The sequence below is a fragment of the Castor canadensis genome, chromosome 14 (genome assembly GCF_047511655.1).
Source record: "Castor canadensis chromosome 14, mCasCan1.hap1v2, whole genome shotgun sequence".
NCBI classification, from domain to species: domain Eukaryota; kingdom Metazoa; phylum Chordata; class Mammalia; order Rodentia; family Castoridae; genus Castor; species Castor canadensis.
Window position 1 is genome coordinate 27,311,133 of NC_133399.1, and position 72,089 is coordinate 27,383,221.

At 37.2% G+C, this 72,089-nt stretch overlaps 3 protein-coding genes and 1 pseudogene across 3 annotated transcripts in view; 2 read left to right on the forward strand and 2 right to left on the reverse strand.

Moving 5' to 3' along the window:
- The window catches only part of LOC109675564 (olfactory receptor 7D4-like), a 1,948-nt gene extending 1,757 nt beyond the window's left edge, over positions 1-191 (forward strand). Inside the window, exon 2 of the mRNA XM_074053282.1 lies at positions 131-191. Within this exon, the coding sequence (XP_073909383.1) occupies positions 131-191 (61 nt within the window). The remainder of the gene's footprint in view (positions 1-130) is intronic.
- Positions 192-35,873: 35,682 nt separating this feature from the next.
- LOC141416196 (olfactory receptor 7E178-like) lies at positions 35,874-36,854 on the reverse strand. Its single transcript, XM_074053283.1, has one exon. It carries the CDS (start codon positions 36,852-36,854, stop codon positions 35,874-35,876), a length of 981 nt encoding a protein of 326 aa, XP_073909384.1.
- Positions 36,855-43,780: 6,926 nt separating this feature from the next.
- Positions 43,781-49,231, reverse strand: LOC141416197 (olfactory receptor 7E178-like; annotated as a pseudogene).
- A 7,248-nt stretch (positions 49,232-56,479) lies between these two features.
- On the forward strand, positions 56,480-65,641 carry LOC109675682 (putative gustatory receptor clone PTE01). The gene is given in 2 exon segments (XM_020152338.2): positions 56,480-56,522; positions 64,695-65,641. Coding segments are annotated over 2 exon segments (990 nt in total).
- The last annotated feature ends 6,448 nt before the right edge of the window (positions 65,642-72,089 follow it).

Below are 72,089 nucleotides of genomic sequence, written 5' to 3' on the forward strand. Positions count from 1 at the left end.
CTGGTCATCCTGATATAGGAATAGTCTTCAAGAATACTCCTGTAGATATTACTCAGCCATAAAGAAAAATGAAATTTGTTGTTTGCAGGTAAATGCATGGGACTGGAAATCTTGTTAAGTGAGGGGTTAGACTGATAAACTACAAAATATTTACAGGTAGAATACTAAAGCAGAACCCCATTGAACAATGAACAGACACTTAAACAATGAACAACAGGAATGTAACACAGGTCATGTTAAGGGGAGGGCAGTAGGAAGGGGAGGGTAAGTGAAGAGAGTAAAGGAGGGTGATTATGGTTGATGTATTTTCTATCCATGTATAAATATGGAACATTGAAACCTGTTAAAACTATTTTAAGAAGGGGGAGGGAAAAGAGGGAGAATAATGGAGGGGATGAACCAAACTGGGCTACATTGTATGCACACATGAGGATGTCCCAATGAAACCCCCTGTACAAATGCTATATACCAATAGAAGTGTTAAAAAATAAAACAAATACAAAACACTCTACTGCCCACTGTACTGCCTCAGCTGGTGTCATGAAACAAAAATTGAGGACAAGAATTTGTCTGGGATAAGAGCATACCCTATAACACAGGTGGTGGAAAAGAGAGAGAGAGTTTGACATGTGTGGAGCTAGAGACTGGCTTATGGAAAATTCTTCTGAACGTGAAACATATAAAACTGTAAGCAGATGATTCAACTCTTTCTAATACCTAATGAAAAGAGAATGTACCAAAAGTGGAAAACTATATGCAGCAACATGGATGGAGCTGGAGAACATCATGTTGAGTGAAATAAATTAGACATCCAAAGACAAATACCACATGTGTGGAAACCAATAAATAAATCTTATAGATGTAGTGAATGGAACAGTGCACAATAGAGAGAAGCAAGGGTGAAGTGGACTGGGGAGAGATAGAAATTCAGAGGGACTCTTAGGGACAAGAGAGGGTGCTGGGGAGAGATGGCTTTGTGGGTGGGTCCCTTCTTAAAGGAAGGGAGGATGGACATGATCAATGTGTGATGTATGTATGCACAAAAATATTACAGTCAATCCTATTATTTGACAAATTAACATGCCAAATAAAAACTGATTGCCTCAAAGTATTCTTTTAAAAACTAGGACTCTCACTTATTTTTTGTGTCTGATGTCACCATTACAAACTTGAAATTTTGCCCGAACTTTCAAGCAATTTTCTCTAAAATAGTGGAGTTCTTTATTACCAGGAAACAATTAAGTTCTCAAAAATAAAATAAAATAAAATAAAAAAAAAATCTAACAGTATTAAGAAGTAAAAAAATGTGGTGTCTGGAAGAGTCTTAGTAATTCAGTGTACAGTTTTAAATATGAATAATTAAAAGCTGACAGCACAATCATCAGAAACTCCCCCAAATTAATATGACATCTTTATTATATAAGAAATTAAAAACAGTTGGTATAAAATAAGCATTTATACAATTAGAAAGTATTTTTTAATTGAGCTTACTTATGCTCTGATTCAACACAGAAGTTTTATTTTTTGAGATTTAAAAATAAAACCTTTTTATTAGCATATGTTAATTCTAAAAAGTAGGGACTTTTTTTTTGAGGGAACATTTATTTATTTATTTATTTATTTTTTTATTATTCATATGTGCATACAAGGCTTGGTTCATTTCTCCCCCCTGCCCCCACCCCCTCCCTTACCACCCACTCCACCCCTTCCCTCTCTCCCCCACCCCCTCAATACCCAGCAGAAACTATTTTGCCCTTATTTCTAATTTTGTTGTAGAGAGAGTATAAGCAATAATAGGAAGGAACAAGGGTTTTTGCTGGTTGAGATAAGGACATTTTAAACATGCAGACAACGTACACTGATTAAACTCATGCCTCCATTACTCTTTCTTAGTCCCATCCCCTCTTTTATTAAAACAAATTTAACAGGTTTCATCATTCTATTTTCATGCATGCATATAGTGTACTTCAATCACATTTTTCCTCTTATCACATCTACTACACTCTCCTACCTCTTTTTGCTGGTTCTGCCCTACAAAAAGTCTACCTTTTACATTCCTGCTGTTTTTTAGGTGTAGATTTCACATATCAGAGAAAACATGAAATATTTATTGTTCTGAATCTTCTTATTTTGCTTAACATCATGATATGCAGGTCCATTCATTTCCTTAAATAAAATATTCTTTTTTCTTTTTTCTTGGTGGTATTAGGATTTGAACTCAGGGCCTCATGCTTGCTATGCAAGCATTTTAGTTACCTCTTGAGCCATGCCCCCAGCCCTTTTTGCTTTAGTTATTTTTCAGATAGGGTGTTTCACTTTTTGCCAGGACTGATCTTCACGTCCAAGGGGCTGTGTTTACAGGCATGAGTCAACATGCCTGGCCAATTTTGTTCTTCTGGTTTTTTGTGTATATTGGTAAATTTGAAGCTTTAACATTTAAAATTTATTTTAAACCTTTTTTGTCAGTGTATATTAATTTTACAAAGGGTTTCATCATGGTATTTCCACACTTACATGTGCTTGATCAAATTAATCCCCTCTTTTGCTGTTTATTTTCCCTCTTTCCCATTATTTGAAAGGTTTTTACTGGTTTTTGTTATGCAATCTTCATAAATAGACATAAATAGACATAATACTTCAATATTATTCACCTCCATCATTATTTGTCCCTCTCCCCTCCTACTCATCCCCCAAACAGTCCCACATTTACATTAATGTGATACATAATATTTAAAAGTGTGTATGTTTATTTATTCTAGATTTTGCACATGAGAGAAAAAATGTGATATGTGTCTTCCTGAACCTGGCTTATTTTTCTAAACGTGATAATCTCCAGTTCCATCCATTTACCTGTGAATGACATAATTTCACTTTTCTTTATGGCTGAACAATACTCCATTGTGTATAAATACCACAGTTTTTCTATCCATTCATCTATTGGTGGACACCTAGGTTGATTTGATAGCTTGGCTATTATGAATAGTGCTACCATAAATGTGTATGTGTAGGTGTCTCTGTTGTATCCTGACTTAGATTCCATCAGGTATACCCCTAGGAGTAATATTGCTGGATCATATGGCAGTTCTATTTTTAGTTTTTTGAGGAATCTCTGTACAGTTTACCACAGTGGTTGTACTAATTTACATTCCCACCAGTATTTAGAATGGAATGATGAGAGAAGAGGGAAAGCAAAGAAGGTAAAGAAAAAGGGAAAAACAAACAGACTCATAAAACAAAACAAACAAACAAACAATAAGTTTCAAAGATATAAATAGGGAGAGATAGTGTACTTATCAACAGTAAGCTAAACAGTCATTAGAGAGACAGTAAGAGGATTTAAAAAGAAATAAAATAAAATAAATAAAATAAAAAAAATCTCCAAGTTCAAATGCAATAAAGTTTCAGTCTTAATAATTTTGGTGTTAGTCCCTCAGCCTCCAATCCTGGAATGGTGTCTCAGAAGTAGTTCTGTTGTTATCTCATCAAAGGGGAACCCCCCCTCCAAAAAACACCAAAAAACGAAAAAAGCAAAACACCACAAAGTGTCCCAAGTTCAAATGCAATACAGTTTCTGTAAGTTTTTCAGCATGCAGGTGTAGTTCAATTGTCTCATCAAAGGAAGAGAGAAAAAAAAGTGTCTGCCCACTGCTGTCTGCCTGCTGTTGCTGGAGGATTTATTTATATAGACCTCAGGGATGAGCTTAACACTCACATAGCCCTGCAGGCTTTGTTTACTTAGAGTTCTCTTGGGCACAACCACCACTGTTACCTGCTTTCCCCTTTCAAAGCACACTGGGGGAGGTGACGCTACACCTGCTTTCTTAGGGTGGCATGTTTATTTACAGTTCACATGGGAAGTGGGCCTTTCCTCCTCTCCTGTGGAGTTTTACTCCCACTGCCACTTTTAGAAGCCTTCCCGCTCCTGGTTTTAGGGCGGATGCTGCTGCCACTCCTGCCTTCTCTGGCCAGCTTGTTTATTTACAGTTCCGTGGGGGTTTTCCCCTTCCCCCTTGACCATCAGGCCACCCGCCCTCTTTGCTATGTGTCTTTTTTGTTGTTGCTGCTTATTATTCAGTTTCTTTTTCTTTTTTCCCTGGGTGGGGGTTGGTCTCTCCAGGGGTCTATGCTGATGTGGCCCAGGGTTGTCTGTGGGAGTACCACATGGCACTTAGCTCACCTTGTGGTCTGCGTCTTCCCCAGTGGTCTGAGCACTGGCATCTGGCTGCACAGGAGCCCTCCTTGTTTCTCCATTTAACATGGAGTGGGAATGCTATGTGCGGGGTGGGGGTGTGGAGGAGTCAAAGTTTTGACTCTTCTCAGTGGTTTTTCCTTTAAGGTGTATCTCCAGCGTCTCTCTAAGATTTTACTTTAGGAGACACACTTTCTGCTTCCTCCCTCTAGTCGCCATCTTGGAATCTCCATCTCTAATCTTATTAACTTATATCTTTTCCCTCTTCCTTCTAGTCAAATTAACTAAGGGTTTATCAATCTTATTTATCTTTTCAAAGAACCAACTTTTTGTTTCACCAGTTCTTTGTAGCTTTAGAATCTCTATTTAACTGGTTTTTGCTCTAATTTTTATTTACTTCCTTCTGCTAATTTATTTTAGCTTGTTCTTGTTTTTCTGTGAGCTTGAGGTTCAGCATTAGGACATTTATTAGAGACCTATCTTTGTTTTTAATGTAGGTACTCATAGCTATAAACTTTCTCCTTAGCACTACTTTTGCTGTGTCCCATAGGTTTTGACAGGCTGTGTTTTTAGTTTCATTAGATTCTGGAGTTTTTGATTTCTCCTCTTCTTTAATGACCCACTAGTCACTCAACAAAGTGCTGTGCAGTCTCCATGTGTTTGAATATGGAGTTCTGTAGTTTCTTTTGTTGTTGAATTCTAGTTTTATTCCATTGGGTTTGATAGGATACAGAAAGTTATTTCAAATTTCTTATATTTGCTAATACTTGTTTTTTGTCCTAAAATATGACCTATTTTTGGGAAAGTTTCATTGGCTACTGAGAAAAATGAGTTGCTGCTGCTGGATGAAATACACTGTAAATGTTTGTTGAGTCTATTCAGTCTATAGTATCATTTAATTCTGAAATTTATTTTTTCATTATCATATACATTGTGATATTTACATATGTGCTCACAATGTATCTTAGTTAGATTTATCACTTCCATCATTCTCCCTCTTGTCCTCCCCTTCTTAGAACAATTTCAACAGGTTTCATTTTTCTAGAATCAAATATGAATATGAAATACATCCACCAAATTCACACTCATTCATCCTTTCCTTATGCCCACCCCCTCCCACTGATACCCAGTCCCAGAAAAGATCTGCTTTACCTCTCTATCCTTCATTAAAAAAAGTGTATATTGATAGTTCAAGGGGGTTTCACCTTGGTACTTCAGGCCTGTATATTGTGCTTTAATTAAATCAGTGCCCTCATTACTTACTTTTTCTCTATCACCATGCTCCTCTAATATACAACAGCTATGGTGCATTACATTATATTATATTCATTTATAAATGGATTGTTTCCATATTTTGTATTCTCTACTATTTTTTTGCCCTCTGCTGCCTCCTGTTGTCTCCTCAGACAGACCCACTAATACAATCTTGTTCTATGTATCACTACATATTTGCACATATATGCATGTATATGTGCTTATATATGCATTTAACTTACAGGTCTATCTTCCACATGTGGGTGAAAACATGCCATCTTTGACTTCTTGAGCCTGACTCACTTTGTTTAATACGATGTTCTCCAGTGCTGTCCATTTAACTGTAAACAAGGTAATTCCATTCTTTATGGCTGTAATTCTGAGATTTCTTTGTCTGGATGACCTATCTATTTTTTTCTTTATTCATTTATTCATATGAGCATACATTGTTTTGGCCATTTCTCTGACCACCACCTGCCCCCTCCATCTCCCCCCACCTTGCTTCCAGGCAGAATCTGTTCTGCCCTTTTCTCCAATATTGTTGAAGAGAAGACATAAGCAATAATAAGAGACAAAGCATTTTTTGCTAGTTTGAGATAAGGATAGCTATACAGAGAGATTCCTAGCATTGCTTCCATGCACAAGTGTATTACAACCCGAATTGATTCATCTCTACCTGACCTCTTCATACTTCCTGGTCACCTTCTCATATTGACCTCTGTCATTTTAAAGTTACTGTATTAATTCCTCTGCAGTGGGGACATCAAACACTTTCAAATTTGGGTTTTCTACTTATCCCCATTCATTTCGTATGTGCTGTCCCCTTAGCATGCGACCCAAATCCAACAATATACTGCATTTGACCTAGATCTAAAGTCCACATATGAGGGAGAACATATGATTTTTGGTTTTCTAAGGCTGGCTAAACTCGCTCAAGGTGATGTTTTCCAGTTCCATCTATTTACTTGTGAATGACAAAATTTCATTCTTCTGTGTGGCTGAGTAAAATTCCATTGTGTATAAATACCACATTTTGCTGATCCATTCTTCTGAGTGGGGCATCTTGGCTGTTTCCATAACTTGGCTATTGTGTATAGTGATGCAATAAACATGGGTGTGCAGGTGCCTCTGGAGTAATCTGAGTCGCATTCCTTTGTGAATTACCCTATGAGTTGATTGCCGGATCATATGGCATCTATGTTTAGTTTTAAAGAAGCCTCCATATTGTTTTCCAGAGTGGTTGGACTAGCTTGCATTCCCACCAGCAGTGAACGAGGGCTCCTTTTTCCCCACATCCTTGCCAACACCTATTGTTGGTGGTGTTTTTGATGGTAGCTATCTTAACAGGGGTGAGGTGGAATCTTAGTGTGGTTTTGATTTGCATTTCCTTTATGGCCAGAGATGGTGAGCATTTTTTATTGTGTTTTTTGGCCATTTGAATTTCTTCTTTTGAGAAAGTTCTGTTTAGTTCAGTTGCCCATTTCTTTATTGGTGCATTGATTTTGGGGGAGTTTAGTTTTTTGAGCTCCCTGTATATTATGATTATTAGTCCTTTGATGTATAGCTGGCAAATATTTTCTCCCACTCTGTGGGTGTCTCTTCAGTTTAGAGATCATTTTTTTTGTTGTGCAGAAGTTTTTAATTTTATGTAGTCCCATTTGTCCATTCTTTCTCTTAGTTGCTGAGCTGCTGGAATTCTATTGAGGAAGTCCTTGCCTAAACCTATTGCTTCCAGAGCATTTCCTGCTCTTTCCTCTACTAAGTTCAGAGTTTTGGTTCTGATATTAAGGTCCCTGATTCATTTTTAGTTGATACTGGTACAAGGTGATAAACATGGATCTAGTTCAGTTTTTTTTGCTGGCAGAAAACTTTTCCAAGCAACATTTGTTGAAGACACTGTTTTTTCTCCATCATATGTCTTTGGCTCCTTTGTCAAGAATAGGGTGGGAGAGCTGTGTGGATTCATATCCAGGCCCTCTATTCTGTTCCACTGGTCTTCATATCTGTTTTTGTGCCAGTACCATGTTGTTTTTATTGCTATGGATTTGAAATATATTTTGAAGTTGGGTATTGTGACACCTCCAGCATCACACTTTTTACTTGGCTATTCACATTCTCTTTTGTTTCCAAATGAACTTTCAGGTAGATTTTTCAATTTCTGTGATAAATGTCATTGGGATTTTGATGGGAATAGCATTAAACATGTAGATTATTTTTGGTAGTCTAGCCATTTTTGATTATGTTGATTCTATCAACCCATGAGCATGGGAGATCTCTCCACCTTCTGTACTCTTCCTTGATCTCTTTCTTCAGGGGTTTGTAGTTCTCTGTATAGAGGTCATTTACATCCTTTGTTAAGTTTACTCCAAGGTATTTGATTTTTTTTGAGGCTATTGTGAGTGGAATTGTTTCCATATATTCTTTCTCAATTTGTTTGTTGTTGGTGTATAGAAAAACTAATGATTTTTGTAAGTTGATTTTGTATCCTGCCACCTTGCTGTAGCTGTTTATGGTGTCTAGGAGCTTTTGGGTAGAGTTTTTTGGGTCTTTATGATATAAAATGACATCATCTGCCAATACTTTTTGACAGTTTATTTCCTATTTGTATTCCTTTTATTTCTTCTTCTTGGCTAATTGCTCTGGCTAGGAATTCCAGGACTGTGTTGAATAGGAGTGGGGATAGTGGGCACCCTTGTTTTGTTCCTGATTTTAGGGGAAATGTTTTCAGTTTTTCTCCACTAAGTATGATGTTGGCTAAATGTTTGTCATATATAGCCTTTACAATGTTGAGGTACAGTCCTTCTATTCCTAGATTTCTTAGAGTTTTTATCATGAATTCGTGTTGGATCTTACTGAAGGCTTTTTCTGCATCTATTGAGATGATCAAGTGGTTTTTGTCTTTGCTCCTATTGATGTGCTGTATTACATTTATAGATTTATGTATGTTGAACCACCCCTACATCCCTGGGATGAAGCCAACTTGGTCATGGTGAATGATCTTTATGATATGTTGGACTCAGTTTGCCATTATTTTATTGAAGATTTTTGCATTGATATTCATTAAGGAGATTGGCCTATAGTTCTCCTTTTTGGATAGTTGGTACGGAGATTACCTCCTTGCCCCTCCCTCCTTTTCTGGTGTGCTTTCAGTGTTTCCACTCCCACTGGTGTGTGCTAGTTTTCAGTTCGTTGTTTATTGTTCAGTTTTTTTGTGTGGGGGCATCAGTATGCCCAAGGGGCTATGCTGGTTTATCCCAGGGGTGGCTGGGGGAATATTGTGTGATTCTTGGCACTTACCTCTTTGTTCTACCAAATTTCACCCAAGCACCCAGGCACGAGCCGGTGGCTGGTGGTGGTGGCAACCCACCTGTTTTCTCAGTGTAACATGGTGTGGAGAAGCTTTTTACAGGCTAGGGGTTCAGGGTGTCGAAGGTTTGATTCTCCTTTGTGCATTATTTCTGCCAATTGTGGCTCCAGCGTCTCAGCAAGGTGTTTGATTCACGGAGCTCATGCTGTCTGCTTCTGCACCCTACTCACCATCTTGGATCCTTGACCTATCTATTTTTAATAGTGGAGTATTGAAGTGTCCCACTATCATTGTGTTAGGGTCTCTGTGTGTTTTTAAGTTCAGTAGTGTTTGTTTAATAAAGTTGAGTGCACTGACATAAAGTGCATTTAGGTAATAATTGTTATTTCCTCTTCATGAATTGTTCCTTTTATTAGAATGAAATAAGCTTCTTTGTCTCTCCTAATTTAAGTTTGAAGTCTATTTATCTAATATAATTGTAGCTCCTCCAGTCTGTTTTCTTGATCCACTTGCTTGGGAGTTCTTTTTTCACTCTTTTACCCTAAGTCAATGCTTCTTTTTGTCAGAGAGATGCATATCTTATAAACAACAAATTGTCAGGTCTTGCTTTTAAATCCATCTCACCAATCTGTCTTTTGACTCAATAATTGAGATCATTAGCATTCATTATTATTCTTGAAAGGTATGTGGTAATTCCTGCCATTTTTTTTCTTTTTGAAATTTTTAGTTTTTTTTAGTGTTTGGTTCTTTCATAGTTTTCATTTGCTTATCTACTTATCTGGTGAGATTTATTTATTCCCATACATCCATGGCTGTATTTATCTTCATCTTCTGTGTGTAGGATTCCTTTGAGTATCTTCTGGCATGATGGTTTATTGGTCATAAATTGCTTTAGTTTCTGTTTATAATGGAAGATTTTTATTTCTCCTCTAGTTATAAATGATAGCTTTGCAGGGTAGAGTAATCTAGGCTTGAAATTATTTTCATTCAAAGCTTAAAATATCTCATTTCATGCCCTTCTCTATTGGTAATCTGCTGTTATTCTGATGCATTTGCCTTTATAGGTGACTTGAAATTTCTCACTTGCAGATTTCAACATTCTTTCCTTTTATCTGTCCTTAATGTTTATAATATGCTGTGGGGAGGTCCTATTTTGGCCATATCTGTTTGGAGTTTTAGAGGTTTCCTGTACCTGAATGTGCATCTCTTCTTGAAAAATTGGAAAGTTTTATGCTACTATTCTATTGAATTTGTTGTCTATGCCTTTATCTTGCATCTACCCCCCACTTTTGGGCAGTATGGAGTTTGAACTTAGGGTGTTGTGACTGCTAAGCAAATGTTCTACCACTCAACCCATACCTACAGCCACTCTTCTCCCTTTTTAATGCCCATGATTCATAGGTGTGGTCTTTTAGTGGAGTTTCAGATTCTTGCATATTCCATTCATACTTCTTAATTCTTTTTTCTATGTATTCATCTGTCCTCTCTATTATTTCTAATTTATATTCAAGGCTCTAAACTACATTCCTCTTGATTCAATCTGCTGGAGAAGCTTTCAATGGGTTTTTTTTTAATCCCAAGGATCTTATTTCCAGAGCTTCAATTTGTTTTTTAGGTTTTCTATTTCTTTATTGAGTTCCCCTTTTATGTCTTCTATTTTCTTCCTTATATCTGTCTGTTTACTTGTATCCTCCTTGAATTTATTCAGCAATTTGTTTGTATCTTTTTGAGATCATTTAATTGTTTCTATGCATTTTCATTGAATTCGTTTATCCATTTTTTTGTATTCTCTTTGGTGTAATTGACTTGTTTTGCATGTCTTCTTTCATTTCATTCTTTTGAGCTCAGAAATTGAGATTTCATCCCCTTCACTATTCATCAGATTCTTTGTTTTGTGATTGTTGACCTTATGAGGAGTCATATACTGGGTTTCAAGCTTATAGGAGTTGTGGGCTTATCTTGCAGTTAAAATAATTGCAAGATAATAATTGTGTGTCACTAGAGTCATTTGGCTTATCTTGTGAATGAGTCTTCAGCATCTTCTTCCCCTTATAGGGAACTGTAGGTGGTCTTGGAACTGTTTGCTGCTTTTCTCTTTTGCCTTGGTTTCTCTGTGATTTTCTACTGTCCTGCCACCTATTTCATGATTGCTGGTACTCTTTCTCACTTTTTATCTTCAGAGTATAGTCTGCTGTGTTACCTGAATTCTTCTCATTCACAGAGTCAAATTGTGGATACTTCTTCTTGTTATTCATGTATTCATATTGCATACATTTTTTTGGGACATCTCTACTCCAGCCCCTGCCCTTACTTTCCCCCCCCCCACTTCCAATTTTGTTGAAGAGAAGACATAGCAATAATAAGAAAGACATAGCGTTTTTGCTAGTTTGAGATAAGGAGAGATATACAGAGAGATTCCTAGCATTGCTTCCATTCATATGTGTATTACATCCTGAATTGGTTAATCTCTACCAACCTCTTCAGTACTTCTGGTCACCTTCCCATAGTGGCCTCTGTCAGTTTAAGATTACTATATTAGCTCCTCTACGGTGGGCACATCAAAAACTTTCAAGTTTTGGGTTTTCTACCTTCCCTGATTCTTCTTGTATGTGTTCTCATCTTAGCATATGATGGAGAACATATGATTTTTTAGCTTTCAATCCTAGCTACTTTAAGATGATGTTCTCTAGTTCCATCCTTTTACTTGCAAATGACAAGATTTCATTCTTCCTCATGGCTGAGTAAAATTCCAGTGTGTAAAAAAATCACATTTTCTTAATCCATTCATCAGTAATGGGGCATCTTGGCTGTTTCCATAACTTGGCTACTGTGAATAGTGCTGCAATAAACATGGGTGTGCAGGTGCCTCTGCAATAACCTGAGTCACATTCCATTGGTTATATCCCTAGGAGTGGGATTGCTGGATCATATGGCAGATTTATGTTTAGTTTTTAAAGAAGTCTCCACATTGTTTTCCAAAGTGGTGTACTAGCTTACATTCTCACCAGCAGTGTATGAGCATTCCTTTTTCACTGTATCATTGCCAACATTTGCTGTTGGTGATGTTTTTGATGATAGCTTTTCTAAGAGGAGTGAGGTGGAATCTTAGTGTGGCTTTGATTTGCATTTCCTTTATGTTAAGGGATGGTGAGCATTTTTTCATGTGTGTTTTGGCCATTTGGATTTCTTCCTTTGAGAAAGTTATGTTAGTTCAGTTGCCCATTTCTTTATTGGTGCATAGATTTTGGGGGAGCTTAATTTTTTGAGCTCTCTGTATATTCTGGTTATCAGTCCTTTGTCTGATGCATAGCTAGCAAATATTTTCTCCCTGTGGGTGGTCTCTTCAGTTTAGAGACAATTTCTTTTCCTGTGCAGAAGCTTTTAAATTTCATGTAGTCCCATTTGTCCATCCTTTCTCTGTTTTTGGGTCTGGAATTCTGTTGTGGAAGTCTTTGCCTATACCTATTGCTTCTAAAGCATTCCCTTCTCTTTCCTGTACTAACTTCAGAGTTTTGGGTCTGATATTAAGGTCCTTGATCCATGTTGAGTTGATACTAGAACTGGGTGATAAACATGGATCTAGTTTCAGTTTTTTGCAGGCAGATGACCACTTTTCCCAGCAACATTTGTTGAAGAGGCTGTCTATTCTCCATTGCATTTTTTTGGTGCCTTTATCAAAATCAAGGTGGGCATAGCTGTGTGGATTCATATCTGGGTCTTCTATTCTATTCCACTGGTCTTCATATCTGTTTTTGTGCCAGTACCATGCTGTTTTTATTCCTATGGCTTTGAAATATAATTTGAAGTCAGGTATTGTGATACCTCCAGCATTGCTCTTTTTACTGAGTATTACCTTGGCTATTTGTGGTCTCTTGTGCTTCCAAATGAACTTTAGGGTATATTTGTCAATCTCTGTGATGGATTTCATTGGGATTTTGGTGGGAATTGCGTTGAACATGTAGATTGCTTTTGGTAGTATAGCCATTTTTACTATGCTGATTCTACCAATCCATGAGCATGGGAGATCTTTCCACCTTCTGTAGTCTTCCCCAATCTCTTTCTTCAGAGGTTTGTCATTCTCCTTGTAGAGGTCATTCTCATCCTTTTTAGTTTACTCCTTGATATTAACTTTTTTTGAGGCTATTGTATATGGAATTGTTTTCATATATTTTTCCTTAATTTGTTCATTGTTGGCATATAGAAGGCTAATGGTTTTTGTATGTTGATTTTGTATCCTGACACATTGCTGAAGTTGTTAGGGTGTTAGGAGTTTATGGGGAGCGTTGTTTTGGGTCTTTGAAGCATAAGATCATGTCGTCTTCAAATAAGGATATTTTGGCAGTTTCTTTACCTATCTGTATACTTTTTATTTCTTCTACTTGCCTTATTACTCTGGCTAAGAATTCCAGGACTATGTTGAATAGGTGTGGGGAAAGTGGGCACCCTTGTCTCATTCCTGATTTTAGGGGAAACAGTTTTAATTTTTCTCCATTATGTATGATATTGGCTATAGGTTTGTCATAGATAGCCTTTATAATGTTGAGGCACATTCCTTCTATTTCTAGTTTTCTCAGAACTTTTATCATGAAGTGGTGTTGAATCTTATCACAGGCTTTTTCTATTTCTATTGAGATGATCAAGTGCTTTTCATTTTTGGTTCCGTTAGTGTGTTATATTACTTTTATAGATTTGCATATGTTGAACCACCCCTGCATCTCTGGGATGAAGCCAACTTGGTCATGGTGAGTGATCATTATGATATGTTGTTGGGTTCGGTTTGCCATTATTTTATTGAAGATTTTTGCATTGATGTTCATTAAAGACATTGGCCTATAGTTCTCCTTCTTGGATGTATCTTTGTCTGGTTTTGGGATGAGTGTAATACTGGCTTCATACAATGAGTTATGTAGTATTCCTTCCCTTTCTATTTCGTGGAAAGTTAAGGAGTTTGGTATTAGTTCTTTTTTAAAGCTCTGATAGAATTCAGCAGAGAATCCATCATGTCCTGGACTTTTCTTTTTGGGGAGAGTCTATTGCTTCTTCAATTTCATTTCATGTTATAGATCTGTTTAAGTGGTTAATATCCTCTTGGTTCAGTTTTGAATGGTCATAAGTATCTAGAAATTTATTCATTTCTTCAAGATTTTCAAATTTATTGGAATATGGGTTCTCAAAGTAGTCTGTGATGATTTCCTGGATTTCGTTGATGTTTGTTGTTATCTCCTCTTTTGCCACTCTGATTTTATTGATTTGGGCTTTTTCCTTCCTCCTTTTAGTCAGATTTGCCAGGGGTCTGTCAATCTTGTTTATTTTCTCAAAGAACCAGCTTTTTATTTCATTGATTATTTGTAATTTTTTGTGTGATTTTTTCATTAATTTTGGTTCTTATTTTATTATTTCTCTCCTTCTGCTTGTTTGGGTTTTTCTTGTTCTTGTTTTTCTAGGAGTTGGAGATATAGCATTAGGTGGTTTATTTGAGATCATTCTGTACTTTCAAAATATGCACTGATGGCTAGAAACTTTCCTTGTAAGACTGTGTTTGCTGTATTCCATAGGTTTTGATAGGTTGCGTTTTCATTTTCATTAATTTCTGGGAATCTTTTAATTTCCTCTTTTATTTCATCAAGCAATGATCATTGAGCAATGTATTGTTCAGCTTCTCATTGTTTGCATATCTTCTGATGTTTTTGTTGTTGAGTTCTAGTTTTAATGCATTGTGATCAAATAGATTGCAGGGTATTATTTCTATTTTCTTATATTTGCTGATGCATGCTTTGTGTCCTAAGATATGATCAATTTTGATAGAAGTTCCATGGGCTGCTGAGAAGAATGTATATTGTGTGGATGTTGGATGAAATATTCTGTAGACATCAGTTAGTTCCATTTGATCTATGGTATGATTTAGTTCTAGAATTTCTTTATTGATTATTTGTTTGGATGACCTATCTATTGGTGCTGGGGGGTATTAAAATTTCCCACTACCAGTGTGTTGGAGTCTATTTCTGCTTTTAATTACTTTAGAGTATGTCTGATGAAATTGGGTGCAGTGCCATTGGGTGCATATAGGTTGATAATTGTTATTGTCTTTTGGTTTATTTCCTCTTCTATTAGTATGAAGTGTCCTTCTTTATCTCGTTTGATCAATGTAAGTTTGAAGTCTACTTTATCTGAGATAAGCACTGCTACTCTTGCCTGTTTTGGGTGCCATTGGGTTGGTAAATCTTCTTCCAGCCTTTCACCCTAATCCAGTGTTGTTTCTGTCAATGAGATGAATCTTCTGTAAACAACAGATTGTTGGATCTTCCTTTTCAATCCAGCTTGCCAAACAGTGTCTTTTGATGGGGGAGTTGAGTCCATTGACACTCCGTGTTGATATTGATAAGTATGTGGTGTTTCCTGCCATTTAGTCATTTTTGTTGTTTACCAGTTTGATTGGGTACAGTTGAATCAGTGCTACCCTCCAATTCCTTGTCTTTTCTTCTCCTGTGGTTTGATACTGCCTATCCTCTTGTGGTTTTGTTTGCTTTCATTTTCTGTGTGCAGAATTCCTTGGAGAATCTTTTATAGTGATGGCTTGGTGGTCATATATTGTTTTAGTTTTGCTTATCATGGAAGATTTTTTTGCTCCCTCTATTTTGAACGATGGTTTTACTGGGTAGAGTATCCTATGGTTGAAGTTGTTTTCTTTCAGTGCCCAGAATACCTAACTCCATGCCCTTCTTGCTTTTAGGGTTTCTGTTGAGAAATCTGCTGTGATTTTGATGGGCTTATCTTTATGTATTATTTGTTTTTCTCTCTTACAGCCTTAAATATTCTTTCTCTATTCTCTGTGCTTGTTGTTTTAATGATAATATGTTGTGGGGAAGTTCTATTTTGGTCAAGTCCATTTGGTATCCTGGAGCCTTCTGTACCTGAGTGGGCATAACTTTTTCCAGACATGAGAAAATTTCTGTTATTATTTTATTGAATATTTTATGAATTCCTTTTGCTTGAACCTCTTCTCCTTCTTCAATGCCCATGATTCTCAGGTTTGGTCTTTTGTTGGAGTGATGAGTTTGTACACTCCTTTTGCAGGTGTTGAGTTGTTTGAAACAGTTGTTCAGTTTCCTTTAAATTCTATTTCACCTTCAAGTTTTGAGATTCTGTCTTCTGCTTGTTTTAATCTGCTGGAGTGACCTTCCACTGTGTTTGTGTTTCTGTTTGATTTTTTTTCTGAGGTTTTCCCTATCATGGGTCACTTCCTCTTTAATATTTTCTATTTTCATCTTTAATTCATTGATCTTTCTACTTATTGTGTTCTTTGTTTCACTTTGGTGTTTATTTATGGCTCCTATGAGTTCATTTATTTGTTTCTGTGTCTTCTCACATTCCTTATTTTTGGTGTCCTGAAATTTCTTTTCTTTTCTTTTCTTTTATTATTCATATGTGCATACAAGGCTTGGGTCATTTCTCCCCCCTGCACCCACCCCCTCCCTTACCACCCACTCTGCCCCCTCACTCTCCACCTCACCCCCTCAATGCCCAGGAGAAACTATTTTGCCCTTATTTCTAATTTTGTTGTAGAGAGAGTATAAGCAATAATAGGAAGTAACAAGGGTTTTTGCTGGTTGAGATAAGGATAGCTATACAGGGAGTTGACTCACATTGATTTCCTGTGCATGTGTGTTAACTTCTAGGTTAATTCTTTTTGATCTAACCTTTTTTCTAGTTCCTGGTCCCCTTTTCCTATTGGCCTCAGTTGCTTTTAAGGTATCTGCTTTAGTTTCTCTGCGTTAAGGGCAACAAATGCTAGCTAATTTTTTAGGTGTCTTACCTATCCTCATCCCTCCCTTGTGTGCTAAAGCTTTTATCATGTGCTCAAAGTCCAATCCCATTGTTGTGTTTGCCCTTGATCTAATGTCCACATATGAGGGAGAACATACGATTTTTGGTCTTTTGGGCCAGGCTAACCTCACTCAGAATGATGTTCTCCAATTCCATCCATTTACCAACGAATGATAACATTTCATTCTTCTTCATGGCTGCATAAAATTCCATTGTGTATAGATACCACATTTTCTTAATCCATTCGTCAGTGCTGGGGCATCTTGGCTGTTTCCATAACTTGGCTATTGTGAATAGTGCCGCAATAAACATGGGTGTGCAGGTGCCTCTGGAGTAACCTGTGTTACAGTCTTTTGGGTATATCCCCAAGAGTGGTATTGCTGGATCAAATGGTAGATCAATGTCTAGCTTTTTAAGTAGCCTCCAAATATTTTCCAGAGTGGTTGTACTAGTTTACATTCCCACCAGCAGTGTAAAAGGGTTCCTTTTTCCCTGCATCCTCACCAACACCTGTTGTTGGTGGTGTTGCTGATGATGGCTATTCTAACAGGGGTGAAGTGGAATCTTAGCGTGGTTTTAATTTGCATTTCCTTTATTGCTAGAGATGGTGAGCATTTTTTCATGTGTTTTCTGGCCATTTGAATTTCTTCTTTTGAGAAAGTTCTGTTTAGTTCATTTCTTTATTGGTTCATTAGTTTTGGGAGAATTTAGTTTTTTAAGTTCCCTATATATTCTGGTTATCAGTACTTTGTCTGATGTATAGCTGGCAAATATTTTCTCCCACTCTGTGGATGTTCTCTTCAGTTTAGAGACCATTTCTTTTGACGAACAGAAGCTTTTTAGTTTTATGAGGTCCCATTTATCTATGCTATCTCTTAGTTGCTGTGCTGCTGGGTTTCATTGAGAAAGTTCTTACCTATACCTACTAACTCCAGAGTATTTCCTACTCTTTCCTGTATCAACTTTAGAATTTGTGGTCTGATATTAAGATCCTTGATCCATTTTGAGATAATATTGGTATAGGGTGATATACATAGATCTAGTTTCAGTTTTTTGCAGACTGCTAACCAGTTTTCCCAGCAGTTTTTGTTGAAGAGGTTGCTATTTCTCCATCGTATATTTTTAGCTCCTTTGTCAAAGACAAGTTGGTTATAGTTGTGTGGCTTCGTATCTGGGTCCTCTATTCTGTTCCACTGGTCTTCATGTCTGTTTTTGTGCCAGTACCATGCTGTTTTTATTGTTATTGCTTTGTAATATAGTTTGAAGTCAGGTATTGTGATACCTCCAGCATTGTTCTTTTGACTGAGTATTGCCTTGGCTATTCGTGGCCTCTTGTGTTTCCATATAAATTTCACGGTAGATTTTTCAATCTCTTTAATGAATGTCATTGGAATTTTGATGGGAATTGCATTAAACATGTAGATTACTTTTGGGAGTATCGACATTTTTACTATGTTGATTCTACCAATCCATGAGCATGGGAGATCTCTCCACTTTCTATAGTCTTCCTTGATCTCTTTCTTCAGAAGTGTATAGTTTTCCTTGTAGAGGTCTTTCACATCTTTTGTTAGGTTTACACCTAGGTATTTGATTTTTTTGAGGCTATTGTAAATGGAATTATTTTCACGTATTCTTTTTCAGTTTGCTCATTATTAGTGTATAGAAATGCTAATGATTTTTCTATGTTGATTTTATATCCTGCTACCTTGCTATAGCTATTGATGATGTCTAGAAGCTTCTGAGTAGAGTTTTTTGGGTCTTTAAGGTATAGGATCATGTCGTCTGCAAATAGGGCTATTTTGACAGTTTCTTTACCTATTTGTATTCCTTTTATTCCTTCTTTTTGCCTGATTGCTCTGGCTAGGAATTCCAGTACTATGTTGAATAGGAGTGGAGATAGTGGGCATCCTTGTCTGGTTCCTGATTTTAGAGGGAATGGTTTCAGTTTTTCTCCATTAAGTATAATGTTGGCTGTAGGTTTGTCATATAAAGCTTTTATAATGTTGAGGTACTTTCCTTCTATTCCTAGTTTTCTTAGAGCTTTTATCATGAAATGATGTTGGATCTTATCAAAGACTTTTTCTGCATCTATTGAGATGATCAAGTGGTTTTTGTCTTTGCTTCTGTTAATGTGGTTTATTACATTTATTGATTTTCGTATGTTGAATTACCCCTGTCATCCCTGGGATGAAGCCTTCTTGCTCGTGGTGAATCATCTTTTTGATGTGTTGTTGAATTCGATTTGCCATTATTTTGTTGAGGATTTTTGCATCAATGTTCCTTAAAGAGATTGGCCTATAGTTCTCCTTTTTGGAGGTGTCTTTGCCTGGTTTTGGGATAAGTGTAACACTGGCTTCATAAAATATGTTAGGCAGTTTTCCTTCCCTTTCTATTTCGCGGAACATTTTAAGGAGGGTTGATATCAGTTCTTCTTTAAAGGTCTGATAGGATTCAGCAGAGAATCCATCAGGTCCTGGACTTTTCTTTTTGGGGAGACTCTTGATTGCTGCTTCAATTTCATTTTGTGTTATAGATCTATTCAGGTGATTAATTTCCTCTTGGTTCAGTTTTGGATGGTCATATGTATCTAGAAATCTGTCCATTTCTTTAAGATTTTCAAATTTATTTGAATATAGGTTCTCAAAGTAGTCTCTGATGATTTCCTGGACTTCCATGGTGTTTGTTGTTATCTCCCTTTTTGCATTCCTGATTCAACTAATTTGGGTTTTTTCTCTCATTTTAGTCAGGTTTGCCAGTGGTCTATTGATCTTGTTTATTTTTTCAAAGAACCAACTTTTTGTTTCATTAATTCTTTGTATGTTTTTTTTGGTTTCTATTTCGTTGATTTCAGCTCTTATTTTTATTATTTCTCTCCTTCTATTTGTTTTGGGATTTGCTTGTTCTTGTTTTTCTAGGAGTTTGAGATGTATCATTAGGTCATTGATTTGGGATCTTTCAGTCTTTTTAATATATGCACTCCTGGCTATAAACTTTCCTCTCAGGACTGCCTTAGCTGTGTCCCATACATTCTGGTAGGTTGTGTTTCCATTTTCATTGACTTCCAGGAACTTTTTAAGTTCCTCTTTTATTGCATCGATGATCCATTCTTCATTAAGTAATGAGGTATTTAGTTTCCAGCTGTTTGCATGTTTTTTGTCTTTACTTTTGTTGTTGAGTTCTACTTTTACTGCATTGTGATCAGATAGTATGCACGGTATAATTTCTATTTTCTTATATTTGCTGAGACTTGCTTTGTTCCCTAGGATATGATCTATTTTGGAGAAGGTTCCATGGGCTGCTAAGAAGAATGTATATTGTGTAGAGGTTGGATGAAATGTTCTGTAGACATCAACTAGGTCCATTTGATCTATTGTATATTTTAGATCTTGGATTTCTTTATTGATTTTTTGTTTGGATGACCTATCTATTGATGATAATGGGGTGTTGAAGTCTCCCTCAACCACTGTGTTGGCGTTCATACATGCTTTTAGATCTTTCAGGGTATGTTTGATGAAATTGGGTGCATTGACATTGGGTGTATACAGGTTGATAATTATTATTTCCTTTTGGTCTATTTCCCATTTTATTATTATGGAATGTCCTTCTTTATCTCATTTGATCAATGTAGGTTTGAAATCTACTTTGTCAGAGATAAGTATTGCTACTCCTGCCTGTTTTTGGGTGCCATTGGCTTGGTAAATCTTCTTCCAGCCTTTCATCCTTAGTCTATGCTTATTTCCGTTAGTGAGATGGGTCTCCTGTAAGCAACAAATTGTTGGATCTTCCTTTTTTAATCCATTTCATCAAACAGGCCTTTTGATGGGTGAACTAAGTCCATTAACATTAAGCGTTAGTACTGATGGGTATGTGGTGATTCCTGTCATTTAATTGTCTTAGTTGTTTGAAGGTTTGATTGTGTGTACCTAAGTTGATGTTACTCTCTACTGTCTTGCTTTTTCTTTTCCTGTGGTTTGATGCTGCCTGTGTGTTCATGGTTAAGTTGGGTTTCACTTTCTGTGTGCAGAATCCCTTGCAAAATCTTTTTTAGTGGTGGATTTGTGGTTACATATTGTTTTAGTTTCTGCTTATCATGGAAGACTTTTATTGCTCCATGTATTTTGAATGATAGTTTTGCTGGGTAGAGTATCCTGGGGTTGAAGTTATTTTCATTCAGTGCCCGGAAGATATCACCCCATGCTCTTCTTGCTTTTAATGTTTCTGTTGAGAAGTCTGCTTAGATTTTGATGGGTTTACCTTTGTATGTTACTTGTTTTTTCTCTCTTATAGCCTTCAATATTCTTTCCTTAGTTTCTGAACTTGCTGTTTTAATGATGATATGTCGTGGAGTAGTTCTGTTTTGATCTGGTCTGTTTGGTGTCCTGGAGGCCTCTTGCATCTTTATGGGTGTATCTTTCTCTAGATTTGGGAAATTTTCTGTTATTATTTTGTTAAATATATTATGCATTCCCTTCACTTGCACCTCTTCTCCTTCGATGCCCATGATTCTCAAGTTTGGTCTTTTGATGGAGTCAGTGAGTTCTTGCATTTTCTTTCACAGGTCTTGAGTTGTTTAATTAATAGTTTCAGTTTTTCCCTTAGTTACCATTTTGTCTTCAAGTTCTGAGATTCTGTCTTCTGTTTGTTCTATTCTGCTGGATTGGCCTTCCGTTTTGTTTTGAAGTTCTGTTTCACTCTTTTTTCTGAGATTTTCCATATCCTGGCTGTTTTCCTCTTTAATGTTCTCTATTTTTGTCCTGAGTTCATTTATCTGTTTATTCATCATGTTCTCTCTTTCACTTTGGTGTTTATACAGTGCTTCTATAGTTTCCTTTATTTCTTCTTTTTTTTTTCAAATTCTCTATTTTTGTTGTCTTGGAATTTCTTGAGTGTCTCCTGTACATTTTGGTTGACCCTATCCAGTATCATCTCTATAAAATTCTCATTGAGTACCTGTAGTATGTCTTTTAAATTATTCTTGTGGGCTTCATTGGGTCCTTTGGCATAGTTTATCTTCATTTTGTCGGAGTCTGTATCTGAGTACCTGTTTTCTTCATTCCCCTCTGGTTCCTGTACTAATTTTTTGCTGTGGGGAAACTGGTTTCCCTTTTTTTTCTGTCCTCCTGTCATTGACTTTGGTGTTGTTACTGTCCCTGTACTGTGTGCAATTAAGTATTTTCTAGCTTGTAATAATAACAATGGTAATATTTAGAATGGAAGGATGAGCTGAGATGGAAAGGAAGAATTTAAAGAAATGGGACAAATAAATAAACAGACTGGAGGGAGAAAACAGAACAAGGTGCCAGACAAGAAGATTTCAAAGGTATAAACAGGGAGCTTTAGTGTACTAATCGACAGTAAGCTGAACAGACATAAGAGAGACAGAGAGAGGATTGAAAATCAAAAATAAAAAAAAGGTAGGAATAAAAATAAAAAATAAGTAAATGAAAGAAAAATCTATTTATAAAAATGTATTAAAATATAATGAAAAAATAGAAAATTAAGAAAAACCAAAAAACCAAAAAACCTCCAAGTTCAAATGCAGTGAAGTCTCAATCTCCAATCCTGGAGATGGTGCCTCAGATGTTGTTCTGTAGTTGTCTCATCAAAGGGGACGCATAAAGAGGAACAAAACTACACACACACGCACAAAAAAAACCCCCACCAAGTGTCCCAAGTTCAAATGCAATACAGTTTCAGTAAGTTTTTAAGCTTGCAGGTGTAATTCGGTTGTTCTCTCATCAAAGGTAGTGAGGCTAGCTGTAGAAATTTGGAGAGTTGGATAGGTTGGCATTAAAAGGGGAGGTGAGAAGTGGGGTGGTTGAGTGGGGACACAGTGTGGGGGCTGCTGGGTTTTGTGGCCCTTATGTGTGTTTGGGTGTATTTCTGTTGTTGTGGTGGAGGGTGCTTTTGTCAGGGTTTGCAGGGGTTTGGTGTTGTGTAAAGTTGGTATAGTAGGTTGGTCAGCAGGTGATGAGTATGTAGGAGTGAGGGTTAGTGGGTTAGTCTGGTGACAGATTGGGGGATAATGGGAGGGGTAGGTGAGGGCAGGGGGAGAGAGTGGATGATGAGGGGGCAGAATGAGTTGTTGGGAAGCACGGCAATGGATTTTAGCACAGGGGAAGTAGGGAGAGTGAAGGGGTGAGAGTAGGGATGAGAAGGTGATGGTAAATTTGATAGTATAGAAAGGAAAAAAAATAGGAATAGAAAAAAAACAGTAGCCAAAGGTACAAAACTAACAATCAAAAAAGCAAAAAAAAAAAAAAAATCAAATGGAAAAAATGAACAAACAAACAAACAAAATAACAAGATCAACAACATGAAAACAACAATAATGAGAAAACCCCACAAGTTTCAGGAACCATGGAATTTCAGTCTTGGTTTAAGTTTTGGAGTTACTCCTCCGGCATCCAGTCCTGGTATTGGTGTATATGCAGAAGCTCTAATGTGGTCTTACCAGGTGATTGGCTTGTGAGTAGTGCTTTGTTTTCTGTCTATCAGTTCAATTGATATTGTGAGATGAGGTAGGTGTACCACATCATGTAGCACTGTCAGAGCTATTGATTTCCCCAAGTGATTTCTGTGTTACCTTTCAGCTGCAGCTGAAACCCACCACCTGCCCTGTTTTGGAGGTGGCTTTTCACTGTTTGTTGACTGGGATTTCCACATTAGGAGTTTATTTCTTTGCCCTGTCCACTTTCTCTGGGGCAGGTTCAGTGTTCCATTAGCCCCCTCTGCTCTCCATGTGTTATGATGGTTTGCTATTTGTTTTTCAGTTTTGCAGACAGTTCAGTTTTGGGTGCTGCTCTCTGGCTCAGGAGATCATCTCTGTGATCTACTACCTGCCCTGCTTTGGGGAGTGGCTTATTGCCTGCTCACTCTCAGCCTTCTTCCCTTTCCAGCATTTGTTTACGGATAGTTTGGCACTGAGATTAACTCCTTGCCCTTCCGCCTTTCTCCGGTGAAATTTCAGCATTCCTGTCCCCTCTGATCTCATGCTAGATTACAATTCACTGTTTGTTATTCAGTTTTGTTGAGAGTTGGATAAGTCTGCCCAGGGGCTGTGCTGGTTTCTGTTCCCAGGGGTGGCTGAGGGAGTTCTACATGGTGCATGGTGCTTACCTGTTTATTTTGTCAAATGATGAGCAGGCAGGTTTGGAGCTGGCAGTGGTGTTGGCAGTGGTGGTGGTGGTGGCAGCAGCAGTGAGAAATGGCTCCAAATTTCCTCAGTGTAATGTAGCTTTTCCTGGGATAGAGGTTCAGGGTGTTGAAGATTTGCTTCTGGCTGGTGCTTTATTTCTGCTTGATGGAGGAAGGAGATGGGAAGGAAAGAAAAAAGAAAAAAAGAAAAAAAAGAAAGCAAAAAAGAAAAAAATCACTGTGGGAAAGGAGGGTTTCCTCAGGGCTAGACCTACCTACTGGCTGTGCAGCAGGTCGCAGCTATTAGGTGCAATTAAAGGCTGATTTGTGGGTCAGTCTTTGAATTTTTTTCCTGCACCCAGTGTGATGGTGGTTATTATTTTGGCTAGAAGCAGTCAGAGTTACCCAGGGGTGGCTCCAACTTCTCAGGGAGGTTTTGGAGTCATGGAAGTTAGGCTTTCTGCTTCCGTACCCTAGTCACCATCTTGGATCCCTCTGGTGGATGCTTCTAATATGCCATCTTGCCCCATCTCTCTCATCACAAACCTTAATTTTCACTGTCAACAGCACTGGAACTGAGGGTGATATGTAGCTCTAAAATATACACCACAAATTTTACCTGCCCCATCTATCTGTTCCTCCTTTTTGTGATTCTGCATGTGAATATCTTTTTTTATTGTTCTTTTTAAATTAAAAAATTTAAAATTAACATTCATTAATAATATGAGAGGATTTCATTGTGATAATTTCATACTTGCACACAGAGTCTGCTGTCTGTTTTTGTATTGTTGATTATTTAGATGTGCTAGATCAAATTACCTACAATCCATAGTGTCTAGCCCATGTGTTGACTGTGTATAAATAAATCAGTGCTATTTTACCTTGTTTGAACTTCTGTAAGACATTCCCAAAAGGAAGGAAAGTGAAGACAGGAAAGCATCAAGTTTGCTGAAAGCATACTGACTACTGCTATAATAAAGAACAAACAAAGGGTCTTTTTAATACTTGGCAGAAATTTTTATTTTTAATATCCCTTTAGAGAAAAATGAGGTAAAGGCTCCAGTGAATTACAATTATAAGAAAATTAGGCATTCCTCTCCAAATATACAATATCCATTATATAAGGACAAAATTCAAATGTCCTGTTACAGAAATAGAAAAAGATCACTTTGGATCAGAGGATATTTTATTGAATGTTATGAAAATTAAATTCATCATTATTTACAATAATATATGAATTTTATTTTGACCTAATTTTATACAAACAGCACACATTAACTGTCCAGGTAGCACCCACTATCTGTCCAATCCTTATTCTGAGCAGTTGTCTCAATGATAAATTAACCCAAATAACAAGGATGAGTCTCAGAGATATTAACAAATTTCCCCATGATTAAAAAGTGAACATTGGTGACAAGAGCTTTAAAAATTAAGTTTTCAGTCTCTAGGCCTAATGCACAAAGTTTTTCATTGTTTCCAAGCTATTAGAATGTTTAAGCAGAGGTATAGAAGTCTTAACCACACACACATCTGAGACACATTTTATTTATTTATTTATTTATTTATTTAACTTTATTATTTTTCTTTTATTACATGTGCATACATTGTTTGGGTCATTTCTCCCCCCTGCCCTCCTCCCCCATCCTCTGACCCCTTCCCCCCTCAGTTCCAGGCAGGTCCTGTTCTACCTTTATCAGTAGTTTTGTTGAAGAAAAGAGACAAGCCTAATAAGGAAGACAAAGCATTTTTGCTAGTTGAGTTAAGGATAGCTATACAGAAATATTCCTAGCATTGCTTTCGTGTACATGTGTTATGATCCATGTTGATTCATCTCTAATTGATCTTTACCCTGGTTACTGATCTCCTTCTCATAATAAATAAAGCAACCTCTGTTGCTTTAAGGTTTCTGTATTAGCTCCTCTGGAGGGAGGACATCAAACGCTTTCATGTTTTGGGTTTTCTACCTATTTCTGTATCACCCAAATGTGCTCTCCCTTTGTCATGTGATCCAAGTCCAACCACATTGCTGCATTTACCTTAGATCTAAAGTACTCATATGAGGGAGATCATATGATTTTTGGTCTTCTGAGCTTGGCTGACCTCACTCAGAATGATGTTTTCTAGTTCCATCCATTTACCTGTAAATGATAAGATTTCATTCTTCTTCATGGCTGAATAAAATTCCATTGTGTACAAGTACCACATTTTCTTGACCCATTCATCAATAGTGGGGCATCTTTTTTTTTTTTTTTTCATTTTTCTTTTATTATTCATATGTGCATACAAGGCTTGGTTCATTTCTCCCCCCTGCCCCCACCCCCTCCCTTACCACCCACTCCACCCCCTCCCGCTCCCCCCCCTCAATACCCAGCAGAAACTATTTTGCCCTTATCTCTAATTTTGTTGTAGAGAGAGTATAAGCAATAATAGGAAGGAACAAGGGGTTTTGCTGGTTGAGATAAGGATAGTTATACAGGGCATTGACTCACATTGATTTCCTGTGCGTGGGTGTTACCTTCTAGGTTAATTCTTTTTGATCTAACCTTTTCTCTAGTTCCTGGTCCCCTTTTCCTATTGGCCTCAGTTGCTTTAAGGTATCTGCTTTAGTTTCTCTGCATTAAGGGCAACAAATGCTAGCTAGTTTTTTAGGTGTCTTACCTATCCTCACCCCTCCCTTGTGTGCTCTCGCTTTTATCATGTGCTCATAGTCCAATCCCCTTGTTGTGTTTGCCCTTGATCTAATGTCCACAAATGAGGGAGAACATACAATTTTTGGTCTTTTGGGCCAGGCTAACCTCACTCAGAATGATGTTCTCCAATTCCATCCATTTACCAGCGAATGATAACATTTCGTTCTTCATGGCTGCATAAAATTCCATTGTGTATAGATACCACATTTTCTTAATCCATTCGTCAGTGGTGGGGCATCTTGGCTGTTTCCATAACTTGGCTATTGTGAATAGTGCCGCAATAAACATGGATGTGCAGGTGCCTCTGGAGTAACAGTCTTTTGGGTATATCCCCAAGAGTGGTATTGCTGGATCAAATGGTAGATCGATGTCCAGCTTTTTAAGTAGCCTCCAAATTTTTTTCCAGAGTGGTTGTACTAGTCTACATTCCCACCAGCAGTGTAAGAGGGTTCCTTTTTCCCCGCATCCTCGCCAACACCTGTTGTTGGTGGTGTTGCTGATGATGGCTATTCTAACAGGGGTGAGGTGGAATCTTAGTGTGGTTTTAATTTGCATTTCCTTTATTGCTAGAGATGGTGAGCATTTTTTCATGTGTTTTCTGGCCATTTGAATTTCTTCTTTTGAGAAAGTTCTGTTTAGTTCACATGCCCATTTCTTTATTGGTTCATTAGTTTTGGGAGAATTTAGTTTTTTAAGTTCCCTGTATATTCTGGCTATCAGTCCTTTGTCTGATGTATAATTGGCAAATATTTTCTCAATAGTGGGGCATCTTGGTTGTTTCCATAACTTGGCTATTGTGAATAGCACCGCAATAAACATGGGTGTGCAGGTGCCTCTGGAGTAATTGTGTTGTATTTCTTTGGGTATATCCCCAGGAGTGGGATTGCTGGACCATATGGAAGGTCTATGTTTAAATTTTTAAGGAGTCTCCAAATTTTTTTCCAGAGTGGTTGTACCAGCTTGCATTCCCACCAGCAGTGGATTAGGGTTCCTTTTCCCCCACATCCTTGCTTGTTGTTGGTGGTGTTTTTGATGATGGCTATTCTAACAGGGGTGAGGTGGAATCTTCGTGTGGTGTTGATTTGCATTTCCTTTATGACTAGAGATGGTGAGCATTTTTTATGTGTTTTTTGGCCATTTGAATTTCTTCTTTTGAGAAAGTTCTATTAAGTTCAGTTGCCCATTTTTTAATTGGTTCATTGATTTTAGGAGAGTTTAGTTTCTTAAGTTCCCTGTATATTCTGGTTATCACTCCCTTGACTGATGTATAGCTGGCAAATATTTTCTCCCACTCTGTGGGTGGTCTCTTGAGTTTAGAGACCATTTCTTTTGTTGTGCAGAACCTTTTTAATTTTATGAAGTCCCATTTGTCCATCCTTTCTCTTAGTTGCTGGACTGCTGGTGTTCTATTGAGGAAGTTTTTGCCTATACCTATTAGTTTCAGAGTGTTTCCTGCTCCTTCCTTTAGTAACTTCAGAGTTTCAGGTCTGATATTTAGGTCCTTGATCCATTTTGAGTTGATACTAGTACAGGGTGATAGACATGGATCTAGTTTCAGTTTCTTGCAGATGGATAACCACTTTTCCCAGCAACATTTGTGGAAGAGGCTGTCTTTTCTCCATCGTATGTTTTTGGCACCTTTGTAAAAAATGAGGTGGGTATAGTTGTGTGGATTCATATCCGGGTCTTCTATTCTGTTCCACTGGTCTTCATGTCTGTTTTTATGCCAGTACCATGCTGTTTTTATTGCTATTGCTTTGTAATATAGTTTGAAGTCGGGTATTGTGATACCTCCAGCATTGCTTTTTTTGCTGAGCATTGCCTTGGCTACTTGCGGTCTCTTGTGTTTCCAAATGAACTGTAGAGTAGATTTTTCTATGTCTGTGGTGAAAGTCATTGGGATTTTGATGGGAATTGCATTAAACATGTACATTGCTTTCACTAGTATAGCTATTTTTACTATGTTGATTTTACAGATCCATGAGCACAGGAGATCTTTCCATCTTCTGTAATATTCCTCGATCTCTCTCTTCAGGAGTTTGTAATTCTCCTTGTAGAGTTCATTCACATCTTTTATTAAATTTACTCCTATGTCTTTGATTTTTTGGGGGGCTATTGTGAATGGAATTGTTTCCATATATTCCTTCTCAGTTTGTTCGTTGTTGGTGTATAGAAAAGCTGATGATTTTTTTAGGTTGATTTTGTATCCTGCCACCTTACTGTAGCTGTTTATGGTGTTTAAGAGTTTTTGGGTGGAGTTTTTTGGGTCTTTAAGGTATAGGATCATATCATCTGCAATAAGGATATTTTGGCAGTTTCTTTACCTATTTGTATTCCTTTTATTTCTTCTTCTTGCCTAATTGCTCTGGGTAGGAATTCCAGCACTATGTTGAAAAGGAGTGAGGATAGTGGGCACCCTTGTCTCGTTCCTGATTTTAAGGGGAATGGTTTCAGTTTTCACCATTAAGTGTGATGTTGACTGTAGGTTTGTCATAAATAGCCTTTACAATGTTGAGGTACATTCCTTCTATTCCTAGTTTTCTTAGAGCTTTTATCATGAAGTGGTGTTGGATCTTGTCAAAGGCTTTTTCTGCATCTATTGAGATGATCAAGTGGTTTTTGTCTTTGTTTCTATTGATGTGGTGTATTACATTTATAGATTTACGTATGTTGAACCATCCCTGTCTTCCTGGGATGAAGCTGACTTGGTCATGGTGTATGATCTTTGTGATGTGTTGTTGGATCTGGTTTGCCATTATTTTATTGAGGATTTTTGCATCAATATTCATTATGGAAATTGGCCTACAATTCTCCTTTTTGGAGGTGCCTTTGTCTGGTTTTGGGATGAGAGTAATATTAGCTTCATAGAATGAGTTAGGCAGTGTTCCTTCCCTTTCTAGTTCATGGAACAGTTTAAGGAGAGTTGGTATTAGTTCTTTAAAGGTCAGATAGAATTCAGCAGTGAATACATCAGGTCCTGGACTTTTCTTTTATGGGAGACTCTTGATTGCTGGTTCAATTTCATTTTGTGTTATAGATCTATTCAGGTGATTAATATCTTCTTGGTTCAGTTTTGGATGGTTGTAAGTTTCTAGAAATCTGTCCATTTCTTCAAGATTTTAAAATTTATCAGAGTATAGGCTCTCAAAGTAGTCTGATGATTTCCTGGATTTTGTGGTGTTTGTTATTATCTCCCCTTTTGCATTTCTGATTTTACTGATTTGGGTTTTTTCTCTCCTCATTTTAGTCATGTTTGCCAGGGGTCTGTCAATTTTATTTATTTTTTCAAAGAACCAGCTTTTTATTTCATTGATTCTTTGTATGTTTTGTTTGGTTTCTATTTCATTGATTTCAGCCTTTATTTTAATTATTTCTTTCCTTCTGCTTGTTTTGGGATTTGCTTGTTCTTCTAGGAGTTTGAGCTGCAGTATTAGGTCATTGATTTGAGATCTTTCTGTCCTTTTATTATATGCACTCATGGCTATAAACTTTCCTCTCAGGACTGCCTTTGCTGTGTCCCATAGGTTCTGGTAGATCGTGTTTTCATTTTCATTAACTTCCAGGAACCTTTTAATTTCCTCTTTTATTTCATCAATGACCCATTCATCATTGGGCAATGTGTTGTTCAGCTTCCAATCCTTTACATGTGTTTTACTGCTGTTTTTGTTGTTGATTTCTAGTTTTAATGCGTTGTGGTCAGATAGAATGTATGGGATTATTTCTATTTTCTTAATTTGCTGAGGCTTTCTTTGTGCCCTAAGATATGATCAGTTTTTGAGAAGGTTCCATGCGCTGCTGAGAATATTCTGTGGACATCAGCTAGGTCCATTTGATCCATGGTGTGGTTTAGTTTCAGAATTTCTTTATTGATTTTTGTTTGGATGACCTATCTATTGGCAATAGGAGAGTATTAAGGTCTCCCACTATCACTATGTTGGAGTTTACATATATTTTTAAGTCCTTCAGAGTATTTTTGATGAAATTGGGTGCATTGATGTTGGGTGCATATAGGTTGATAATTGTTATTTCCTTTTTGTGTATTTCCCCTTTTATTAGTGTGGAGTGTCCTTCTTTATCTCATTGATCATTGTAGGTTTTAATTCTACTTTGCCCGAGATAAGTATGGCTATTCCTGTTTATTTTCAGGGACTATTGGCTTGATAAATCTTCTTCCAGTCTTTTTTGGAAAGACTTTGTTGGATCTTCCTTTTTAATCCAGTTTGCCAGTTAATGCCTTTTAATGGGGGAATTTATTCCATTAACATTCAGTATTATTATTGATAAGTACGTGGTGATCCCTGTCATGTAGTTGTCTTTGTTGATTAAGAGTTTGATGATGTGTAGGTGAAACAATGTTATTCTTTACTTTCTTGCCTTTTCTTCTCCTATGGTTTGGTATTGCCACCCCTTTCATGATTTTGTTGGCTTTCATTATCTGTGTGTTTTAATTTCTGCTTATCATGGAAGACTTTTATTGTTCCATCTATATTGAATGATAGCTTTGCTGGGTAGAGTATCCTAGGGTTGCAGTTATTTTCATTCAGTGGCTGGAAGACCTCACCCCAAGCTCTTCTTGCTTTTAATGTTTCTGTTGAGAGGTCTGCTGTGATTTTGATGGGTTTACCTTTGTATGTTATTTGTTCTTTCTCTCTCACAGCCTTCAATATTCTTTCTCTAGTTTCTGTACTTGTTGTTTTAATGATAATATTTCATGGGGGTAGCTCTATTTTGGTCAGGTCTGTTTGGTATTCTGGAGGCTTCTTGTACCTGAATGGGCATCATTTACTCTAGATTTGGGAAATTTTCTGTAATTATTTTGTTGAATATATAATGCATTCCTTTTGCTTGCACCTCTTCTCCTTCTTCAATGCCCTTGATTCTCAAGTTTGGTCTTTTGATGGAGTCAGCGAGTTCTTGCATTTTCTTTTCACAGGTCTTGAGCTGTTTAATTAATAGTTCTTCAGTTTTTCCTTTAATTGCCATTTCATCTTCAAGTTCTGAGATTCTGTCTTCTGTTTGTTCTATTCTGCTGGAATGGCCTTCCATTTTGTATTTCTGTTTCATTCTTTTTTTTTGAGGTTTTCCATATCATGGGTTACTTCTTCTTTAATATTGTCAATTTTTGCCCTTAATTCATTTATCCCTCTGCCTATGGTGATGTTTGTTTCAGTTTGGTGTTTGTTTAGGGTTTCTACAATTTCATTTATTTGTTTCTGTGTTTTCTGATATTCTTGAGTTTTGTCATCTTGGAATTTCTTGAGTGCCTCCTGTCCATTTTGGTTGACCATGTCTAATAGCATCTCTATGAAATTCTCATTAATTACTTGTAGGATTTCTTCTTTCAAGATGGTCTTGTGTTCTTCCTTGGGGTCCTTGGTATAGTTTATCTTTGTTTTGTTGGAGTCTGGGTCTGGGTATCTATTTTCTACATTTTGCTCTAAATATTATACTACTTTATTTTTTGGGGAATAATGGTTTCCATCCCTTTTTCTTCTTCCCATATTTCCACTAGGTACCGTTTCTGTCCCTGGACTATGTGTAATTTGGTATTAGCTGGGTTACAATATTAATAATAACAAAATTGTTAGAGAAGGTTAAAAAAGAGAAAGAGAAGGGAAGATAAAAGGAAGGGAGAAAAGAGGAAAAAAGGAAAGAAATAAAGGAAAAAGAAATGGGAGAGATGGTGGGTGATCAAATAGCAAACCAGGCTGGCGAGCCCTTAAAGAAGGGAGAAAAAAATCACCAGTTCTGGAACAGCAGGATTGCAAACTTAGTTGTTTTTAGTTCTTTAGTGTCCAGTCCAGTCTGTGTCTCTTAGGCACGCTTGGAGCCCTCTAGTGGAGGCTGAGCAGGAGCCTGGTGGAGCGGTTATCTGGGAAGCCTGTAGAGTTGGGGCCAGCTCCACACAGGGGCGGGTTCCTGGCAGGCTCCTGGGTGCGGCTGTCTCACACCAGGATGGTGCCTGTCCCAGCAGGGCAGGGGTCCAGTTATTCCACACGGAGCTGGAGCCAGGCAGGGCCTGATGGGTGGGGTGGATTCTGGTCATCCCACAAGTGGCTGAGGCTCAGCAGGGCCTGAAGGGCAGTGGGCTCGGTGGGAGGAGTGGGTATCCTAGCGAGCTGTGGGACCAGCTCCAGGCTGGGGTCCGGCGCAGACTGGTGGCGGGGATCCCGGTGGTCGTGTGTCCAGTGGCATGGCCATGGGGCAAGTATTCTGGCGTGGTGTGGGTCTGGAACAGGGCTGTGGCCTGGCACAACTCCAGGGGCGGAGAGCCCAGCAGAATAGAGCAGCAGCTCTGCAGACCTACGGGGCGGAAATTTTGCAGGCGGGCTGTTCTTATATTAGATCGTGGTGTGGTGAAGGCTTCCGCGATCTAAGTCTTTAGAGTGCCGGGTTTTTGGCTGTCCCTGGAGTTTTACCTCAGTCAAGCGTGTCTCCAGCTTCTCCGCAGGATCTCTGGGTCAGCTCACCGGGTCTGCGGCTCTGTTTCCATTGCTATCTTGGATCCTCCTGAGACACACTTTAAAACTACTTTCCAAAGTAGGAATAAAATCGATACATGGCTGCATGTCTTCTTTTGAGATCAAGCGAGAAAATAAAAACAATGTGGAGGAAGTAGAAAGCTGCGATAACATTCCGAATTTGGAGCAAGACAGAGATCTCTGATGAATTATCTTGTGCCTGATTTCTCTCCCACAATTTCAGCCGTCATTTCTATAGTAAATGCAGCAGGTGCTGCCCTGTGTTCAGCTTTGAGATCTGCCAGGAACTCCCAAGAAGCGCACAGCTAGCAAAGTGTCTCTGTCAGGAGGTCAGGGAAGTGAAATAGCTGTTCGGGTTGTCAAAGGGACAACCTGCCAGGATTTTCTATGGCAAGATGCTGTCAATCTGTGATAACACAGACTAATTAGAACATGGTTCACTCTTTTCTATCTAGAAAACCCAGGACAAGTTTCAAAGAAATTGCCATTTCCTTCCTTTCATTGAAAAAGCAATAATGTGGGCACTTATGACAGAAGTACTCACATTACAAAAACAAGCAACATAGAAAGTGTAACTCAGAAACTGGCATTTAAGAAGATCTCAAAGCCACTGATGTGTGTGTGTGTGTGTGTGTGTGTGTGTGTGTGTGTGTGTGCATCTTCTGGCCATACTATAGGAACACATTAACTTGGTGGGAACATAGCTTTTTGCTAATGTTTTAATAGTAGTATAGTTTGACAATGACCTCTCAGATACTATATTTAGTGTACTCTGTTGCAATGTCTCATTTTTATTTTATTTTTATTTTTTTGTAGCACTGGGGCTTGAACTCAGGGCCTCACATTTGCTAGGCAGATGCTCTACCACTTGAGCCATTCCACCAGCCAATGTCTCATTTTTAAATTGAGCATACTGGGGGGTTGGTACCAGTGGGAGGGGGAGGTGGGGATAGGGAGTAGGAGGGTAAAGTGGTGCCAATGTTGTGTACCATGCATGTTAATGGGAAAATGAGACATATTGAAACTATTCCAGGAATGGGGAAAGGAGGAGATAAAGGAGAATGATGGAGAGGATAAATTGAACTATGATACATTGTAAGAACTTTTGTAAATGTCACAATGTACCTCCAGCACAACAGTAATAAAAAAAAGTGAAAAATAAATTGAGCATTAAGGGAATGCAGTGTTCTAATTGCATCTCTGCCAGTAGTTTTATCTACAGCCCTGCTTCCACTTCTGTCTTCAGTGAAAGTTTCGTCCTTAGGAATGGCAGTATTGGAGTTTTTCTGTAACAGACTGGGTTGGTTATATATTCATGCAGCTTTGGGATTTTGTTCCATGAATATTCACAATGTGTAGAAAAGCGTGACACACACCATGGTCTCAGTTATCTTAAATGGATCATTGTTAAGTACATGCAGGAACTAGGACATGTCCAAGGGAACTGCTTGTGGCCATGGGTGACTGTGGTCTTTGCATCTTGTGTGTGTTTGTTTTCTATAATGCATATCATGAGGGAAGTGTCTATGGGAAGTAAAACCAGTGTTATAGGAAAATAAAACGTTGAATGAGATCTAGAACTCCCTGCCACAGGCAAGAACATAAACTTCACAGTCTACATAGAAGAAACTTTGCAATGGTATCCTCCAGTCTCATAAGATGAAACATTAGGTTTGTCCTTATGTTGGAAAATGATGGTTCTGGTAATCTTTCCCCATCCATCATCTCCCTCAGTACTGATTGGGTAGTGTTGCTTCCTTCCTGAGTCATGATCAAAGGAGGAGAATTGAATTACTCTCTACTGACAGATCTGTAGTCGAGGCTCAGGCTCTGGCCTCAAAATTTATTTGAATATAGTATGAGATAAGAACTTCCTGATGGAGACTAACATGGGAGGAGTAGACCCAGTTATGGTATCTGCTGGACTGGATCAATCATTCTTAATTCTGGAGGAACAGGCTGATTATTGAACATTTTAAGAACTTGGAAGTTCTGTGCTCAGAGATCATAATTAGTCAAATTGGTCCATGTTATCTAAATCTCTAAGGACTTTTTATTTAGTATAGAAAGTAAAAGATGAATAAGAGAAACCCCTCCAAATTATGGTCTGTTTCTTCTCTTGGCAGGAAGCTTATGTGTAATTTTCACATCTCTCGTGTCTTTATCTATCTGTCTATCTATCTATCATCTATCTATTTATTTTGGTGGGACTGGGGTTTTAATTCAAGGCTTCACGCTTGCAAAACAGGCAATCTACTGTTTGAACACTTCCAGTCAATTTTACTGTGGTTATTTTGGAGGTGGGGCCTTGAGAACTTTTTTCCCAGGCTGACCTCAAGCTATAATCCTCACAGTCTCAGCCTCCAAAGAGGATAGGATTATGGGCATGAGTCACAAGTGCCTGTCTTTTCTTATTAACACATATCATTTATAGCTATGAATGGGATTCAGTGTGATATTTCTATACATGTATTCAGCATGTACTGAACACTGTCAAACCAACCTTCTTATATTCTTGCACCTTATCAAGCACATCTCTAGTCTACAGTGACTAATATTTTTCAGGTAAACTCTGTGTACTTTCTACACATGAGAGAGAACACACATTACTAGTCTGACTGGACCTGGCATATTATTTCAAAGATCCATCTGAATTTTATGTCCACTGCATATTGTAGCAAAATACATATAATATACATTTTAACCATTTTCTGTGCATAGTTCGGTAGCATCAATTACATTCAATTGCTGTGAAAACATCAATGTCATCCATCATCAGAAATCCTTCATCTTCCCAAACAAAAAATATGTACTCATTTTAAAATCTCATTACTACCTCAACCCTTACTGTCTTAATTTTGTTATAAAAACAGTAAGTAATTACATTTTACAAACTACAGAACTGTTGTGAAGGAGGAGGAGATGTCTAGAGGTTCACTTTTGCTTTATTATCCAAAATACATTGCAAATGGATGCCACAGGTCATAAGATTACACTGTTCTGTAGAGTCTCCTCACAGTGTTTTTTATGTCCCTGTTCCTCAGGCTGTAGATGAAAGGATTCAGCATAGGGGTGATCACTGTGTACACTACTGAGGCCAGTGCTCCATTTTTGGGAGACTGTGAAACAGCAGAACTGAGATACACTCCAAAGCCTGTTCCATAAAACAAGCAAACAACAGACAGGTGAGACCCACAGGTGGAAAAGGCTTTGTACTTCCCATCTGATGATGGGATTCTCAGAACAGAGGAAACAATTTTATAGTAAGAAAAAAAGATTCCAGTGATAGGGAGAAATCCAAAGAAGACAGCCACAAAACACATGAGTATATTATTCGTAAAGGCACCAGAACAGATAAGATTAAGGACCTGAGAAGGGTCACAGAAGAAATTGGAAATTTCCACATCCTTGAAGTAAGGAAATTTTAAGGGAATCAAATTATGCAGCAGTGAGTCCAAAATGCTAACTAAAAAAGACATCAACACTAAGAAGACACAGAGGTGAGGGTTCATGATGACTGAGTAATGCAGGGGGTGACAGATGGCCACAAACCTGTCATAGGCCATCACAGTCAGAAGCATGTCATCCATACATCCAAAAATGAGAAAAAGTGACATCTGTGTCAGGCATCCCACATAAGAGATGACTGTGCTGTGAGTTTGAATGTTCACAATCATTTTTGGGACCATGCTGGAGATGAAACAGATGTCAGTGAGAGATAGATTGGAGAGGAAGAAGTACATGGGGGTGTGGAGTTGGGAGTCAGAGCTGATGGCCAGGATGATGAGCAGGTTCCCAAGCACAGTGACCAGGTACATGGACAGGAATAGGCCAAAGAGGATGAGCTGCAGGTTTGACTCCTCTGACAGTAACAAGAGATGGAATTCTGAGACACGTGTTAGATTTTGGGCTTCTATGTTGCTTGCACACCTTTTAAAAGAAAATGGTTTATATAAGGAAACAAAATGCATACTTGTAGCCCTGTATTTATTTTGAATTCAAGCATTCACAAGTATTGTTACTTGATATCCCTTCACCTTTAGTAATACTTCTCAGTTGTGACAAGTTCTTTCTTCTTAGAAATCTTTAATTATTTATTTCTATATTGTTCTTCCCTTGCATATACACTCACTTGTGAGACACTCAAATGAACAATACTTGAAGCCCAAGAAAGCTACATATAAGTCCATGGTAACAGCAAAATATCATCTATTCTTTTAAGAACAGTGAAAAATAAGAAATAAAAATCATTGTCATGAAAGGAAATAAGCAGTATAAAAATCCCCAAGTTTATTCTAAAATATTGGGACAAATTCCCCTCCTTAAAAAATTTACAAAGTTTATCAAACACCTTAATATAAGACCTGAAACCTTGAAACAACTACAGGAAGTAGTAGGAAATACACTGGAACAGATAGGAATAGGCAATGACTTCCTAAACAGGACTGAAAAAGCTCAGAATCTAAGAGAAACAATGAACCAATGGCACTATATCAAACTAAAAGGCTTCTGCACAGCAAAAGAAACAGTCACTGGACTCAAGAGACAGCCCACTGAATGGGATAAAATCTCTTCCAGCTACTCATCTGATAAGGGGCTAATATCCAGAATCTACAGGGAACTCAAAAAAACCTCAACCCCCAAAAGAAACAACACCCCATTGAAGAAATAGGCACATGAATTAAGCAGCGAATTCTCAAAGTAAGAGGTATAAATGGCCAGTAAATACATGAAAAAGTGTTCAACTTCCCTGGTTATGAAAGAGATGCAAATCAAAAGTACACTAAGATTTCATCTTACCTCCCGTTAGAATGGCCATATTCAAGGGCAAATACAAAAATAGTTTCTGCTGGGTATTGAGGGGGTGGGGGGGAGAGGGAGGGGGCAGAGTGGGTGGTAAGGGAGGGGGTGGGGGCAGGGGGGAGAAATGACCCAAGCCTTGTATGCACATATGAATAATAATAATAAAAAAGGGCAAATACAACAAATGCTGGTGAGGATTTGGTGAAATAGGAACACTTATACATTGTTGGTGGGAATGCAAATTAGTACAACCATTATGCCTCAAAAAGCTAAAGCTAGAACTGCCATAAGATCCAGTGATACTGCTCCTGGGCATCTACCCAAGGAACATAAGACCAGGTACAGTAGAGACACCTGAACACTGATATTTATCACAGCACTATTCACAATAGCCAAACTATGGAAACAACACAGGTGCTCCATAACTGATGAATGGGTCAGGAAAATGTGATATATATATATATATATATATATATATATATATATATATATATATATATATCCATATATACAATGGAGTATTACTCAGCCATAAGGAATAATGACAACATGTGGCTTGACGGTAAATTGAAGGACATTATGTTAAGTGGAGTAAGTCAGGCTCAGAAAGACAAAGAGTGCATGTTTTCTCCTATCCATGGAAGATAGATCCAAAAGATAAACATACACACAAAACCAAACATGATCACATACAAACTCATCCGTAGAACATTTTTGTAACAGTGGAACTACTCTGTGGAACCCTGGGAAGGAGGGAAAGGAAAAGAGAATGACAGAGCATCAAAATATTGTAAAACATAACATCTTTGAAGGTAGAGGATATAAGGATATGTATTGAAAACTGTTGAAAAATGGGGGGTGGGAGGTAAAGGTGTAAGGGAGAGTAATGGAAGGGGTTGAATGGATCAAATAAAGTATACTCATAGAAGGGACACACGAGAAACCCCTTTGAACATTGACTTAAATATTAATAATGAAAGACAGGACTGTAAAATAGGTACAGTGTATGTGGCTGGTACTTGTGGGAGGGGAGACGGTGAATGAAGGAGATGAATGTGAGGATATATGGTTGATGGATTTCATATACTTCTATGAAATAGAACAAAGAAACCCCTTGCTATTGCTTTAAGTGGGGCAGGAGGAGATTAAGTAGGAGAGATGGTGGGGGTAATCTAACCAATGTATACTATAAGCTTATTTGGAGTTGTCACTCTGAATTCCTCCTGTACAGTAAATATATCCTAATTAAAAATAAATAAATATAAAAAATTTACAAATGCCATACTAGAGCTAGGACTACATGATTTAAACAATAAATTAAAGTTCAAGGCTCAATATCTGAAAAGACTGTTGGATAGAGATACCTCCCAGGAGGTTTTACTAATTCTCACACTTTCTGTTCATCTTCCTTTTCGAATATAAGTGCCCATTCAATTTCTCTTTTCTTTTAAAACTTATTTAATGTATAACACATATCCATGGTTTTAGTGAACTGCAAATTTTGATAAAGGTGCTTTGGTTACATGCACATATGATATGACTTCACCAGTCAGAATTGTGACATTAGTATACACAGTACTGGCAACATTTAAAGAATTATAAAGTGTTAAGAAACTCTTTGGATTGTTTTTAATTTTGAAAATTGTTTTCCAACCACTTACTTTCTCATATGAAGACAACTCTTTGTTCTGTCTTCCTCTTGGGTCTGCAATGTCTTGCTAATACTGCTTCATTGCTTTAAAAATCATATGCCTTTAATTTTCTTTTAAATATTTGGTAGCAAGGATAGGTCCCAAAGTCTAAATGTGGCTTGGAAGAGTGGGACCTCTTTTGCTTAGTGGTACTGGAGTTTGAACTCGGAGCCTCATGTTTGCTAGATCAGCTATGACTGAGGCCAAGAAGGAAGGTTGGAACCTTATGCATAGTTACTGGATTTTCACGTTGATCTTGCCTGACTCATGGATTATAACTCCCTTACTTCAGCTAAAGGAAACTTGGGTTCATTATTTTGTTAGCTCATACTCTTATTTGGCAGTAAAAATACAAGAGAAAATAACAGAAAAAATGTAAATACATAATGGTATTTTCCTCTTGTAAAAAGTGGAAATAATTACGATATAACATGATTTTTGTCAGAAAACTATTTAAAATGTTTGAGATTGTGTAGACTTGAGATTCTCAGCTTCATTTATCAATATACTACCTCTGGTATTTTAATAAATACAGATACCTTGACTTTCCCCAGAGGAATCTAATCAGAGTACCTGCATATGAAGGTCTGGTGTTCCTTTTTCTCTTAGTTTTGAGAACCACTGCTTTAGAATATATCATGGCATTTAGAAGATGCTTCATCATATTGCTTAGTACTATAAATACTAACCATTCCTTTATAAAAATATGAATATTTAATTAAGTTTTCTTCAGAACTAGTACTTCATAGATATTGGAAGTATCACCTATGAAATTTGAGTTCTGAGTCTTTCTGTCTGATTCCATCCTCCTGAACACTGTCCCCCAAAAGCAAGTTGTCATAAATTAGTTGGGTCCATTTTCCAGTCAGTATTTCCATGTCATCTGTGATTTATGTAGATATCATAATTTTTCTTAAAATTTACCTGAAAATGCCAATGGCTTCTGTGGGCCCTCATTACCAATATATTTCCTATTCTTTTTTTTATTAGCATGTATTAGTTGTACAGGGGGTTTTATTGTGATATTAAATACATGATTACAATGTATCTTAATTAGTTTCACCCTCTCCATGTCCCGCATCCTCTTGGTCCCTTCTTAGAATAATTTCATCATCGTTCTATTTTCATGCACTTATACAAAGTACATTGACCACATTTGCTGTGTTTTACCTCTAATTACTCTCTCTTCTCACTGGTACCTACCTTTTGACAGGACCTGATTTACCTTCCTGTCTTCCAGTTTTTAAGTTTATATTAATTGGTCAAGGGGTTTTCACCTTGGAATTACATCCATGTATATTTTGTACTTTAATCAGAGTAATCCTTTCTATTACTTACTCTTTCTGTATCACCTGCTTCCTTTTTATTCAACAACTTTCAACAATGTAACCTTGTGGTTTATCTATTATTAGTATTCAATGTTAAAAGGTCAAAAGTTCATCTCCTTTGGAGAGCAATACTCCGATTGGCTCCAATAGAGGAGGCAGTGCCCTCTAACAGGAATGAAGAAATCAGCGCTGGATCCCCAGTCACTGCTCTGCTCCTACATGCATGTGTATAAACCACTTCACTTCTCTGAGCTTCTAGTCCTAACTTAGAGGGAGGATAACACCCATATTCACAACATAAGATGGCACAAAGGTGAATTTGGAACCTAAAAATATTTGATCATGGTGGTTATTTAAAAGACAACTTCAGAATTCAATAGTGTGGAAATAGTGAGTTACTGATGATTATAATTGTTATAAAGCACCAGAGCCTGGAACTATGTGACACTATAACATGGGGCTCAACCCAAGCCACAAGTTTTACCTGCTCCCTTCTCTTCATTCTTCCTTTTTTTAAAAAAAAGAATGAATATGTAGATGTGATTAAATGGATGATAGGATCCATGTGTTCATGACATTGCAACAAAGAAGAATCTCTTTATCTCGTCTGCAGTGCTAATGGATATTCCTGTAATAGATGAAAATCCAAATCAAAAAGCACCAGGTGTGTTGAAGTCACACTGATGATGGCCAAGAATTTTGAGTAAAGAAAGGGTCTCTTCAAAATGTAAGAGATATTTGTATTTTTCATGTCCTGTCTGTGCAAAATAAGGTGTAGACTCTGGGGAATCACCAATTCAAGAACATTATTTACTCCTCTCCCAAAACAGGGCATATGCACATGTAAGGAAAAAAACCAAAATGTCCTGTTACAGAAGAAGGAAAAAGGTTACTTCGGATCAAAAGATATTTTAATGAATGATATTAAAATTAGTCCTCTCAATATAAGCAATATCAAAGTTTTACTTTGTCTTAAATTTCACATATAACACACATTAACTCCAGGCTGAGTAGTCCTGATATTTCCAAAATTAGAAACCCACAGATTACAATGGTGAGTCTCAGAGATATTAACAATCCACCCCATGCTATGGAAATGAACATAGATGTCAAGAGAATTGACCAAATAAAATTTCAGTCTCTGGGCCTGATGTACTACACTTTTCATTGTTTTCCAGCTATGAGGAATATTCAAGCAGATGTATAGAGATATTATTAAAATACACATGTCTAAGACACACTTTTAAGCTGTGTTTACTTTAGAGTAGGAATGAAATGAATGTCTGACCATATGCCTCATTTTGAGATCCAGTGAGTAGATTAAAGAATGAGGAAGATACAGACACGTGCAAAGATGTCTTGGACTGGGAACAAGACAGAAATCTGTGCTGAATTACTGTTAGCTTTGCTTGTGATTTCAGTCATTTTTTCCTACATTAGATGCAGCAGATGGCACCTTGCATTCTGCCCTGTGATCTAAAAGGAACCCCCAAGAAGAAGAGCACAGTGAGCAAGGCCTCTCTTCCTGCAGTCATAGGGAAGTCATTTTCAAGTGGCAACCTGCCTAGGATTTTCTGTAGCAAGATGACTTCTGACTGTAATAAGACAGACTAATTAAAACACTGCTCACTCTTTTCTACCTAAAACACCTAAAATAAATTAAAAATGACCTTTCATGCAAAATTATAACTATGTCTACAGGAATAACAAGAAAAGCTAGCCACATGAAATGAAAAACTACATAGAAAAAATAACTCGGTGCCTACTTATCAAGAAGCTCCCAATGACATTTCTAAATTTTATGGCTATAGTCATCCTCCTCCATATACTTAATATTTTCTTCTTAAAATTTTTGAGTGCTTATGGATCGTTTTGGGGAACCTATACTATCCCATCATGGAAGAAATGTCTATATGAAATCAAATTAGTATTGGAACAAAACCAAACTTTGAATGAGTCCTAGGACCTCATACACAGCTGAGAACACAAAGTTAAGTCTCCATAGTTGAAACTGCATTGGCATACCCTGCAAACCAAATGCTCATGTTTTTCCTCATGGTGAGAAAGCAATGGCTCTGATGGTCCTTCCTCTGTTCATCCTCTCCCTCAGCACTTACTGGACAATGCTGCGACTCTGCTGGGTCATAGCCAAGAGTCAAGGATCCAATGTCTCCTCTGCCAAGTCTGTAATTTCTCCTCAAGCTTTGTTCTCAGGATGGATATGATTTCAGTGTGAGATAGGAGATTGCTGATACAGAAAAACATGGGAGGAACAGACACAGCTACAGAGTCAACTGTACCAAAACAATCAGGATGCAGGTCTGGAGGCAGAGGCTGATTGTTGACTGTTTTATGACCTTGGTGGATCTGTGCACAGAGCTCATAATTAGCTAAATTGGTCCATGTTATCTGACTCTCTATGGACTTCCTGTTTAATATAGGAACTGGAGGAAGAAAAGAAACTTCAACAGGAAGTGTGTGTATTATTCACCCCTTTCACGTTTGTACTTATTGACACATTTCAATTGCTCATATGCATGGGATTCAGTGTGCTATTTCTATACATGCATTCAGCATGCACTGATATTTATCCAACCAACCTTCTGCTATTCTTGTACCTATGAAGCACCCTTTCAGTTCCCAGTAATTTATATTCTTTGAGGTCAACTCTGTTTAATTTCTGCATATGATAGAGAACCTGTGATACCACTCTTTCTGAGCACCTGATCCACCTGATTTTTATATCTATTACATATTATAGAAAATATATACATAAATGTACTGTTTTTATCATTTTCTGTGCACAGTTCAGTGACATCAGTGATATTCATATTGTTGTGCAATCATGTCACCCATCATCAGAAATCTATCATTTTCCCACACAGAAAATATGTACCCATTTAAAATCTTTTCATTACTCACTACATCTTTATTCTGCTTTTAAACATTATAAGTAATTGCATTCTACAAACTACAGAACTGTTGTGAAGGAGGAGGCATGGTATAGATGTCTAGCGGTTCACTTTTGCTTTATTGTCCAAAGTACATTGCAAATGGATGCCATAGGTCATGAGATTACACTGTTCTCCTGTAGAGTCTCCTCACAGTGTTTTTTATGTCCCTGTTCTTCAGGCTGTAGATGAAAGGATTCAGCATTGGGGTGATCACTGTGTACACTACTGAGGCCAGCGCTCCATTTTTGGGAGACTGTGAAACAGCAGAACTGAGATACACTCCAAAGCCTGTTCCATAAAACAAGCAAACAACAGGCAGGTGAGACCCACAGGTGGAAAAGGCTCTGTACTTCCCATCTGATGATGGGATTCTCAGAACAGAAGAAACTTATAGTAAGAAAAAAAGATTCCAGTGATAGGGAGAAATCCAAAAAGACAGTTGGAAAGCACATGACTATATTGTTCATAAAGGCACCAGAACAGGTAAGATTAAGGACTTGAGAAGGGTCACAGAAGAAATTGGAAATTTCCACATCCTTGAAGTAGGGAAATTTTAAGGGAATCAAATTATGCAGCAGTGAGTCCAAAATGCTAACTAAAAAAGACATCAACACTAAGAAGACACAGAGGTGAGGGTTCATGATGACTGAGTAATGCAGGGGGTGACAGATGGCCACAAACCTGTCATGGGCCATCACAGTCAGAAGCATGTCATCCATACATCCAAAAATGAGAAAAAGTGACATCTGTGTCAGGCATCCCACATAAGAGTTGACTCTGCTGTGAGTTTGGATGTCCACAATCATGTTTGGGACTGTGGTGTAGAGGAAACAGATGTTAGCCAAGGACAGGTTGGAGAGGAAGAAGTACATGGGGGTGTGGAGGTGGGAGTCAGAGATGGTGGCCAGGATGGTCACCAGGGCATGTACCTGGTCACAGTGCTTGGGAAACTGCTCATCATCCTGGCCACCAGATGCCAGATTTGTCTGCAGATTTGTCTTTTCTGACAGTAACAGCAGATGGAATTCTGAGACACGTGTTAGATTTTGGGCTTCTATGTTGCTTGCACACCTTTTAAAAACAAAATGGATTATATAAGGAAGCAAAATGCACACTTCCAGTCTTGTATTTATTTTGAATTCAAGCATTCACAAGTATTCTCACTTGATTTCCATCCACCTTCAATAATACTTTGTGACAAAGTCTTTCTTTCTAGAAATCTTTGTTTATTTCTATATTATTCTCAACTTGCACAAAGTCCCTTGAGAGACACTCAACTAAGCAATATTAGAAGACAAAGATAATCACATATAGTAGATCCATAATCACAATAAAATATCACCTATTCTGAGAACAGTAGAGAATTAAAAACCTATCCCATTTAAGAGAAAAATTATTGTCATGAAAGAGAATTAAGAAGCAGTCAAAAATACCTTACTTTATTCTAAGATATTGGAACAATTTCCCTCATTAAAATATTTATATATAGTACACCAGAGGTAGGATTTCATTATTTGAACACTAAATGAAATTTCAGGGCTCAATATCCAAAAAGATTGTTAGACACAAATCTCCCCCAGGAGATTTTATTTCTTTTTACACTTTCTAGTCATCTTCTTTGTGGGTATAAAGGCCCATTCTGAAAACTTATTTAATGAAGAACACCATGGTTTTGGTGAACTTCAAATGTTAATAAAGGTGGTTTGGTTAAGTGTACTTGTTCTATGACATCACTAGCCACAATTGTGTCATTAGTATACCCAGTGCCATGAACAGTTAAAGAATAAGGAAGTGTTAAGAAACTATTTGGGTTTAAAAAAATTTATAAAGTTGTTTTTCAACCATGTACTATCTCATGTGAAGACACCTCTTTCTTTTTCTTCCTCTTGATTCTGCAACAACTTGCTAATATTGTTTCATTGCTTTTAAAAATCAAACACTTTTAATTTTCTTTCAAAGATCTGGCATCAAGAACAGGTCACAAAATCTAAACATATCTTGGAAGATTGGAACCTCTTTCTTGGTGGTACTGGATTTGAACTCAGGGCCTCATGCTTGCTAGGTGCTTGACACCTGGATTGCCATTCCCTTGCTTCAGCAATACAAGGACAACTTGGGTTGATTATGTCGTTCACTCACACTATGACTTGGAGCAAAAATTCAAGAGAGGAAATAGCAGGAAAAATGTAAATACATATTGGCATTTTCCTCATCTTTAAAATGGGAATAATAATGATCTCATATGATTATGTCAGAAAACTATTTAAAATCGTGCAGATTTGTGGTTCTCAGTCTAATTTACTGATGTACATACCTGTGATATTTTAATAAATATAGATACTTTGGCTTCACCCAAAGCAGTTTAATCAGAGTATCTGCACACAAAGGTCTTGGTGGAACTTTTTATTCCAGTGTTAGAATCACTGCCTTAGAATATATCATTTAGAAAATGTTTTGTTAGTATTACTGACAATAGTAATATGAAAAATATTAATAATCACTCCTCATATAAAAATATGAAAATTTAGTCATGTCTTCTTCAGAACTACTATTTCATAGACATTGGGGTTATAACCCTTGATATTTGAGTTTGGAGTCTCTCTGTGTGATCCAACTCTCCTGCACACCTGTCTCTCAAGGGCAAGTTGTCATGAATTTTTGGGTGGCTTTTCCAGTCAGTATTTCCATGTCAGAGTTGATTTATATGGGTATCATAATTTTTCTTAAAACTTACCTAAAACGCCATTGTTTCTGTAAGCAGTATATTTCATAACGCTATTTTCTCTGAGATATACTAGCTTATATTGACATGTGATTTTAAGTCTCTCTCTGAAGTATGCATGTGAACTTCCAATGCTTTAACTGATACAAAAAATGACCTGAAGGAGGGTAAACTTTGTCAGTGTATTTAGAGGATAACCCTTTCAAAATGTTTGTGCCTCTCTGTAAATGACACTAGTGAAAATTTCCATGTACTGTTTTCAGTTCTTCAACTTCAAATAAATGATGCATCTTTAATTTTACTAATAATCAACTACATTTGTTGTCCCAATAAATAGCACTCATTATCAATATATCCTCTGTTCTTTTTACTAGCATGTATTAGTTGCACAGAGGTTTCATTGTGACATTTAAATATGTCCATTGTTCTTCATCCTCTGACCCCTTCTTAGAATAATTTCACCAAGTTTCATTGTTCTACTTTCATACAAGAATACAAAGTACATCAAACACATTTGTTCTCCTTCATCATCTCTATTTACCTCACTCTCATTGGTACCCATCTCTGGACAGGATCTGTTTTACATTCCTGTCCTCCATTTTTAAGTGTATATTGACTATTCAAGGAGGGTTTGCTTGGTATCTCACATTTATATAGCATATTTTAATCAAATTAACCCTCTCTATTTTATCTCTTTATCACCCTGCTCCCCTTTTATCCAAAAGCTCTCAACAAAGCAAATTTATAGTTATCTAATAATAATCCTCCCATGACAAAAGGCCGAACAGTCACCTCTTTTGGGGAGTAATGTTTCTACTAGGCTCCAATAGAAGAGACTGTGCCCTGGGATGGGAATTAGGCAACTAACATTGAATCCCCAGTCATTATTGCATAATGTCTATAAATCTCTATACTTCTCTGAGTTTGTAATCCTTACTTATAGAGAGGATAACACCCATATCCACAACAAAGATGGCCCAAAGGTGAATGTGGAAACTAAAAATAATTGGTCATGGTGCTTATTTAAAAAAAATCCCAGAACTCAATAATATGGAAATAGTTATTGGTGATTATAATTGTTACACAGCACTGGGGCCTGGAATTATGTGAAACTGTAAAATCAGACTCAATTTAAGCCAGAAATTTTACCTGCTTTCTTATCTACGTTCTTCTTTTTTGGATTTTGGTTCCATGAAAATCTTTGGTATGTTATTTAAAACAATAATTTTGTGGCTGTCATTAAATGGATGATAGGACTCATGTGTCTATGACATAGAAACAAAGAAAAGTTTTTTTATCTTGTTTGTGGTGCTAATGAATATCCCTGAAATAGATGAAAATCAGACAAAAAATTACCAGGTATTTTGAAGCTACACTGATGATGTCAAAGAATTTTGAATAAAGAAAGGGCCTCTTCAACATGTAAGAGAGATTTTTTATTTTTCATGTCCTGTCAGTGCAAAATAAGGAATAGACTCTGGGGAATCACCAACTCAATAATATTAGTTAGTCCTCTCCCCAAAGAGAGCATATGCGTATGTAAGGATGAAGCTAAAATGTCCTATTATAGAAGTAGGAAAAAAGCCACCTTAAATCAAGAGATATCTTTTGAATCATATTGTTTAACCTACTTAATATAAATAATAATTACTAGGTTTTATTTTGTACCTGTTTTATACATACAACAGACATTAACTCTATATATTACATCCATAATCTGTTTGTCTTATTCATGATATTCTATCAATTAGAAACCCACAGATTACAATGGTGCATCTCAGAGATACTAACAATCCACCCCATGCTATGAAAATGAGGATAGGTGCTAAGAGAACTGACAAAATAAATCTTCAGTCTCTGGGCCTGATGTACTACATTTTTCATTGTTTTCCAACTATGAGAACAATAAAGCAGATGCACAAAGGTGTTAACAATACATATATCTGATTAACATTTTAAATGGTGTCCATTTTTGAGTAAGAATGAAATAAATACCTGACCATATGTCTTATTTTGAGATCAATTGAACACATTAAAAGAATGAGGAGGATGTGGACAGCTAGCTGCAAAGATATCCTGAATTGGGAACAAGACAGAAATCTGTGCTGAATTATTGTGGGCTCATTCTTCCTGTCAGCTTTGCCTGTGATTTCAGCATTCTTCCTAAAGTAGATGCAGCATATGGCACCTCATGTTCTTCCTTGTAATCTATCAGGAACCCCCAAGAAGAAGAGCATAGTGAGAAAGTTCCCTCTTTCTGTAGGGACAGGAAAGTCACTATCATGTGAACAGCTTGTTAGTATTTTTCATATTAAATTGCCTTCTGTCTGCAATAAGGTAGTTTAATTAAAACACAGCTCACTTTTTGCAAACTGAAACACCTAAAATAAATTAAAAATGTCTTTTCATGTAAAATTATAATTTTATGGACTAGAATAACAAGAAAAACTAGGCATCTGAAATGAACTATGATGAAAACCCCCCCTCAGTGCATAACATCAATTTGTGATGTTATGGTTATATTCATCATCCTCCATATACTTATTATCACCTTCTTCAATGTTTTTGAGTACTTATGGACAGTTTGGGAGAACATCATGGAAGAAATAACTACGGGAAATCAAACCAATGTTGGAGCAAAACCAAACTTTGAATGATGAACCCACACCACAGCTAAGAACATAAATGTAAGTCTCCATAGTTGAAACTTTGCATTGATACACTCTCCCTTTGCTAGCCAAATGCTCATGTTCTTCCTCATGATGAAGAATCAATGGTTCTGATAGTTCTTCCTCTATCCATCATCTCCTTCAACACTTACTGAGCAATGCTGCGACTCTGCTGGGCCATAGCCAAGAGTCCAAGATCCAATGTCTCTCCTCTTCCAAGTCTGTAATTAAGCTTCAGCCTCTTTTCTCATGGTTGACAGGGATTCAATGTGAGAAAGGAGCTTCCTGATGCAGAGAAATGTTGGAAGAGCAGATACAGCTACAGTTTCAACTAGAGTGGAGCAAGCAAGGTCATGTTTGGAGGCACAGGATTATTATGGACGATTATGACCTTGGTGGCTCTGTACACAGCACTCATAATTAGCTAAATTGGATTATGTTATCCAAATCTCTGAGGTATCCCTGTTTATTAATAATAATAATAATAATAAGAAGAAGAAGAAGAAGAAGAAAGAAGAAGAAAGAAGAAGAAGAAAGAAGAAAGAAGAAGAAGAAGAAGAAAGAAGAAAGAAGAAGAAAGAAGAAGAAAGAAGAAGAAGAAAAGAAGAAGAAGAAGAAGAAGAAGAAGAAAGAAGAAGAAGAAGAAGAAGAAGAAGAAAGAAGAAGAAGAAGAAGAAGAAGAAGAAGAAGAAGAAGAAGAAGAAGAAGAAGAAGAAGAAGAAGAAGAAGAAGAAGAAGGTCCCATAGATTATGGTCTCTTCTTTACTCAGCAGGTTGTTTTTGTGTATTATTCACCTCTTTCCTATCTTTTCTTGTTAATACATATCAACTGTGTATATTATTGGGGTTCAATGTGATATTTCCATATGTAGAAACAGTGCATATTTATCAAATCCAGACAATCTTCATCTATTCATCCCACCAGCATCCATTCTAGTCCTCAGTGTTTAAGTTCTGTTCTATCTATAAGAGAGAACCTGTTGTGCTAGTCTTTCTGGAGCTGGTTTATAGTTTTAAAGATCTATGTGCACTTTATGTCAATTTCTTATTACAGTAAAATACATGTAAAATTCTATTTCACTATTTTTGTGCGCACAGTTCAGTGGCATCAGTTACATTTACATTGCTGTGTAACCATCAATCTCACCCATCACTAGATAGTTTTCATCCTCCTAAATGGAAATACACATCTATTAAAAAATCTTCCAGGGGAGATTCAAGATGGTGCACAGGATAGGGAATCAGAATTCCTGAGCTCCATGATTTCAGAAACCACTTTGAGTTGTAAGGGCTACAGTTAGGTAATTATGATTATTTTCAGCCAACTTAATAATTGCCAACATATTAGGTGCACAGAAAATTCAAGGACTGACCCTTAAAACAGCTTTCAATTGTATCTAACAGCCAGGAAAATCCCATCATGGCACAGCCAATAGGGCATGCCTGCCTGGGAAAAACCCCTCTGGTCATCTTTCTTTCTTTCTTTCTTTCTTTCTTTCTTTCTTTCTTTCTTTCTTTCTTTCTTTCTTTCTTTCTTTCTTTCTTTCTTAGAAGCATGGGGAGAAGAAGAAGGCAAGGAAACTGTACTCCTTAAAAGAACAAATCAATAAGGCATTTAGTGGGAAATGAAGAAAATGAATACCCAGTTCCTGACCCCAACAGAACAATGATAAATATCACTAATGAGCTCAGTCATGCCCACAAAAAAATCTCTCAAACAGGAAATCATGGACAAGATCACAGAGAAACTCACAGAGAAGCTACAAGACATGGCCAACCAGAAAGTAGAAGATGCACTCAAGCAATATCAAGACACAGAAATGAAAGACACAGAAACAACTAAATGAACTCAGAGAGGACTTCAATGAACACCAAAGTGAAAAAAAGGATACTATAAAAAAAGAGATGTGAAATAAAGAAGACAACACAAATATGAAAGAGGAATTGAATAAAAATGTGAAAAACCTCAGAAAAAGAATCAAACAGAATCCTGGAAATAAAAAGTCCTTGTAATCAAATAAACAATATAGTGGAATGGCACTTGATCAGACTAGAACAAGTGGAAGACAGACTCTCGAGGCTTGAAGATAAAATAGATATTAAAGAAAAAGCAGAAGAAACTTAAGTCAAATAACTGAAGAACTGTGAAAGGAATATGCAAGAACTCAGTGACTCCATCAAAAGACCAAACTTGAGAATCATTGAAGAAGGAGAAGAGGTGCAAGCCAAAGAATATGTAATATGTTCAAAAAAATAAAAGTAGATATGTCCCCAAATCTCAAGAAAGTGTTACCCATTCAGGTACAGGAGGCCTCCAAGACACCAGACAAACATGGCCAAAATAGAACCTCTCCATGACATGTTGCCACTAAAACAACTAGCAAAGAGAACAGAGAAAAATATTGAAGGCTATGAGAGAGAAAAAAGAAATAACATCTAAAGGTGAACCCATAAAAATAACAGCAAATTTCTCAATAGAAACTAGAAAAGCAAGAAGGGCACAGAGTGAGGTATTTTGACCACTGAATGAAAACAATTTCAGTACTAGGATACTCTACTCAGCAAAACTATAATTCAAAATTGATGGAGAAATAAAAGTCTTCCACAATAAATAGAAACTCAAACTATATATCCAAGAGCCACCACTACAGAAGATTCTGCAAACAGAAGATGAAGGGAAACAAAACCACGAGAGAATGGGAAGTACTAAACCACAGAAGAGAAGACAAGTAATCAGATAGTAGCATTGATTCGGCTGCATACACTTACATCCTTCAATGACAAAAACACTAAATAGCAGGAATCACTACATACCTATCAATATTAGCATTGAATGTCAATCGATTCAACTCCCCTATCAAAAGACACTGTTTGGCCAACTGGATTAAAAAGAAAGACCTGACAATCTGTTGTTTACAAGAGACCCACCTTATTGACAGAAATAAACACTGGCTTAGGGTGAAAGGCTGGAAGAGAATTAACATGCTAATGGCCCACAAAACAGGCAGGAGTAGCAATACTTATATCAGACAATGTAGACTTTAAACTTACATTGGTCAAATGAGACAAAGAAGGTCATTTCATACTAATAAAAGGAGAAAAACATGAAGAAGAAATAACAATTATCAACTTATATATGCCTAATATCAGTGCACAAAATTTCATCAAACATATACTAAAGGACTTCAAAGCACATATAGATTCCAACACAGTGGTAGTGGGAGACTTTACTATCCCCCAATCACTGATAGATAGGTCATCCCAATAAAAAAAAAATCAACAAACAAATCCTAGACCTAAATGACACAATAGATCAAATGGACCTAGCTGATGTCTACAGAGTATTCCATCTTGCAACAGCACAATATACATTCTTCTCAGTAGCCCATGGAACATTCTCCAAAATAGACCATTTCTTAAGGCACAAAGCAAGACAGCACATATTAGAAAATTGAAACAACCCCCTGCATATTTGCAATAAAAGTAGAACTCTACAACAAAAGCAACAGCAGAAAACATGCAAACAATTGTAGGTTGAACAACAAATTGCTCAGTGATCAGTGGGTCATTGATGAAATAAGAAAGGAAATAAAAATTTTTCTGGAATTTGATAAAAATGAAAACACAACCTATCAAAAACCTGTGGGACACAGCAAAGGCAGTCCTAAGAGGAAATTTATAGCCATTTATTAAAAACACAGAAAGATATCAAATAAATGACCTAATGCTACATCTCAAACTCCTAGAAATACAAGAACAAGCTAATCCTAAAACAAGAAGGAGATAAATAATAAAAATAAGGGCCAAAATCAATGAAATAGAGACAAAAAAAGACCATACAAAAAATTAACAAAACAACAAAAAAAATAAGATTGAAAAGCCCCTGGCATATCTGACTAAAATGAGGAGGGAAAAGATCCAAATTAGTAAAATCAGAAATGAAAAAGAGGAGATAACAACAAACACCAAGGGCCCAGGGAATCATCAGGGAACTACTTTGAGAAACTACATTCCAATAAATTGGAAAATCTAGAAGAAGTGCATAAGTTTCTAAACAGTTATGACCATCCGAAACTGAACCAAGATGATATTAATCACCTAAATAGATCTATAACATGCAATGAAATTGAAGCAGCAATAAAGAATCCAAGAACTGATAGATTCTCTGATGAATTCTATCAGATCTTTAAAGAAAAACTAATACAAACTCTCCTTAAACTTTTCCACAAAATAGAAAGGGAAGGATCACAGCCTAACTAATTTTATGAAGCCAGTATTACACTCATCCCAAAACTGGACAAGAACACATCCAAAAGGAGAACTGCAAGCCAATCTCCTTAATGAACATCGATGTAAAAATCCTCAATAAAATAATGGCAAACCAAATTCAACAACATATATGAAAGATCACACACCATGACCAAGTTGGCTTCATTTCAGGGAAGCAGGGATTGCTCAACATACACAAATTAATAAATGTAACACAGCATATTAATAGAAGCAAAGACAAAAACCACTTGATCATTTGAACAGATGCAGAAAAAGCTTCCAATAAGATTCAACACCATTTCATGATAAAAGCTCTGAGGTAATCAGGAATAGAAGGAATGCATCTCAACATTAAAATGGGTGCATATGACAAACCTATAGCAAACATCAAACTTAATGGGGAAAAACTGAAAGCATTTCCCCTAACATCAGGAATGAGACAAGGGTTCCCATTATCCCCACTCCTATTCAACACAGTCCTGGAATTCTTAGCCAGAGCAATAAGGTAAGAAGAAGAAATAAAAGGAATACAAATAGGTAAAGAAGTAGTCAAACTACTACTATTTGCAGTGACGTGATCTTCTTCCTTAAGGACCTGAAAAACTCCACCTAAAAACTTCTAGACACCATAAACATCTTTAGCCAAGTAGCAGGATAAAAAATCAACTTACAAAAATCAATAGCCTTTCTAAACAATAACAATGAGCAGATTAAGAAAGAATGTAGGAAAACAATTCCATTTGTAATAACCTCAAAAAATCAAATACCTTGGAATAAACTTAAAAAGGATGTGAATGAACTCTACAAGGAAAACTACAAGCCACTGAAGAAAGAAATCAAAGAAGATGGAAAGATCTCCCATGCTCATGGGTTGGCAGAATCAATATAGTAAAAATGGCTATACAACTAAAAGCAATCTACATGTTCAATGTAATTCCCATCAAAATCCCAATGACATTCATCACAGAGATTGAAAAATCCATCTTAAAATTCATTGAAAGCACAAAAGACTGGGAGTAGCTGAGGTACTACTGAGCAAAAACAGCAATGCTGGAGGTATCACAATACCCAACTTGAAACTATCCTACAGAGCCATAACAATAAGAACAGCATGGTATGGGCACAAAAACAGACATGAAGACCAGTGGAACAGAATAGAGGACCTGGATATGAATCCACACACCTATGTCCACCTTATTTTTGACAAAGATGCCAAAAACATATGATGGAGAAAAGATAGCCTCTTCAACAAATGTTGCTGGGGAAACTGGTTATCTGCCTGAAGTTTTCTTCAGTTTTCCATGCCTGTCACCCTGTACTAGTATCAACTCAAAGTGGATTAAGGGCCTTAATACCAGACCTGAAACCTTGAAATTAGTACAGGAAAGAGGCAGGAATTCACTGGAAGCCATAGGCATAGGCAACGACTTCCTCAATAGAATTCAAGCAGCTCAGCAAATAAGAAAAAGGATTGACAAATGGGACTACATGATATTAAAAAGCTTCTGCACAACAAAAGAAATGGTCTTTAAATTGAAGAGGCCACCCACAGAATGGGAAAAAAATCTTTCTTAACTATCTATCAGACAAGGGACTGATAACCAGAATATACTGGAAACTCAAAAAGCTGAACTCCGTACATTTGAAGTAAATGGATTGAACTGGAGAACATCATTCTGAGTGAGGTCAGCCAGGCTCAGAAGACCAAAAATTGCATGTTCTCCCTCATATGCGGACTTTAGATCTTGGGCAAATGCAGGAATGTGGTTGGACTTGGATCACATCACAAGGGAAGAGCACATACGGGAGATATAGGAATAGGTAGAAAATCCAAAACATGAAAGCATTTGATGTCCCCACTCCAGAGGAGCTAATACAGAAACCTTAAAGTGAGAGAGGTTATTACGAGAAGGGGATCAGGAACCAGTGTAAAGATCAGTTAGAGATGAATCAACTTGGGTTGTAACACATGGGTACATGAAAGCAATGCTAGGAATCTCTCTGTATAGCTATCCTTAACTCAACTAGCAAAAATGCTTTGTCTTCCATATTATGCTTTTGTCATTTCTTCAACAAAATTATTGATGAGGGCAGAAAAGGACCTGCCTGGAACTGAGGGGGGAAGGAGGGAGAGAGTGGGGGAGGGGGCAGGGTGGAGAAATGACCCAATGTATGCACATGTGAATAAATGAATAAAAAATGAATAAATGAATAAAAAACACTAAACTCCCAGGAAACCAATGACCCAATAAAGAAATGGGCAACTGAAGCAAATAGAGATTTTTCAAAGGAAGAAGTCCAAATGACTAAAAACACATGAAAAAATGTTCACCATTGCTTGCCATAAAGGAAATGCTAACCAAAGCCACACTAAGATACCACCTCACTCCTGTTAGAATTTCTACCATCAAGAACACCACCAGCAACATATTTTGGCAAGGATGCGGGAGAAAAGGAACCCTCATACACTGCTGGTGGGAATGTAAGCTAGAACAACCACTTCAGAAAACAATATGGAGGCTTCTTAAAAAACTAAACATAGGTCTGCCATATGATCCAGCAATCCCACTTGTAGGGATTTATCTGAAGGAACGTGAGTCAGATTACTACAAATACACCTGCACACTCATGTTTATTGCAGCACTATCCACAATAGTACAGCCATGGAAATAGCCAGGATACTACTGATGAATGGATTAAGAAAATGTGGTATTTATACACAATGGAATTTTACTCAGCCACAAAGAAGAATGAAATTTTGTGGTTCTCAGGCAAATGGATGGAACTGGAGAACATCATCTTAAGTGAAGTTAGTCAGGCTCAGAATGCCAAAAAATCACATGTTCACCTTCATATGTTGATTATAGACCTAAAACAATTGCAGCAATATTACTGGACATGGTTCACACACTAAGGGGAGAGCAGTGCACAGGAGGGACATGGCAAGGAAAGGAAACAAAAAATTGAATGTGGTTGATGTGCTCACTGTAGAGGAGGGAATATAGTAATATTAAAGTGGAAGAGGCCACTATGGGAAGGGCACTTAGGGAGCAATGAAGTGGTTTGGTAGAGATGAACCAATTTGGGTTGTAATAAACATATGCATGGAAACAACACAAGGAATCTCCCTATATAGCTATCTTTACTCAAACTAGCAAAAATGCCATGTTATTCTTATTACCTTTTACATTTTTTCTTCTATAAAATCAGAGAACAGGAATGTGGAACAGGTTCTGCCCAGAGGCAAGGGAAGGAGGGTAGGATGGTAGGGAGGGAGCACAAATAATGTATACACATGTAAGTAAATGCAAAAATGATACCTGTTGAAACTGTTGCAGAAATCAGGGTTGGGTGGATGAAAGAGAGCTGTGGAGGGTGTGAATTCAATTATGATGTATTTGACACATTGTAAGAATTTTGCAAGTTTTCCAATGTACCTCCACCAGCACAACAATAATAAAAAAATAAAAAAAACAAAGATAAAAATACCAATCTCTAGTTTGATATGAGGAATAGCTATATGTCTACATGCCTATCATTTTTCACTTTGTTTTGTATTATGCTGGCTATTATAATTTGAGAGGACAGGTATTAAACTACTATTGTGAGTAAAAAGGAAACTTCCAATTCCTCCATAGTCAATCCTGGCCATCTCCATTCTGATATGAAAAAAAGATAAGGTACTAAAGTCCACAAACTACAAAAGTATTGTGATGAAAGCAGATTGAATTTACATGACTAGATGCTTACTTTTGCCTATTTTTCCAAACTATATTCCAAATGAATGCCACAAGTCATTAGAGATTAGACATTTTCCCTGTGGAGCCACTTCAGGATGTGTTAAATGTCCCCTGTTCCTCATGCTATTGATTAAGGGATTCAGTATAGGTGTTACCAGAGGTTACAACATTGATTCTACTGCATATTTTCAGTATTCCATAACAGTGTTTTAAAAAGTAAACCTATGGAGAGGTAAGTCTTATAGGTGGAAAGTCTGATCATGAAGAAACTATTTTGTGGTAAGGGAAAAACATCCCTGAATAGGTAGAAATCCAGTGATGGCAACAAAAATCATAACAGTATTATTAGTAAAAGTATCAGAATAGGCAAGATGAAGAAGAAATTAGCATTATGTGCACCCTTGATGAGAGACATAACTAAAAAGGACATCAGCCTTAAATAGACACAAAGCCAAAAGGTTCATGTTGACTGGGAATGCATAGGCTGATAGATGACCACAAATTGGTCATGAGTGATCACAGTCGGAAGCATACTCTATATACACCCAAGATGAGAATAATTAACACCTGTGTCAAATATCCCACATAGGAGATGACCCTAGTGTGAACTTGAATGTCCACAATCACCATTGGGATCATGGAGATGAAATAGATGTCAGTCAAAGACAGATTGGAGAGTAAGATGTACATTGTGGTGTGGCAGTGGGAGTCACAGCTGACAGCCAGCATGATGATCAGCTTTCCAAGCACTGTGACCAGGTACATGCACAGGAAAAGTCCAAAGAGGATGGGCTGCAGGTTTGACTCCTCTGACAGAAGAGATGGAATTTTGAGACTGTTGTTAGATTATGTTTATGTATTGCTGGGGCACCTTTTGAAAAAGAACAAAAGATGGAAAAAAGAAGTAAAGAGGCACCTGGATTTCTGTATATATTTTGAATTCAAGTTTTCCAAAACTTTGAGCAATAATACTGGTTTGTGAGAACACCAGTTTTCTTGGAATTATTTATCTTTTGTTTTCTGTGTTATTTACCTCCTTCTGTTCACATCTGTATTTGGGAAACTCAACTGAGAAATGCCAGAAGATCAAGAATACTAGCTATAACATTTTGATCTCCACAGTTAAATGCATCCCTCTCATTTAAGACAACCTAACAAATGAGAGAAACTCTTCTCTGTGTAAGGAAAATCATTCTTATTAAAAGAAATTAAGAAGCTCCTGAACACATATCATTTTATTAAAAAACAATAGTATGAATCCCATTTTATTAGAATATTTGTAGACACCCAGAGCTAGAACTGAAATATCTGCATGTTAATTAAGGCAAGAGTCCATGGTCTGGTTGAATTTTTATGCATCAGTTATATTCTAGGGTGTCATTTTTTCTTTGATTTTATGATTTCCCTGTCAAAATGTACTTGCTCAGTCAAATATAGTTTATATCTTTAAAAACCGACACATCATTTCCATCATTGGCTTGTTGGACTTCAAAAATTTAAAAATAAATATTACTAATTTAAATATGCACAATAAATGAAAACATGACCACAAATGTGAAGTTAGTGTTCACTGTACCTGACAATGATTAAAACATGTGATGTTAAGATATGCTTCTTAATATTTTGATCTTCATGCTAGTTTATATTTATCAGCCCTGTACAACTCAGTTAAATATTTAGTAAAACTGCTATTTGATTTTTTTCTTTTTGTTCCTTTTTAAAATTCTGTGCTCTATCATGGCCTCCACTACTGATTAATTGTTTATCTGATAATATATCTTTTCAACTACACAAGAGCACTTAGCTTCAAAGAAAGCTCTCAAACTGTTTTGAGTGCCAGCTATCTACTACCTCGTTAAAAGATTTGTACATCAATTCTTCCTGATACACAGATTTCAATTGTCTTGCTTCAGGGTCATGAAAGAACCATCAATTGTCAGCTCACATTCTGATTTAATTGAGAAAATTCAAAAGACAAAGGTACAGGAAAACAACACAGAATATGAAAGAAGAATTCAATAAAGATTTAGAAATCCCCCCAAAAAATCTATTTAAAATTCTAGAAATGTAAACTCAACAAGTCAAATAAAAACTAAGTCCTAGTTGAAAGTAAATGGGAATGATCTGAAAACAAAATATTAGGACTTGAAGACAAGGTAGATGCATTAGAACATTAAGATAAAAATAAAAAGCAATAAAGAAGGATGAAAGAATGTGCAGGACCCCTGGGAAATCATTGAAAGACCAGTATATGAATCATGGGCATAGAAGAAGAACAAGTGGTACAAGTGAAAGGCGTAGAAAATACACTCAACAAAGTCATAGTGGGAAACTTCATGAATCTTGAGAAAGAGATGGGTATCTATGAACAGGAGGCTTTTAGGCAATCAAATAGAAAGGACTAAATAACTTATCAAAGACATATTACACTGAAAATATTAGATATACAGAATAAGAAAAGAATACTGAAAACTTTCAGAGAGAAGTGCCAAGTCACCTACAATGAAAAACTCCTGGGAATAGCAGCAGATTTCTCAATAGAAACATTAAATGGAAGGCAGGCATGGAATGATGTATTTCAGGACCCGAAAGAAAATAACTGCCTTCTTAGAGCACTATACCCAGCAAAGCTCTCCTTCATAATTGAGAGAGAAATATAAACCTTACATAATAAAAAACAAAAGCAATTCATTATTACTAATCCAGAACTGCAGAAGATACTTAAAGGAATCCTACAAAGAGGAAGATATACGCAACCCTAAAAATACAAGATTGATAAATGAGTCATCAAAATATAAGGTGTGAAATAAAAAAATTCCAAGAATCAATTGAAAATGAAAATATACCAGAACTTTTGGGACCCAGCAAAGCAGTGCTAAGAGGAAGATTTATTTAAAAAATTTTTTTCTTTTATTATTCATATGTGCATACAAGGCTTGGGTCATTTCTCCCCCCTGCCCCCACCCCCTCCCTTGCCACCCACTCCGCCCCCTCCCTCTCCCCCCACCACCTCAATACCCAGCAAAAACTATTTTGCCCTTATTTCTAATTTTGTTGTAGAGAGGGTATAAGCAATAATAGAAAGGAACAAGGGTTTTTGCTGGCTGAGATAAGGATAGCTATACAGGGCATTGACTCACATTGATTTCCTGTGCGTGGGTGTTACCTTCTATGTTAATTCTTTTTGATCTAACCTTTTCTCTAGTTCCTGGTGCCCTTTTCCTATTGGCCTCAGTTGCTTTTAAGGTATCTGCTTTAGTTTCTCTGCGTTAAGGGCAACAAATGCTAGCTAATTTTTTAGGTGTCTTACTTATCCTCACCCCTCCCTTGTGTGCTCTCGCTTTTATCATGTGCTCAAAGTCCAGTCCCCTTGTTGTGTTTGCCCTTGATCTAATGTCCACACATGAGGGAGAACATACGGTTTTTGGTCTTTTGGGCCAGGCTAACCTCACTCAGAATGATGTTCTCCAATTCCATCCATTTATCAGCGAATGATAACATTTCATTCTTCTTCATGGCTGCATAAAATTCCATTGTGTATAGATACCACATTTTAAGAGGAAGATTTATAACAAAGTAATTACATCAGATATCAAATAATGTAATGATGTACTTCCAGCTTTTAGGAAAACAGGAAGAATCCAAATTAAAAAAGCAGTAGACATAAAGAAACAATAAAGATCAGGGCAGAAATTAATGAAGTGGTGACTAAAAGAACAGTACAAAAATTAATGAAACAAAAGTTTTTCTTTGAAAAGGTAAACAAGATTAACAAACTCTTTGCCAAACAAATAGCAACATGGAAGAACCAAATTAATAAAATCAAAGATGAAAAATTGGATACTACAACAGATACCAATAAGCCAGAAGATGATGAGGGGAATATTTTAAAAACCTACATTTCAATAAGCTGGAAAGCCTATAAGAAATGATGAACTTGTAGACACACAGAATCTGCCAACAGATTCTCATTGCTCATTGCTAAATGAGTCATCAAAATGTAAGGTGTGTGACAATAGCCAAGTTATGGGAACAGCCAAGATGACTCACTATTTTTTTTCTTTTATTATTCATATGTGCATACAAGGCTTGGGTCATTTCTCCCCCCGCCCCCACCCCCTCCCTTACCACCCACTCTGCCCCCTCCCTCTCCCCCCACCCCCTCAATACCCAGCAGAAACTATTTTGCCCTTATTTCTAATTTTGTTGTAGAGAGAGTATAAGCAATAATAGGAAGGAACAAGGGTTTTTGCTGGTTGAGATAAGGATAGCTATACAGGGAGTTGACTCACATTGATTTCCTGTGTGTGTGTGTTACCTTCTATGTTAATTCTTTTTGATCTAACCTTTTCTCTAGTTCCTGGTGCCCTTTTCCTATTGGCCTCAGTTGCTTTTAAGGTATCTGCTTTAGCTTCTCTGCGTTAAGGGCAACAAATGCTAGCTAATTTTTTAGGTGTCTTACTTATCCTCACCCCTCCCTTGTGTGCTCTCGCTTTTATCATGTGCTCAAAGTCCAATCCCATTGTTGTGTTTGCCCTTGATCTAATGTCCACATATGAGGGAGAACATATGATTTTTGATCTTTTGGATGCCCCACTATTGACGAATGGATTAAGAAAATGTGGTATTTATACACAATGGAATTTTACTCAGCCATGAAAAAGAATGAAATCTTATCATTTGCAGGTAAATGGATGGAACTGGAGAACATCATCCTCTGCGAGGTTAGCCTGGCCCAGAAGACCAAAAATTGTATGTTCTCCCTCATATGTGGACATTAGATCAAGGGTAAACACAACAAGGGGATTGGACTTTGATCACATGATGAGAAGAGAGCACACAAGGGAGGTATGAGGATAGGCAAGAAATCCCCCGAAAAAACAAGATAGCATTTGATGTCCTCAATGCAAAGGAACTAATGCAGAAGTTTTAAAGCAACAGAGGCCAATAGAAGGGAACCAGGAACTAGAGAAAAGGTTAGTTTGAGAAGAATTAATTTAGAATGTAACACATATGTACATGAAATCAATGCGAGTCAACTCCCTGTATAGCTATCCTTATCTCAACTAGCAAAAACCCTTGGTCCCTCCTATTATTGCTTATACTCTCTCTTCAACAAAATTAGAGATAAGGGCAAAATAGTTTCTGCTTGGTAGAGAGAGGGTGCAGGGAGATGGAGGGGTGTGGTAAGCAAGGGAGGGGTGGGGGAAGGGAGGATAAATGACCCAATCATTGTATGCACATGTGAATAAAAGAAAAAAAAGTAAATTACAGTATAAAAAATGACACTGAGATTCTATCTCATCCCCATCAGAATGGCCGTCATCAAGAAAGCAAACAACAAATGCTGGATGTTAAGGATGTGGAGAAAAAGGCACCCTTACACACTCTTTGTGGAAATGTAAATTAGTGCAGCCACTATGGAATTCAGTATGGAGGTTCCTTAAAAAACTAACGATGGAAGTATGAGGCAAGCATGTAACCCAAACTCTTTGGGAGAAGGATCTCAGTTTGAGCTATTCTAGGCCAAATTAGCAAGACCTGATAGCCAGAACTAGCTGGAATGGTGGTTCATTCCTTAATTCCAGATACTCATGTGGCAGTGGTAGGAAGATTCCTGTATAAGGCCATCCAAGGCAAAAGTGTGAGACCCTATCTAAGAAACCTACCAAAAGCAAAAGACAGGAGCATGGCTTAAGTGGTAGGGTATTTGCCCACCAAGTGTGAGGTCCTGAGTTCAATCCCCAGTCCCACAGAAAATACAGACGTATCATGTTATCCTCATTTATCACTCCTGGGAATATAAATGAGGGAATGTGAGTCAGCATGGGTTCCTGCGTACCCATGTTTATTGCATCACTACTTACAATAGCCAAATTATGGACTCAAACTGAGTGCCCATCAACTGATGAATGGATAAAAAATGTGGTATATATGCACAATGGAGTATCAAAGCCATAAAGAAGAATGAAATTATGTCATTTGCATGAAAATTGATGGAACTGAAGATCATCAAAATTAGCTTAACTCAGAAAACAAATATTATTTTTCTCTCCTATGCAGAATCTAGACCTATATGTTATATATGCATGCATTATGTATATATATTATGTATAGAAATATATAAAATATATATAAAAGGGGGAACTATTTGAATGGAGCCAGCATAGGGGGAAAGAGAGGGAAAATGGAAGGTGGGTTAAATATTATTGCAACACATTAGATGCATGCATGAAAACAAAGCAATGAAACCCATTAAAATTGTAAAACAAAGGGAGATAAGGGACAGGGATAAGAAAGAGTAATACAGGGGATGAATATCATCCAAGAACATGACACAAATTTGTGGGAAAATATCCTGTGAATCCTGTATGTGTAATATACTCTAATAAAAATAAAATAAAATAATTTAAAAACATAACTGTGAAAAAAGTTTACTTAGTGGCAAAACTCTTGACTGAAAATATAAAAATTGCTATGTGATTATTGATCCACATCTAATTCTACTAAAATTTCTTGGTGATTTGAATGCTTTTAATGATAAACTAACACATTGATTTTGTTTAAATTGAAAAAGTCTATTAGAATTTTATTTTTTACCTTTTTTTGAGACAGGGTCTCACTATGTAGCCCAGTCTGGCCTTGAACTCTCAATCCCTCTGCCTCAGCCTTCCAGGTTCTGGTTTTATAGGCATGTGCCACCATGGCCGACTTGTGAGTTTTAGTATTATTAAGATTTAGGACCTTTGAAAGTCAGGAGAGAAGAGTGCAGTGAGTTTCCTCCTGAAAAGTGGAAGATCCAAGATCCTACAAAGAGTACTACCTTTTTTTATGTTCCTGTTCCATTAACATTAACAAGTCCTCAGAGATTTGAGACAACATGAACCATTTTGGCTAATTATGAGCTCTGTGCCTTGAGCTCTCAAATCAATACAACTGTAAATAAACAACTGGTGTCCTCCAGCCTTAAAGTTTGGTGGTCCAAGTCCAGCTGTATCTGTGCATCTCTTCTTCCCAGATTCATTATCTGCTTGGGGGTCCATGCCTGAGTCTGTCTTCTTGCCAGTTCCTGTGTGTTCTTGCTTTATCAACAGACATAGTTTTAGTGAGCACTTATCTCCATAAAGGAGCAAAGTCAAGAAACAAAAAATGATGAAAATCAATGAAAATAACTTGCACATAAAATGCTTTATTATTATAAACATTTGGCTTTAATTTAGAATTCATATACTGTAGCTTTAGCAATTATAGAGCTTATCAATATTGTATATGAGGCACATTTGTTTCAGGCACTTGAATAAAATAGGTATGTTTCTTATATTTCTTTGATTTGGAACTTTTTTCCCAAAGGGGAAAGGATATTTCTTATTCTATACTTGGTCTTAAAATAGTATTTTACTCTGATCACAGAATTATATAGAATGTTTTTGCTATCCAAATACAGCTCATTCAAGTAACTCTAATGTAAATGGAGGAGGTGAATAACATAAAAACAAGTGATTAAAGAGTTCTAGGAAGATTGGGATTGTCACAATGGAGAAATACGGAGGAGTATTTGGTCCTCAAGTGTGAGAACTTTAATCTTGAATTGATTTAATTCAAACACTGATTTCCTTTTTCAATGGTCCTCTCATTTCAAAAGGTGTCCAGACAATACAGAAGAGCAAAATCTAACACATGTCTTAGAATTCCATCTTCTGTGACTCTCAGAGGATCCAGATCTTCAATCCATCCTCTTTGGCCTGTTCCTGTCCATGTACCTGGTCACAGTGCTTGGGAACCTGCTTATCATCCTGGCTGTCAGCTCTGACTCCCATCTCCACACCCCCATGTACTTCTTCCTCTCCATCCTGTCCTTGGCTGACATATATTTCACCACCACCACAGTCCCAAAGATGACTGCAGATATTCAAACTCACAGCAGAGCCATCTCCTATGAGGGCTGCCTGACTCAGATGTCTTTCTTTATGCTTTTTGGTTGTTTGGATAGTCTGCTTCTGACTTTGATGGCTTATGACCAGTTTGTGGCCATCTGTCATCCCCTGCACTACCAGATCATTTTGAACCTATGCCTTTGTGGCTTGTTGGTTTTGGTGTCAGTCCTCATCAGCCTTTTGGTCTCCTAGCTGCATAACTCAATAGTATTACAACTTACCTACTTCAAGAATATGGAAATTTCTCATTTTTTCTGTGACCCTTCTCAACTCCTCAGCATTGCCTGTTCTGATACCTTTACCAATAACATAGTCATGTATTTTGTTGGTGCTATATCTGGTTTTCTTCCTATCTCAGGAATCCTTTCCTCTTACTATAAAATTTTTTCCTCCATTCTTAGAGTTCCATCCTCAGGTGGCAGGTATAAAGCCTTTTCCACCTGTGGGTCTCACCTGTCAGTTGTCTGCTTATTTTATGGGACAGGTCTTGGTGTGTACCTTAGTTCATCTGTGTCAATGTCTCCTAGGAAAGGTGCCGTGGCCTCGATAGCATACACTGTGGTCACTCCCATGCTCAACCCTTTCATCTACAGCCTAAGAAACAGGGACATGAAAAGGGCCATGTGGAGACTTGTGAGGAAAGTCTAATCTCAGCATCTGTGCCATCCTTTTGGAGTGCATATTGGAAAAGGCAAAAAACACCATCTAGACCTGCAAATTTCACCTCTGCTGTCACATTGTTTTGTAATCCTATGGTTTACATTCTTCTTCATACTTAATATCCAAACATTGCCTTTTCAGATCTGTTTTTAGTGAGACCTTAGGGGAACATTCTGTATCTTCCTTTGTACATTTTGGTTACTGCATTCCTCAGTCTTGTTATACCTATGGAGTTTCTGGAATTTATTATTAATAATTCAGGAATGCCAGAAAGATGAACAAGACTATTTATATGTATCTGAACTTCCCATATTTTTAATAGTTCATGTGTATTTATCATACAAATTTTGCATTTATTTCACTGATTTATGCAGGTTGTCTATGAAGACATATATTACTGGTCTTTGAGCTTGTCTTTATGAAATAGCCTAGGATCTTTAAAAATACTAATGCATGACTGTTGGAGCCAGTAGTGGGACCTTGCCTGTGTGAGTTGGTATCTGGCCTTGTGAGAAAGCCAGACTTCCAGAAAAACAGTCTTTAAGGTTTCCTGATGGCTTCGTGTCCTTCAGATGTAAATATGAAGTTATGCTGACCATGGGCTTCTCCTGCTTCTCTGTTCCCATTTTAAAGGAGACATAACAAAGAGTTAATTTTAACTGTGCTTCCCTGTAGTAGTGTAACCTTGACATGTAATACTTGGCGTGCTTTTTCTGACCACATGCTCTCTGTGTAAAAGGAGTTTATAAAAGCAGTAGTATGCTTCATTAAAGTGGCTATTGAGCAGGACTCAGTAGTCCGCTCATCTCTTCCAGCTTCGGTCACCCGGGTTCCACTGGTAAAGGGCATACACATGACATTGTGATTCACTGAAATGCTGCATGACCTTAGCATGGGCATCTTTATGGCACCTAAGGTTTCCCCTGAGAAATCTGCTAAATCTTCTGGATATGTCCTTGGAGGTGATGAGTTACCATTTCCCCACTCCTTTCAGAGGATTCTCTCTTTGTCTGTGACTTTTGATGTTTTGACTATAATATCTCTAATTGTGGATTCTTCAGATTGATCACAATTGGATTTAATAGAGTTTTTGCTCTGTATACCCATGTTCTTCTCCAGATTTTGAAAGCTGAAAATGTCAGTCATTACTTTTTAAATGAGATATCTTTCTCTTTCTTTCCCTTCTAGACCACCCTTAATGCAAAAATTTTTAGCACGACAGTATCTCATTAGTCTCTTAGAGTCTCTTCACTTTTGCTCATTCTTTTTTCTTCTGCTCATGTGCTCAATAATTTCAAATCACTTGTTATGAAGTTTACTGCTTCTTCCTTCCATTTGATAAAGTTTGCCATGAACACTCTATGAATATTTCAGTTTAGTTATTGTATTATTCAATCTTAAAATTTTTGCCTTTTTAATAATTTATGTATCTGTTAATGTTCTTGGTTTGTTTGCACATTGTTTCCTTGACTTTGTTTGTTCTCCTCTAGCTCATTGTCCATCTTCCAGTTGGCTACTTTGAATTTGTTGTCAGATAGCTCATAGATCTCTCTTTCTTTCTTTTTTTTTGTAGTACTGGGATTGAACTCAAGTTTTCACACTTACTAGGCAGGCACTCTACCACTTGAGTCACTCCACCAGTCCAGATCTCTATTTCTTTAAGATATTATTTATTTATTTATTATTACCATATTGTTGTAATGGGGGTACATTGTGACATTTGTAGAAGTACTTACAATTTATCATAGTTGAATTTACCCCCACCATCTTTCTCCTTTATCCCCCCTCCCATTCCTGGAATAGTTGCAACATGCCTCATTTTTTCCATTTTCATACATGCCTACATATATTTCCACTACAATTCACCTTCCTACATCCTTTCCTTATATCCTCCCCCTCCCACTGGTACCAACCCCCACACAGGACCTGTTTTACCTTCCTGTCTTCCACTTTTGAAAATGACATTTTAATAGTTGGATTATGAATATTCCATTTATTTCTTTGCTTGGGTTATGTTTCCCTGTTTCTTTGTATGCTTTGTGTCTTTTTTTGGTGTGTTCTTTGTTGATGCTTGTGCGTTTGAAAAAGATAGACACCTCTCCTATTTTTTAAGACTGGCTTTATGCAAGGAAAGACTTTAACTAATAGACTGGCTAGAAATTCTGGGTGACTCTCAAATTTTTTCAGAGCAAAGTTGTGTATAATTTTCCAGTTTAAGAAGTTTGCATTTGTTCTCAAGAGCCCATCATCTCTTTCCCCACCTGTTGTCTGTGTTCTGCAGTCTTTCTGGTGTGTGAAGCTGACTTAATTTTGATCTTTGGGTCCTATGTTCTGCCATTCCAAGTGTATTGCCACGGATGTGAGGGCGATCTGGCTGCGACATCTGTCACCCCATTGATCGCCAGGGTTGATTCGGCTGATCTGGCTGGCTAGGCGGGTGTCCCCTTCCTCCCTCACCGCTCCATGTGCGTCCCTCCCGAAGCTGCGCGCTCGGTCGAAGAGGACGACCATCCCCGATAGAGGAGGACCGTTCTTCGGTCAAGGGTATACGAGTAGCTGCGCTCCCCTGCTAGAACCTCCAAGTGTATTGCCACTCCATTCACCCATGATCAGAGTCAGGCAAAGCATAAACCAGTTCTAAGGCAGCCTGTGTAAAAGACAATACTTTAGATGAACAGTCAACCTTCTCTTTCTCCCCAAGATAGAAGATGGTAGTTGGGGATATTCTCCTGACTCTACCTGGCTGCTTCTGAGAGGGGTAAGAGTTTTGGTTAGCAAATGCAACAATTAAAAATTTTTTTATTAGTATATGATAGCTATCTAGGAGGTTTCATTGTGACACACACATATATGTATATTTTTATATATATTCTGTATATCCTCTCAATTAATCTCCCTCTTCCTGCTTCTTAAAATAACTTCAACAGGTTTCAATGTTTCATGTTCATACATTGTAGAAAACACATTGACCGTATTAGTCCTCCTTTAGCCTCTTCATTTACAACCCTCCCGCTATTACTCTCCCTTCAACATGACTTGTTTTACGTTTTTGTTCTTAATTGTTTTAGTGTTTGCTCATTGCTCAGAGAGGTTTTTTGTTGGTATTTTAACTGTAAAAATATTGCACTTTAATCAATCTAACTCTATTACTGTTCCTTATTCATTTCCCTTACCCAATATTGTTAAGCAGCTTTCAATGTGTTTCACTGTGTCTTGTTCCTACACAGTAGTAGTGATGTATTTCAATATTATTCACTCTCTATAATTCTTTTCTTATGTTCCTCCTCCCTTTGGCTTCCTTAAAAGTCTCACTTTTTGAAACATGTTCTGCATATATATGTATATATGACATTGCTTGTGTTTGTATTTGTATTTATCTTCCACATATGAGAGAAAGACATGTGATCTTTGTCTTTCTGAACCTGACTTGCTTCACTTAAGATGATGTTCTCCAGTTCCACTGATTTACCTGTGAATGACAAAATTTCATTCTTCTTTGTGGCTGAATAAAATTCAATTGTACATATATACCACATTTTCTTAATCTATCCATCAGCATTGGGGCACCTTGGCTGTTTCCATAGCTTAGCTATTGTGAATAATGCTGGAATAAATGTGGGTGTGCAGATGCTTTTGCTGTAACCTGACTCACATTCCTTGGATATATGCCTAGGAGTGGTATTGCTAGATCCTATGGTAGTTCTATTTTTAGTTTTTGCAACAAATTTCCAATTCCACGTTGATGAACATCTTCTTGGCTTTGTGTTTCCTCCAAGTGCTGTTATCTCTTAATTGGCCCATGGGGTTCTCACAAAGGCAACTCAGTCCATATATATTGTTAAGTCAGTATTGCTGTGGAGGAACAAAATCTGGGGCTTCCTATTCTATTATCTTGCTGATATCTCTATGGCCAAAAGTCTATTTCATTAAAGACATCCTTAGCATATAACACACACAAAAATGTAAAGAAAAATACATTCAGGAATTAACAATTACTTAATGAGAAAAAATCAGAATCTACTGGGACATTTGTTGAATTTAGACAATGAATTTCTTCAGCATATTGTGATATCATTGGTGGAGGCCTGCTTTTAAGGGAGAAACTGCTGTCATTTTCCCTCTGATCACATGGAAAGGAGATACATGGTGGGATTTTCTGAAATACATAGTACAGGAATGGATCAGTAGAACTGATGCTTCTATAGGAGTGTTTGCATGAGAACATGGTGGTTTTTTAGGTGTGTAATATTCTGGAAAGAAGTGGGATATATCTGTAACCTATGGTGCTTATACAACAACACCTAGGGCACTCTTGAGCACTCAGAGTTTTTCAGACCATACAAGAATAACTATCAGACAGTGCCTTAAGTCTGTGTTCCTGTCATTCTAGAGCATAGAACCTCAGGTCTCATTGCTTACTGGATTTGAAGGGGCAATGGACCCTCCATCCTTGATCATGCCCAATTAGCAAGGGAGCCCAGCTTAGTGAGTGTTGCTGGGCTCAGTGGATACAAGATGTACTTTTGGGAGCTTTGCTTTCTCAAATTCAGGACCAGCAAGGTAATTGGAATAGGTAAGTTGAATGTTCCCCAACTGAAATACTTCAGCTATGGAGCTATGAAGTTTATTATCTTAGTTCATGTAGGAGAGTCAAAAACTATCAACTGGGATTCTACTTTCTTTTCTCACTGATTCTTTGTACATTTCATCAGCATCTTTATGCAGTTAAACTTTGAGCAATTGAAGGGTAGGGGATGTCATTTATCTTTATGTCAAAAATCTAGCACAGTAGGAAAGAGATTGGTGGGGATAGTTTTAGTTTATATAACACTGAATAAATTTTTCACTATCTCACAGGAGAAAGTCAGGAGAAAACTCAGTTTTTGTACATATATTAAATGTTATACTTCCTCTCTGGACCATCAATACAGAAATCTATGAACCTTTCAGAATAGAAACAAATTATTTCTTATGAATAGTGGAACATATTTTCCACCACTAATAGTATGATCAATATTAAAAGTCATAGAATAAAGTGATTAAAAAACCAGGTCTAACAAACAGCAACTGAGAAGAGTGCAAAAGTGGTTGAGTAGAAATGTATCTGCTGGAGACACCTAATGTAGAATACAAAAGTTTTGGCACTTATTTTTTGTTCAAACCTACTTGTGGGAGGAGCAATTGAGAAGTGAACAAGCATTTCTATCACAAATGTAACCATCTCTGTTTTTCATTTGTCATGTCCTATACATTTATCCTTGGCTATAATATTAGCATTTTATTCCCTTTACTCAATATGGAATGACTTCTATTCAATAATACTCTTTTGTATGTACCATGTATTCTAAATGTCTCTACCCAGCCTTTCTCATATCCATCTCTAACAGACCTACCATTTCTTTCTTTTTTGAAAGTACTGGAGTTCGAACTCAGGGCCTTGCATTTGCTAGGCAGATGTTCTTCCACTTGAGCAATGCCTCCATCACTTTGCTTTAGCATTTTTTTAGAGAGTCTTTACTTGGTACAAGCCTTGGACTCTAGTCCTACCTATGCCTCATAGCTGAAATTACAGGTGTAATTCCATGCCAAGCTTGTTTGTTGAGGTGTGGTCTCAATAACTCTTTGCCCCAGGCTGGCCTCAAACCATGATCTTATAGATTGCTGCCTCTAAGATAGCTGGGATTACAGGTGTGAGCCACCACACCTGGCCACACATGCCATTTCCTCTCCCTCCAAATACCCTCTGTCCTTTATACGCACACAGTGAAACAGTATACTTCTTTCCATATCCATTTGGCTGGTTGTGTGTTAAATTTGTGTATCAAGTGAAGGCAATCTAAATTTTGTGTTCATTAACACAAACATTTTTGTGTTTGTGAGACACACTATTTACATACCTCCCACTTAATCCATGACAAACCAAATGTGTAGCAACCACACACCATTTATTAAAGTATTTATGAGCAGAGAGATCAGAGAAATCTAAAGAAGATATATTCTAGAGCAAGTTGATTTCCTTCTCATGAGGAGAAATCAGAATCACAGGGAGCACTGAATAAATTAGGCATGGGATGGCTGTGGTGTGAATCAATGTTGATGGAGGGCTTTACTGATGTAAGAGAAGCTAGGCCACCTCATAGGATTCACAGCAATCAGCAATTCCAGGACTAGCAGGTTCTTGTCTAAAGAAATACAGAATGAAGGGGGAATGCTACTCATTTGCCAGTTTGTCCCCAAAAAATTTTTGTTGAGCTCATGCTTATGTTGAGTACTATTATGAAAAGTAGAGTGATGGGACCCAGTTATTATTATTTTTTTGGTGGCACTAGGGCTTAAACTCAGGGTCTCATGCTTGCTAGGCAGACACTCTACCACTTAAGTCAATCCACCAGTCCAGGACCTGGTTCTTAATGTGCTTAGATCTGAAGATCTGTTA

What these genes read in the sequence shown, in the direction of transcription:
- LOC141416196 (XM_074053283.1), bottom strand. Translation starts at nt 36,854, where the DNA reads ATGCATTTTGTTTCCTTATATAAACCATTTTCTTTTAAAAGGTGTGCA.